Here is a 72,089-nt window from a genome sequence, read left to right on the forward strand (position 1 = left end):
CAACACTTGTCATTTCTGGATTTTACTTTTTTGATAATGGCCATCCTAACAGGTGTGAGGTAATGGCTTATTGTGATTGTAATAGGCATTTCCCTGTTAATTAATGACGTTGAGCACCTTTTCTTATACCAGTTGGCCATTTGTAAGTATACTTTAAGTAAATATCTATTCAAGTTTTGGTGCATTTTGAATCAGGTTATTTGTTATTTTTAACTATTGAATTGTAGGATTTCTTTATATATTTTGGATATTGATCCTTTATCACCTTAATGGTTTGGAAGTATATTCTCCGATTTCATAGGATGTATTTTTGCTTTGCTGATCATTTCCTTTGCTATGCAAATGTTTTTTAGTTTGATGTAGTTTCACTTGTCTAATTTTGCTTTTATTGCTTGTGTTTTTGATGTCATATCCAATAAACCATTGTCCAGAACCAATGTTACAAAGCCTTTCCTCTATGTTTTCTTCTAGAAGTTTTATATTTTTAGGTCTTATATTTAAATATTTACTACATTTTAAGTTGATTTGGGGGCATGATGTAAGATAAAATTTTAATTATTCTTTTGCATGTGGGTATCCAGTTTCTCTAACACTATTTGTGTTTCTTTCCCCTGTTGTAGAGTCTTGGCACTGTTGTCAAAGATCACTTGACTGTATAGGTACCGGATTATTGGTAGTTTTTCTCTTGAGTCCCATGGTCTGTATGTCTGTCATTATGCCAGTACCATACTGTTTTGATTACCTTGCTTAGAATATGTTTTAAAATAAGGAAATATGAGATGTCCAGATGTAGTCTTTTTTTTTTTTGAGATTGTCTTGGATATTCAGGTTCCTTTGTGGTTTCATAAGAATTCTAGTATTTTTTTCTATTTCTACAAAAATAAAATGTCATTGAGATTTTAATAGGGATTGCATTGAATCTATAGATTGCTTTGGGTACTATGATATTTTAACAATATTAATTCTTTCAATCTATAAACTTTACAGCATGCATTTCTATGTATTTGTTTCTTCTTTAATTTCTTTCAGCAGTGCTTTGTAGTTTTTACTGAACTAAGCTTTTGTCTCATTAGTTAAATCCTAAGTATTTTATTCATTTTTATGCTATCATAAATGGGATTGTTTTCTTAATTTCCTTTATAGTTCTTTTTATTGCTAGTACATAGAAATTTTTTTGTATATTGATTTTGTGTCATGCAACTTTGCTGCATTTATTTATTAATTCTAATAGGTTTTTCTGTAAAAATTTTTAAAAATTTTCTGTGTTTACAATCATGTTATTTGCAAACAGAAATAATTTAATTTTCCTTTATGATACCTTTCATTTATTTTCTTTTTTCTGTTTTTTCTCTTTTATTTTTTATTTTTGGCTTAATTGCTTCAGCTAGGACTTACAGTAGTATGTTGAATAGAAATAACAAGAATGGACATTCTTATCTCGTTCCTGCTCTTAGAAGAAGAGCTTTCAGTTCTTCAATATTGAATATGATGGTAGCTGTTTTTATATATGGTCTATAAAATGTTGAAATAATTTTATTCCATTCCTACTGTATTAATCTGTCCTCACACTGCTAATAAGTACACACCCAAGACTGGGTAATTTATAAAGGAAAGAGGCTCAATTGACTCAGTTTCACATTGCTGAGGAGGTCTCACAGTCATGGCAGAACCATCAGATCTTCTGAGACGTATTTACTACTAGGGAACAGTATGGGGGAACTGCCCCCAAGATTCAGTTATCTCCATGTGACCCCACCCTTGACATATGGGGATTATTACAATTCAAGGTGAGATTTGGGTGGGGGCACAGCCAAACCATATCACCTACTTTAAGTGTTCATTATTTTTAAAACGGTGTTAAATTTGACAATTTTTTCTGCATCTGTTAAGAAGATCGTGTATTTTTTATTCTTTGTTTTGTTAAGGCAGTGTATCACATTGATTGATTTTCATGTGTTGAAAAATTTGTGCATCTCATGGGTAAATCCCACTTGGTGATGGTATATGATCATTTTATTGTGCCTTTGAATTCAGTTTATTAGTATTTTTCATACTTTCTTCTTTATGCTTCACTTAAAGAAGCTTCATGCATCACTGTTACAGAATTACAGCATTCTCTATTCATCTTTGTATCTATCTTTACCAGCATACTTTACACTTTTATTTACTTGTGGGTTGCTATCTGGTGTCCTTCTGTTACAACTTGAAGGACCCCTTTTAGCATTCTTGTAAGGTGTGCCTGGTGTTTATGAAATACTTCAGTTTTTGTTTACCTGGGAAATACTTTATCTCTTCTATCATTTTTGAAAAACAGTTTTTCTTGATATATTATTCTTGGATGGCAGTTGTTTTTTTTTTCTTCAGTATGTTGAATATATCATCCTATTTGCTTCTGGACTGCCAGATTTCTCCTGAGAATATGCTAAGAGTTTTACGAAAGTTTCTTTGTAAATAATGAATTGCATTTTTTGCCAGTTTCAAAATCCTTTCTTTGGTTTTTTACAATTTGATTATGACATGTCTTGGTATGAGCTTTCTTGGTTTCATTCTGTATTCCTTATATCTTAGATGTCCATTTCCTGCCTCAGATTTGGGGACTTTTTAGCCATTGTTTATTTTTTAAAAAAAGCATTCTTCCATCTTTCTTCCTGATCTTTTGGTATTCAAATAATGTGCATATTGATGCATTTGATAGTGTCCCATAAATTCCTTATATTTTCTTTGCTCTTTATTATTATTTTTTTCTCTTTGCTCCTGACCAGATAATTCCAAATGACTTGCCTTTGATTTTATTGATTGTTTTTCTTACGTGTTTTAAGTCTGCTGTTGAAGCCCTGTAGCGAATTTTTAAATTCAATTATTGCATACTTCAGTTCCAAATTACTGCTTTAAAAAAAAATCATCTCTTTGTAGATATTCTCATTTTGTTCATGCATCTTGTTCCTGAGCTCATTGAGCTTGCTTATGATAGTTATTACGAATTTGTTATAAGATAAAGTTATATATCTCCATTTCTTTTGGGTCATTTCTGGGAAATTTATTTTGTTCCTTTGATTAAATTGTGTGTCCTTGTTTCCTTTGATTAGGCCATGGTTCCCTGTTATTTTGCATTTAGATCCACACATTTGAGAAAACGACCACCTCTTCTAGTATTTAAGGACTGGTTTTGTAAATTAAAAGACCTTCATCAATCAGCCCAGCTGAAGATTCTGCCACCCCTCAAACCTTTTCTGTTGATATGTCTTCTCTAGATTTGTATGAGCAAATTCAGCATTAGAAGGACTTGCTGATTTCTTTTTGCAGGTACTTCTAATTTATTGCTCTCTCTGGTGTCTGCATGCAGTACTGCAGATTTTCCGGAGTTACAGCAAGCTGCCCAGTTCTCTTTTTGTTCTCAGCGATCCCTAGGCTTCTAGCATCTGCTAAGTTCCGTCAGTGCTCTAAGTTGGGTGAGACAGTTCCTGGAGCAGCCCTCCAAAAGCTAGAACACTGGATGCATACTCAACTCTTTTTTCCCAGGGGGTAAAGACCTCTGAACTTATTCTTCCTATACCATGAGACCCCTGAAGTAGCAGCAAGTCACTCAACTCTCTTGTTTTCAGTGGCCTCCAGTAACCTAGTGTATGCTGGGTCCTGCCATTGCTCTCATTTAGGTGAGCCAGAAACTAGTCCCTCAAACAGTCTTCTGAATAGCCGGAACATTGGATGCATATGTTAACTCGTTTCCCAGGAAGAAGCTGGGAGTTGGGAGCTTTCTTCACCCATTCCATGCTGATCTGTGGAGGAAAGACTATGACAAATGAGTATCTACTACTTTAAACTATCACCTTTGTTCTCAGTTGCTTCCAAGCTGGTGCCCTTTCCTGTCAGAGCTTAGATTTACCATGACAGAAACCAGTCCCTTGGGCAATATCCTGAAAAGTCTGAATATTGGACATATGATTTAGTCTTTTCCTACCCAGAGAGAAGCCAGAAGCTGAGGAGCTGGGAGAGAGACTCTAGTGAGTAAGTACCATCTATATTTTTTACCCACTTCAATGAGAGCTGGTTTTTGCCCAAGGTTTTGCCCAATGCAGCATTTGCCCAAGGTTTAGGAAACTCTTAATTGGTGTCTGTATTCCTCACAAAGGGAATTAGTCCATGTATTGGTCTTGAGTTAGTGTCTCCAGGTGGGGGAAGAGAGTAGGGCTTCCTGTCCCACCATCTTGCTGATGTCACGTTCTCATTATTAGATTATTTTAAATAATAAATTTGTTCATTGTCAATGTGTCAAACATTGTTACTTCCATTTTCTTTTGGCTACGCTTTTGCTTAATGCTTTTAATGAAAGCACACTATTCTTTATAAAAATATTAATTATAGAATACATTATAAATCCAAACAGAAAATAATTGTGTTCATTTATACAATTTTATGTTCCCTTTCATAAGAACCCTGGAATAGCTACCTAATGTTTAGACATAAGAATATGTATCTTCCTTTTATTTAATGTTCTTTATTTATCTCTATAAATATCTCTATAAATGTGTCTCTCTAAATAATAAAAGTGGACAATTGCATCCTATTGAATTGTTTAATAGATGTTTCAATATTAACAAACTATGGATATATCTTGAAAAATATTTACAAGGGCTACACAAAATACTGTAAGTTTAATTTCTTTAACCTTCTTTCAATTGCAAAACAAAAAACTATTCTGACATAAAATAGATTTTGATCATCAGAGGCAATCATTATCATTGCTTTATTCAACCACTATTCATTTGGATTTAATTATCTACATAATTATCTTTTCTGTTACTTTTCATACACTTCCATTTCTGAGCTCTTACTAGGATCTTTTATTGGCAGAAGGTAGATGATCCCAGTAGGATCACAGTAATTTTATTTTAATATCTGTGTCTAATAACTCAATGTCTTAGATTTGTCATGGGTCTGTTTCTGTAATAGGTTTATCCTCTTGGTTTATATTAAGTGTTGTCTTTGTATAGCTGTTTTCTTTTAAGAAATTAAATGCTGGACACTGTATGTTAAAAACTATAAAGGGGATTGGACGCTTTGAATGGTGTTATAACTCTCCTAAGTGGACTTGGTTAAGTTTCTAATAGTCAGGTAGGGTAGGACAATAACTATTCAGATCACTTCAATTACGAATTCAAATGACTTGTCTGGGCTTCAATCTTCATGACGATTGCTGTATTTCACATTTACGTTTACTCCTAGAGTGTAGCCATTTTGAATCACAACTAAACGCTTGGGGTCCTTTTCAGAACCTATCTACATGGCTGAACTTGAAATTCCAAATTTTTTCTAACCCTTGAGTCTCCTGAAAATTCCGCTCAGCTATATGTTTTGGGATTTCTAGTTCCTTGAGATGAAAAGTAATATCAAATTCTGTACTCATTTGTCTGGACCTTTTCCCCTTAGTCTTGGTCCTAAAAAATCTTTATTGACAAAATAATTCTTTAATGATTTATAAAGATTACAAAAATTGTTTTCCTTAGACTTGATAGTTTCTCTTAGCAGGAAGTTTAGTGTAAAACAAACTATTCTAACATTGTCACTCACAGAAATTTTAATGGTCTCAGAGTAAAGATGTGTGGTATCTTTACTGTTATCTATAGACAACAGTCTCTGCTTTTTATTTATTGTACTATGCCAATAAACAAAGCAATCATTTACTATAAGAAGTAAAAGCCATAGTCCTTGTAGATAATGCTAGAGGGTGAGAATAATATACCCCAGCTTTGAAAATAAATTTATTCTCAGATCTAAATTTTGAAATTTATAACTTAGGGGTGAGAATAGAATTAAGCAAGTCTAGTCCCAGTCCCAACAGACTGACCAATTTATGTCACAAAAAATGTTACCAGTTCAGCCACTCTTGCATTTTGAAGTTACAGTTATTTGTTAATAGAGACTAACTGAAAAGATAGTCTGTGAATTAGAGATATAGTTGCCCACATCTTTCCAAGTTATTATAAACACTTAATTCACTGTATTATAGTCTTTCTGGTCAATACAAAGATTTCTATTGTGGTTGAACACTTATTGATGTTTCCTGTTGGTACTCTGAGTCCTCACAATGCCATTCTCCACCAATAAATTCTTTATTAGTAACCTACGTTTCAGCCCCCTTTCCTCCTCCTCTTCCTCCCTCATTCTGCCAACTCCAGCAGTTGAAGAGTTCCTATTTTTGCTGCAGTCTTATCAGGAGTATTCTCTGAGCTGATCTCATTTATCTGCTAGCCTCCATAAGTTAATTGTAGGTTTTTCTCTGCTCAGGGAGTCTCCTACTTATTGTTAGTTTTTTTCTGGAATTTATTTAATTTGTATTATTTTCTATCATTTCAATAAATGTTGGTGGAAGGAAGTAGGCATAGTTACCAGTCTGCCGTTTTGAATTCAAATCCTATTATAATTTAATTTGTAGGCATACAGCTTTTATTCATATAATTAAATTAATGTTTATCATTGCATAGTTCTTAGAAAGGAATTTAATTGAATTGTGCATGAATTTTATTTTGTAACTTATTGTTTTGTAACTTTGTAAGTTATAGTTAGGTAAAATACTATACTTATGAATAAATAAACCTTTTACCCACTTATTCTACTAGCCAACATTTCTGAAGTGAAATTATTATTATATTTTTTACCTTGGGAATAGATTGTGGTTTTGTTTCAGGAATAAAAGAAGAACAAGCAATCTAAAACCCAGAAATTAGATTATACTCATAAAAGATTATTTTATGAGGTTTATTGATCAAAAATTTTGTTAATTTATGAAGTGAATGAGCAGAAGGTGAGAGTTTAAATATACATTGACACAACAAAAATTTAAACTTAGATATAAATATTATATTTTGCTAAATTTCATATTTCCATGATTGTACATTTCCTTTGTAAAAATAAAATTACACACTAAACACTGTCAATGACATTCTATTTATAAAATAATACTGCTTTTCTTTTTAAAGATATAAAATTAAGTGTTTCTAGCTATTAGATAATTGGATTTCAGTTTCTACCTCTAGGCACAGACAAGAGTTTGATACTTTTTCCTGCAGTTTTCCGTAGAGAAGGTGCAGCTGTATGAAAAGTGATAAAAAAATAATAATAATAATAGTGCAGTGCTGGTTGGGAGGAAGCACTTTCTTTTTCAGAAATCAATAGGAACAGAGAGTGATCCTATTTTTCACCTGCGGCAAATCACCATTACAGAACAGAAGAGTGCTCCTCTAGTAAGGGCAGCAGTGACGCAACCTTCTATCAGTGACTATTCAAGGTTAGGAGCAATACAAAATACTAGGGAGCGACTAATTAAATTAATTCTGTGGAAAAGAGACAATGACTCCATGCAATTAGGGTGCCTCAAGGGCTTTCCCTCTATCCTCCATCTCCAGCATGGCCCAACCTTTTCTCTTCAGCATCTCACTCACATACTTAATACCTGGTGTGTGATACCTGGTTCCTTTGGTGTTCTTGCTTAAGCTGCAATGTGAATATTTGACTTGTTCTATGATTGATGAGTGCAGCAGGAAAGAAATGTAATTTCTTCGACTATGCAGCAGTAAATGGATACTTTCTTTGGAAATTCAACTTGCTTCATTTAGACCCAAACATGCCAAGCAGATGCAGATGATCAACTCACAGCATATGATACAAGCAAATATCTTTCTCTTTTATGTTCTGTTTTTAATGTAATAGCAAACTAACATCTGTTGTTCTGAGCATCACAAATCTGTTCTTTTCAATGTAAAGGTTTGCTGAGCATTGATATTTTGCGAAGAATAGTTTGTGTGTGTGTGTGTGTGTGTGTGTGTGTGTGGCAATCTAACTGCACCCTATTTTTATGTCAAATTCAAATGTTTTTTGGAAAGATCATTGTTGTGTATGTGTGACTTACTGAACTGAACCAGTATGATAGATGTAATGATAGGTGTAAATAATTTTCAAAGTATTGTTCTTGAGGGTGAGTAAAGAAATAGAGAAGAAAGGTAATTGGTGTTTAATAGCTAATACAGTATGAGCAACACCTCTCATACATTATTTAACACTGTTACTCTTTAAATATAAATATTTTTAATAGATCCAGAGGGTACATGTGCAGGTTTGTTATATGGATGTATTGTATCATGGTGTGGTTTGGGCTTCTAGTGTGCCCGTCACCCAGTAGTGAATGTTATACCCAGTGGGTAATTTTTCAACTCTCACACCCCTGCCAACCTCCCTGCTTTTGGAGTCCCCAGTGTCTGTTACTTCCCTCTGTATGTTTGTTCTTTACAGAGCACTTTTGTTTCACATAAGAAATGCTACTCAATTCTCTAAGAAACTGATACCTGCTATTTATGGTAGTATTTGGTATATATTTGTGAGCCTTTTCCAACTCTCAAGATAGACCCTTGAGTATAATCTGTAATAGTATTAGAATCTTTCTCTGAGCCATAGACTTATAGGATTGCAAAGTTTCTTTCTTAGTACAATAGAGAAATGATAGATTAGATATAACAGGAAAAATCAAAAGATTTTTAAAAAGATTTTAGCATAAACAATATTACTTTTAAGGGTAAGTTAGCTCATGTGTTTGTACAGTGACATAAATACATCTAAATTTTTGCATAAGGTACAGGTGTTGATTTGTTTTTCCGATGGAAAAATCTTAGTTGCATTGCATGTCTCCACATTTGGTTGGCATCAACATTGTTCTGCAAAAAGGACAAGGTGAAACAGTATGGCTTGAGGCCATATAGCATCACATTCAGAAAATTGAACTCAATATGCATCTTCTGCATCATTCCTATGCTACCTTTTAAAAAAAAATCAACATTTAGGCCAGGGGCGGTGGCTCATGCCTATAATCCCAGCACTTTGGGAGACTGAGGTGGGCAGATTCCCTGAGGTTGGGAGTTCGAGACCAGCCTGACCAACATGGAAAAACCCCGTTTCTACTAAAAATACAAAATTAGCCAGGTGTGGTGGTACATGCCTGTAATCCCAGCTACTTGGAATGCTGAGGCAGGAGAATTGCTTGAGCCCAGGAGGCAGAGGTTGCGGTGAGCTGAGATAGCACCGCTGCACTCCAGCCTGGGTAACAAGTGCAAAACTCCATCTCAAAAAAAAAAAAAATTCAAAATTTATTTTCAACAGAAAACAAATACGTATAAAATAAAACAATAACAACAATAACCACTATTATTGATTGCAATATTTTATATTAACTGAAAGTTTTCACTTGAAACCCATTTAAGGCAAGACATTATTTTAAGGGAACAATAAATGTCACATTTTAAATTGATTAAAAAGAAAACATTGTTACTCAAAACATATTTTCAAATAGGATCTCTCATTAGTTATAATGCCCAAAGCCGTGGCTTTGAGTATTATGTCCTGCTGTCAGTCCATCTTTCAACCCTATAATTCAATAGCTTTTTTTTTTGTTAAAAATTCTCTTTTATCTAATAGCTCATGTGCAGCTACATATATGAGTTCATACTCATAAGCTCAGGATAATTGTAAATTATGAGCTTTATAAAGAATTTGGAAGATTACCCTAAACAAGAAAGAGTTGAAAGCTTGGAAGTTTCATCTTTTGATTTAATCTACAAAAACGAAGCACCTGTTATGCTGTAGTATAAAATAACAACATACAAAAAAGTCAAGAATGTGGTACTGTATTACTGAGGTTTCCAAAGCTATCAAGCCTTCTTGTTAAGAATGATTGGACCTATCAAAATACGAAAGAGCAGCTGGGGACATTTGAAGTGACGATTTATATTTTGTGCTACCCTGGTCAGAGACATGACAGGAACATAAAATAATAAAACATTGTTTAAATCAAGCCACAATGAAAGACATGATAGTACAAAGTGGGTATCTTTATACAATTAAAGATACAATTGTTTGGAAGAAATATTTATATTTATAGTTAAAAGGAATTAAAAAGTATAAATAACACAACGCTTAGATCACTTTTGTTTACATTAAATTTGAAATATGTAATTTTACAATGATTTATGTTTTAAAGATGTACCACAGTTGAACATAGGAACTGTAGCCTTATATAAATTAATATTTATTTAATTGAAAACTGTTCTGTTTAAGCAGAAAATAATCTTTGTCTGGAGTAAATAACTCATGGGCGGAAAGGGAAGAGGAGGGGACCGAGGAGTCTCTAGGTTAAGTTTTAAAGTTACTTTTTATCCATGGGTAGTGGTAGAAATTAATGCCTCTATGGTAAATCAGACTGAAGAACACATCAGGTTCCTAGAAGATATCTCTGTTCATTCTTTTAAAAATGCAAAACCAAACTTAACAACATATCGGAAAGAATATTTTCCATTACGACACCCAGTCCCCTTTCTGTTTTTAATTGTTTGGTATATTGGGAATGCAAGTTATTGTTTAGAATTTATATGATTATTTAATAAGTATTTCCATAGCAACTTTGAAGTGTTGTGCAGTTATTTTCTTTTAAATGTGAACTGAATATTTTATATAATTATATTAGCCCTAACTCTCCTTTTATAAATGACAATCAAAAAAGAGTAATTGAAAACTCCTGAGATATTGAGTTATTATATACAGTGAACATTTGATTTGCCAAAAACATCAGCTACAACATCCTTAACAAAAAGGTTTTATACACCTGATTTCAGAACAGAGTATGTTATCAATTATCTTGAATGGTTCATACTTGGAATTATTACTTCCATTGTCCAATTGGTGTTATTGTAGCATGATTGTGTGGGGTATAATTATTTTATGAACTATGAAATAGAAGATGAAATGGTTTTTGAATTTTTCAACATTCTCTTTACTTCTATTAATTGTTGTCTTCATTTGGAATCTAAAAGCATCAGAGTGTGTATGAATCATTCTATAGTCTAGAGGTTTTTATGTTCTCTTTATCATAGCATAGAATACATCTGACTGATATATTTGTAAACTGGGGTTGAGGCCAGTTCTCCAGGGCAGTACCTGTATTGTCAGCCCTATTTTTTTCCTCATTAAAGAAAGCAAATTGAATGCAACCAAGGGAAGGTGATGTGTAAGAGTAACCTTGAACCATGCTAAGACAATGTTTTATAGTAAAGTAAATTATCTCCTGAATTTTGAAGCTTTTAGTATTATTAGAAACAAGTTATTTATCACCTTCTATTGCATTATGGCACTGGATGAGAACTACTGAAAAAATTGTCAGTGGTTTTTCCTTTAACATTGTTATGTCACTTTTTACTCTTGGCTGATATGATTTGACAGTGGTATATCTTCTAATTTAAAGTAATGGTCAGATACACATTTAGAATGACCTGGTTGGCCAGAATATGCTGCTGTCAGAATACTTCAGCTGAAAGATTTCCTTTTATAGTCCGTTTAATTCAATGCAGCTCTTCTTTTCTGAAGGTTGCCCAAGATTCCTCCAAAACTGAACATACATCTAAAAGATCAGTGATTCACAGAAACAATTCAAATGTTACTACATTTATAGAATAATTGCAATTGAGTTGTAAATAATTTTTAGTTATACAGACATCCTTGACCTTAGGAGGGTCATAGTCTATTATAAGTAATTGTAATATAAGGCATGGCATGAAGTGTGCTGCAGATAATTCTTTTTCTTTTTCTCTCTTTTTTTTTTTTTTTTTTTTTTGAGATGGAGTCTCACTCTGTTGCCCAGGCTGGAGTGCAGTGGTATAATCTTGGCTCACTACAGCCTCCACCTCCCAGGTTCAAGTGATTCTCCTGCCTCAGCATCCCAAGTAGCTGGGATTATAGGCACCTGCCACCACACCTGGCTAACTTTTGTATTTTTAGTAGAGATGGAGTTTCACTATGTTAGCCAGGCTGGTCTTGAACTCCTGACCTCAGGTGATCTTCCCTTTTCAGCCTCCCAAAGTGCTGGGATTACAGGCATGAGCCACTGCACCTGGCCCAGATAATTCTTATATTAAATATTATATTTAATAATTACTTTTCTCCTATGTACTTTTTTTTTTTACAAAAAATCAGAATATAATTCTAAAATTTAAGAAGCAAATACTATTTTATTTCATAAAAAAACACTAAATTCTTTAAGATTATCATCCGAAAAGACAGCTTTTGTTGCTTTTTGTTTTTGTTTTTGTTTTGTTTTTCTGAGAGTCTAGGGACCTTGAGTTTGGCTTTCTCATTGGGGTCCCTCTCATAGTTACCTCTTTATTATTGAGCTAACATTAGAATTGATGAGTGAAAAAAGTGAAATGGTATGGTGATGATGATCATGTTGAAAGAAATAACCTATAGGTATGGGAAACTTACTGTGTAACAAATGCCCTGCTCTACATACATAATTTTATTTTATCCTTGTAACAATCCAGTGAGTTGGGCACTGTTATTGTGCCATTTCACAGATGAGGAAACATACACTTTGACATTTTATGCTGTTTTTCCAAGATCGCAGAAGTAGATCTAAATAGTGAAACAAAGATTACAACTCTAATACGCTAATTTTAAAACAATTTTAAGCAATAGGTCTATAGGTATATTAAGAACCAAAATAAAAACTAGGGATATTTAAAAAGGGAAAACAATACATATTTTAACAACCTTTCCCAAAATGTGTTCCAGAGGATATTAAGAGACACTTTGAAAGTGTCACTCAAAGAAGAGATACTTCTTTGAAAAGTGTCTCTTAATAAAAAGAGTTCTGTTTCAATAAGATTGGAAAACATAAGCTTAAATAAAATTCAACATGTTTCTTTGTTGAGAGGGAGTCTCGCTCTGTAACCCAGGCTGGAATGCAGTGATGCGATCTTCACTCACTGCAACCTCCACCTCCCAGGTTCAAGCGATTCTCGTGCCTCAGCCTCCCAAGTAGCTGGGATTACAGATGTGCACCACCACACCCAGCTACTTTTTTGTATTTTTAGTAGAGACAGCGTTTTGCCACATTGGCCAGGCTGGTCTCAAACTCCTGACCTCAAGTGATCCACCTGACTTGGCCTCCCAAAGTGCTAGGATTACAGGCATTAGCCACTGCGCCCAGCCTAAACACATTTCTTTATTGCTTGATTTTTTTCAGAATATTTATTTACTAGGTAGATCTCTAATAGGAGAATATATTATATAGTATTTCCTAGTTTGCTTGTGCATTTAACCTTTTGTCTTGAGAAACTTGCTTTGGGAAATAATCTAGATAAAATCTGGTTTACAATGTAAATATGTTAGCATTTTATATTTTCAGAATGATTTAAGAATTCAAGGGAGATTTGGCAAGATGGCCAAATAGGAACAGCTCTTGTCTGCAGCTCCCAATGAGACCAACACAGAAGGCGGGTGATTTCTGCATTTCCAACATTTCCAGTTCATCTCATCGGGACTGGTTAGACAGTGGGGTGAGCAGAAGCAGGGTGGGGCATCGACTCAACCAGGAAGTGCAAGGGGTTGGGGAACTCCCTCCCCTAGCCAAGGGAAGCCCTAAGGGACAGTACTATCCAGCCCAGATACTAGACTTTTGCCATGATTTTTGCAACCGGCAGACCAGGAGATCCCCTTGTATGCCTACACCACCAGGCCCTGGGTTTCAAGCATAAAAGTGGGCAGCTATTTAGGCACAAACTGAGCTAGCTGCAGGAGTTTTTGTTTGTTTGTTTGTTTGTTTGTTTTTTATATCCAACTGGGGCCTGAAACCCCAACAAGACAGAACTGTTCACTCCCCTGGAAAGGGGGCTGAAGCCACGGAGCAAAGTGATCTTTCTCAGCGAGTCCCACTCCCACGGAGCCCAGCAAGCTAAGAACCACTGGCTTGAAATTCTTGCTGCCAGCCCAGCAGTCTGAAGTCGACCTGGGATGATCAAGCTTGGTGAGGGAGAGGCATGCACCATTATTGAGGCTTGAGTAGGCGATTTTCCCCTGAGAATGTTGAGGAAGCCAGGAAGTTCAGACTGGGCAGAACTCACTGCAGCATGGCAAAGTGGCAGTGGCCAGACTACCTGTCTAGATTCCTCTTCACTGGGCTTATAGATAAAACTCCCATCTCCCTGGGACAGAGCACCTGGGGGAAGGGGCTGCTGTGGATCCAGCTTAACTGGACTTAAACATTCCTGCCTGCTGGCTCTGGAGAGAATAACAGATCACCCAGCACAGGGCTCAAGCTCTGCTAAGGGATAAATGGCCTCAGGTGGGTCTCTGAGCCCCATGCCTCCTGACTTGGAGAGACTTCCCAACAGAAGTTGACAGACACTGCATACAGGAGAGCTCCAGCTGGCATCAGGCTAGTGCCCTCTGGGATGAAGCTTCCAGAGGAAGGAGTAGGCAGCAATCTTTGCTGTTCTGCAGCCTCCGCTGCTGATACCCAGACAAACAGGGTCTGAAGTGGACCTCCAGCAAACTGCAGCAGACCTGCAGATGAGGGGACTGATGGCTAGAAGGAAAACTAATGGAAAGCAATAACATCGACATCAACAAAACGGGCACCCACACACAAACCCCATCCAAAGGCTATTGGCATCAAAGATCAAAGGTAGATAAATCCATGAAGATGAGGAAATACCAGTGCAAAAATACTGAAAATTCCAAAAACCGGAATGCCTCTTCATGTCCAAATGATAGCAACTCCTCTCCAGCAAGAGCACAAAACTGGACAGAGAATGAGTTTGACAAATTGACGGAAGAAAGCTTCAGAAGGTGGCTAATAACAAACTCCACTTAGCTAAAAGAGCATGTTCTAAACCAATGCAAGGAAGCTAAGAACCTTGAAAAAAGGTTAGAGGAATGGCTAACTAGGATACCAGTTTAGAGGACAATATAAATGACCTAGTGGAACTGAACAACACAGCACGAGAACTTTGTGAAGCATACATAAGTATCAATAACTGAATCGATCAAGTGGAAGAAAGGATATCAGAGATTGAAGATCAACTTAATGAAATAAGGCATGAAGATAAAATTAGAGAAAAAACAATGAAAATGAATGAACAAAGCCTCCAAGAAATATGGGACTATGTGAAAAGACCAAATCTGTGATTGGTGTACCTGAAAGTGATGGGGAGAATGGAACAATGTTGGTAAACACACTTCAGGATATTATTCAGGAGAACTTCCCCAACCTGGAAAATAGGCCAACATTCAAATTCAGGAAATGCAGAGAACACCATTAAGATAGTCCTCGAGAAGAGCAACCCAAAGACACATAATGATTAGATTCTCCAAGGTTGAAACAAAGGAAAAAATGTTAATGGCAGCCAGAGAGAAAGGTCAGATTACCTACAAAGGGAAGCCCTTCAGACTAACAACAGATCTCGCTACAAAAACCTTACAAGCCGGAAGAGAGTGGGGGCCAATATTCAACATTCTTAAAGAAAAGAATTTTCAACCCAGAATTGCATATCCAGCCCAACTAAGCTTCATAAGCAAAGTAGGAATAAAATCCTTTACAGACAAGTAAATGCTGAGGGATTTTCACAACCAGACCTACCTTACAAGAGCTCCTGAAGGAAGCACCTAATATGGAAAGGAAAAACCGGTACCAGCCACTGCAAAAAACATACCAAAATATAAAGACCAACGATACTGTGAAGAGGCTCTATCAACTAATGTGCAAAATTACCAGCTAGCATCATGAAGACAGCATCAAATTCATATATAACAACATTAACCTTAAGTGTAAATGGGCTAAATGCCCCAGTTAAAAGACACAGACTGGCAAATTGGATAGAGTTAAGACCTATTGGTCTGCTGTATTTAGGAGACCCATCTCACATGTGTAGACACACATGGGCTCAAAATAAAGGGATGGAGGAATATTTACCAAGCAAATTGAAAGCAAAAAAAAACAAAAAACAAAAAAAAAAACACAAGGTTGCAATCCTAGTGCAATCCTAGTCTCTAATAACACAGACTTTAAACCAGCAAAAATCAAAAAAGAAAAAGAAGGGTATTACATAATGGTAAACGGATCAATGCAACAAGAAGAGCTAACTATCCTAAATATATATGCACTCAATACAGGAGCACCCAGATTCATAAAGCAAGTTCTCAGAGACCTACAAAGAGACTTAGACTCCCACACAATAATAGTGGGAGACCTTAACACCTCACTGTCAAAATTGTATCAATGAGACAGAAAATTATCAAGGATATTCAGGACTTGAACTCAGCTCTGGATCAAACAGACCTAACAGACATCTACAGAACTCTCCACCCCAAATCAACAGAGTATATGTTCTTCTCAGCACCACATAGCACTTATTCTAAAATCAATCATGTAATTGGAAGTAAAACACTCCTCAGTAAATGCAAAAAATGGAAATCATAACAAACAGTCTCTCAGACCACAGTGCAATCAGATTAGAACTCAGGATTAAGAAACTTGCTCAAAACCACAAAACTACATGCAAACTGAACAACCTGCTCCTGAATGACTGCTGGGTAAATAACAAAATTAAGGCAGAAATAAATAAGTTCTTTGGAACCAATGAGAACAAAGTCACAATGTACCAGAATCTCTGGGACACAGCTAAAGCAGTCTTAAGAAGGAAATGTATAGCACTAAATGCCCATATCAGAAATCAAGAAAGATCTAAGTCAACGCTCTAAAATCACAATTAAAGGAACTAGAGAAACAAGAGCAAACAAATTCAAAAACTAGCAGAAGACAAGAAATAACTAAGATCAGAGCAGAACTGAAGGAGATAGAGACATGAAAAACCCTTCCAAAAATCAATAAATCCAGGAGCTGGTTTTTTGAAAAGATTAACAAAATAGACTGCTAGCCAGGCTAATAAAGAAGAAAAGAGAGAAGAATCAAACAGACAAAATAAAAAATGATAAAGGGCATATCACCACTGATTTCTCAGAAATACAAACTACCATCAGAGCATACTATAAACACTTCTATGTAAATAAACTAGAAAATCTAGAAGACATGGATAAATTCTGGGACACATATATCCCCCACGACCAAACCAAGAAGAAGTAGAATCTCTGAATAGGCTAATAACAAGTTCTGAAATTGAGGCAGTAATTAATAACCTACCAACCAAAAAATGCCTAGGACCAGACAGATTCACAGCTGAATTCTCTCAGAGGAACAAAGAGGAACTGGTACCATTCCTTCTGAAACTAGTCCAAAAAATAAAAAAAAAAAAAAGAGGGATTCCTCTCTAACTCATTTCATGAGGACAGCATCATCCTGATAACAAAACCTGGTGGAGGCACAACATAAAAAGGAAATTTCAGGCCAATATCCCTGATGAACATTGATGTGAAAATACTCTGTAAAATGCTAGCAAACAGAATCCAACAGCACATCAAAAAGCTTGTCCAACACGATCAGGTTGGCTTCATCCCTGACTGCAAGGCTGGTTCAATATATGCAAATCAATAAATGCAATCCATCACATAAACAGAACCAATGACAAAAACCACATGATTATCTCAATAGATGCAGGGAAGGTCTTCAATAATTTTCAACACCCTTTCATGCTAAAAACTCTAAACAAGCTAGGTATTAATGGAACATATCTCCAAATAATAGGAGCTATTTATGACAAACCCATAGCCAATATCATACTGAATGGGCAAAAGCTGGAAGCATCCCCTTTGAAAACTGGCACAAGACAAGGATGGCCTCTCTCACCAGTCCTATTCAATATAGTATTGGAAGTTCTGGCCAGGGCAATCAGGCAAAAGAAACAAATAAAGTGTATTTGAATAGAAAGAAAGAGAAGAAGTCAAATTGTCTCTGTTTGAAGATGACATGATTGTGTATTTAGAAAACCGCATTGTCTCAGTCCAAAAACTCCTTAAGCTCATAAGCAGCTTCAGCAAAGTCTCAGGATACAAAATAAATAGCAAAAATCACAGGCATTTCTATACATCAGTAATAGAGAGCCAAATCATGAGTGAACTCCCATTCACAATTGCTACAAATAGACTATACCTAAGAGTATAACTTACAAGGGACATGAAGGATCTCTTCAAGGAGAACTACAAACCACTGCTCAAGGAAATAAGAGAGGACAGAAACAAATGGAAAAACATTTCATGCTCATGGATAGGAAGTATCAATATTATGAAAATGGTCATACTGCCCAAAGTAATTTATAGATTCAATGTTATTTCCATCAAGCTACCACTGATTTCCTTCACCGAATTAGAAAAAACTACTTTAAATTTCATATGGAACCAAAAAAGCCTATATAGCCAAGACAATCCTAAGCAGAAAGAACAAACCTGGAGGTATCATGCTACCTGTCTTCAAACTACACTACAAGACTACAGTAACCAAAACAGCATGGTGCTGGTACCAAAACTGATATATAGACCAATGGAACAGAACAGAGGCCTCAAAAATAACAACACACATCTACAGCCATCTGATCTTCAACAAACTTGACAGAAAAAAAGCAATGGGGAAAGGATATCTTATTTAATAAATGGTACTATAAAAACTGACTAGCCATATGCAGAAAACAGAAACTGGACTTCTTCCTTATACCTTATACAAAAATTAACTCAAGATGGATTGAAGACTTAAACATATAACATGAAACCATAAAAACCATAGAAGAAAACCTAGGCAATGCCATTCAGTACATAGGCCTGGATAAAGACTTCATGACTAGAACACCAAAATCAGTTGCAACAAAAACTAAATTTGACAAATGGGATCTAATTAAACTAATGAGCTCCTGCAAAGCAAAAGAAACTATCATCGGAGTGAACACGAAACCTACAGAATGGTAGAAAATTTTTGCAATCTATCCAACTGATAAAGGTCTAATATCCAGAATTTACAAGGAACTTAAACAAATTCACAAGAAAAAAAACCAGCAACCGCATCAAAAAGTAGGCAAAGGATATGAACAGACGCTTCTCAAAAGAAGACATTTATGTGACCAATGAACGTATGAAAAAAGCTCATGATCACTGATCACTAGAGAAATGCAAATCAAAACCACACTGAGATACCATCTCATGCCAGTTAGAATGGCGATCATTAAAAAGTCAGATAACAACATATGTTGGTGAGGCTGTGGAGAAATAGGATCACTTTTACACTGTTGTGGGAGTCAAAATTAGTTTAACCATTGTGGAAGACAGCGTGGTGATTCTTCAAGGATCTAGAACCAGAAATACCATTTGACCCAGCAATCCCATTAACTGGGTGTATACCTAAAGGATTATAAATCATTCTACTATAAAGACACATGCACACATATGTTTATTGCAGCTCTATTTACAATAGCAAAGATTTGGAACCAAACCAAATGCCCATCAATGATAGATTGGCTAAGGAAAATGTGGCACATATACACCTTATAATACTATGCAGCCATAAAAAGAACGAATTCATGTCCTTTACAGGGACATGGATGAAGCTGGAAACCATTCTCTGCAAACTAACACAGGAACAGAAAACCAAACATTGCATGTTCTCACTCATAAGTGGGAGTTGAATAATGAGAACACATGGACACAGGGAAAGAAACATCACACATCAGGGTCTGTTAGAGGGTCAGGGGCAAAGGGAGGGACAGCATTAGGACAAACACTTAATACATGAGGGGCTTAAAACCTAGATGATGGGTTGATGGGTGCAGCAAACCACCATGGCATACGTATGTAACAAATCTACATGTTCTGCATATGTATCCCAGAACTTAAAGTAAGATAAAAATAAAAGTAAAATAATTCAAATAGGCTTATAATGGCATATTATTATTTTTTAAATTTTTGTCTGCTAAAAGTTGAAAGATGTTGAGCATGTTTCAGTATGATTATTTGACATATATATGTACTCTTAGGTAGTATCTTGCATTAGTCAGTTTTCATGCTGCTGATAAAGAAATACCCAAGACTGGACAATTCACAAGAGAAGAGGTTTAATTGGACTTACAGTTCCATGTGGCTGGGCAAGCCTCATAATCATGGTGGAAGGCAAAGAGGAGCAGTTCACATTTTACATGGATGGTGGCAGGCAAAGAGAGGAGTGCTTGTGCAGGGAAAATCCCCTTTTTATAACCATCAGATGTCATGAGACTTATTCACTATCACAAAAACAGCATTGGAAAGACCTGCCCCCATGTTTCAATTTCCTCTCACCAGTTCTCTTTCATAACCTGTAGAAATTCAAGATGAGATTTGGGTGGGGACCCAGTCAAACCATATCATTCTGCCCCTTCCCCTCCAAAATCTCACATCCTCACATTTTAAAACCAATCATGCCTTCCCAAAAGTCCCTCAAAGTCTTAACTTATTTTAGCATTAACTCAAAAGCCCACAGTCCCAAGTCTAATTCAAGATGAGGCAAGTCCCTTTCTCCTGTGAGTCTAAAATCAAAAGCAGGTTAGTTACTTCCTGGATACAATGGGTGAACAGGCATTGGGTAAATACATCCATTCCAAATGGGAGAATTTGGTCAAAACAAAGGGACTACAGTCCTCTTGCAAGTCCAAAATCCAGTGGGACAGTCAAATCTTAAAGCTCCAAAATGATCTCTTTTGACTCAGTGTCTCATATCCAGGCCACTTTGATGCACGAGATGGGTTCCCATGGTCTTGGGCAGCTCCACCCCTGTGGCTGTGCAAGGTACAGTCTCCCTCCTGGCTGCTTTCACATACTAGCATCGAGTATCTGTGGCTTTTCCAGGAGTATGGTGCAAGCTGTCACTGGACCTATCATTCTGTGGTCTGGAGGATGGTGGACCTCTTCTCACAGCTCCACTAGGCAGTGCCCCAGTAGGGACTCTGTTAGGGCTCTGACACCACGTTTCCCATCTGCACTGCCCTAGCAGAGGTTCTCCATGAAGGCCCTGTCCCTGCACATACTTCCACCTGGACATCCAGGCATGTCCATAAATCCTCTGAAATCAAGGCAGAGGTTCTCAAACTTCAATCCTTGACTTCTGGGCACCCACAGGTTCAACACCATGTGGAAGTTACCAAAGCTGAAGGTTTGCACCCTCTGAAGCCATGGATTGAGCTCTACATTGGCCCTTTTCAGCCATGGATGGGGCAGCTGGGACACAGGGTACCAAGTCCCTGGACTGCACATAGCACAGGAACTCTGGGCCTGGCCCATGAAACCACTTTTTCCTCCTAGGCTTCTGGGTCTGTGATGTGAGGAGCTGCCATGGAGATCTCTGACATGGCCTGGGGACATTTTCCCTATTGTTTTGGGGACTAACATTTGGCTTATTACTTATGCAAGTTTCTGCAGCCCACTTGAATTTCTCCTCAGAAAATGAGTTTTTCTTTTCTATCACACTGTCAGGCTGCAATTTTTTCGAACTTTTATGCTCTGCTCCCCTTATAAAACTGAATACATTTAACAGCATCCAAGTCACCTCTTGAATGCTTTGCTGTTTAGAAAGTTCTTTCAAGAGATACCCTAAATCATCTCTCTCAAGTTCAAAGTTCCACAAATCTCTAAGAAAAGGGCAAAATGCCACCAGTCTCTTTGCTAAAACATAACAAGAGTCACCTTTGCTCCAGTTCCCGACATGTTCCTCATCTCCACCTGGGACCACCTCACTTGGACCTTATTGTCCATATCACTGTCAGGCTTTTGGTCAAAGCCTTTCAGCAAGTCCTTAGGAAGTTCTAAACTTTCTCATATTTTCCTGTCTTCTTCTGAGCCCTCTAAGCTATTCCAACATCTGTCTGTTAACCAGTTCCAAAGTCTTTTCCACATGTTTGGGTCTCTTTTCAGCAGCATCCCACTCTACTGGTACCAATTTACTATATTAGTCCATTTTCACACTGCTGATAAAGACATACCCAAGACTGGGCAATTTACGAAAGAAAGAGTATTAATTGGACTTACACAGTTCCACATGGCTGGGGAAACCTCACAATCACGGTGGCAGGCAAAAAGGAACAGGTCACATCTTACGTGGATGGAAACAAGCAAAGAGAAAAGCACTTGTGCGGGGAAACTCCTCTTTTTATAAACATCGGATCTCATGAGACCTATTCATTATCATGGGGAACAGCACAGGAAAGACCTGCCCCCATGATTCAATTACCTCCCACTGGGTCCCTCCCACAACACATGGGAATTAAAGATGAGATTTGGGTGGGGGCACAGCCAAACCATGTTATATCTTTACAGGTATTCTGTTCATTTTAAGATTATTTTGTTTTATTGTAGAGTTTAAAACTTCTTTGTATATTTTGTATACATATATATATAATTTTGTATATTTTGAATTAAATTTCTTACACATTTTCTGTTTTTTATAGAAATGTTGTAATTTTGCATTTTGTATTTATAGATATGGTTCCTTTTTATTTTTGTGTAAGTTGTAATATCTGTACCTAGTTTATATTTTTGCATTGAACATCCAATTGTTCTACTACCATTTGTTAAAAAGGTTTTTCTTTCTCTCTTGAATTCCTTTGCATTCTTTTAAAAACACATTGACTATCTTTGTCAATTGACTATTCCTGGGCTGTCTCTTCTGTTCTATCAATCTTTAAGTATATTCTTTTACCAATATCATACTGTCTTGATTACTATAGTTTCTTGTAGGGTTTGAAATTAGGTGGTGTGATTCCTCCAACTTTCTTCTTCTTCAAGATTATGTTCTGGCTATTCTAGAGCTTTTTGCCCTTCATATAAACTTCAGAATCAGTTTGTTGAAATCTACCAAGCAGCTTGCTGTGATTTTGATTGCAATTGCATTGAAACCATAAGGTCAAGCCAGGAAAATCTAATATATTAACAATATTAAGACTTTCAATATATGAATAGAGAATAGATCTTTGAACTTTAAGTGATGCCTGGGACCCATGTGTTTAAGGCCTGCGTCTGTCTCACTCCCTGCAGTAGATTCCTACATCAGTGGTCCCAGTGAAGCTTGTCTTTTGGTATTCATAGTTGTTTAGAAGTCCCCAGGACCAACCTCGGTTTCAATGATTTCTTAAAAGGCCGACAGGACTTTAATAAGTGGTTATACTCATGGTTATATCTTATTACTGTGGGAGGATATAAATTCAAATAAGCAAAGAAAAAGATGCATGAGGAAATGTCTAAAAAAATACCATGGACAAACTTCTAGATGTCCTCTCCCAGTGAAGTGGTGTGGTCATGCTTATGTCTTTAATAAACAATGTGTGAGTGGCAACGCATAGGAAGTTTTGTCAGCCAGGGTAATGACTCTGAGCCTTGCATCCAGAATTTATTGGGAGTCACTGCATGCCTATGCAACTGATGTCAGCACTGATTCCAGCCTCCCAAAGCAGAAACAGGCATTCACCATAAATTACATTTGTTAGCATGAACTATATGATAAAATTGGTACAGGATGGCCCATTACCTCAGGCATACAAAAGCCTTAATGACATTCACCATAAATGACATTTTTAGCATAAATTATCTCATCAAAGTGGTATGCTATAGTGTAAGGCCTCAGGCATACAAAAACACTCATATCAGGCAGGATATTCCAAGGGCTCAGAGCTCTTTTTCCAAAAACCAGTCCTGAGGAAAACTATCTCTTGGAAATGTGTAGGTTTTTGAGATCCAGGCCTGTGAGTTAACCCTTTTCTGCACAATACCTTTGTGTATATCCTGCCCATATTGAGTCTGTGCTTGGCCTTGTGACTTGTTTGGGTCAATGGGACATTGGTAACTGAGACATTAGCAGTGGTCTTGATATGTGTTTGTGCTTGCCTTCTTGGAATGCTGCTGCCAAGTAAAGAAGCCTTGTCACCCTCCTTGAGGATAAATGCATGAAGAAAGGTTCAGGAATTTCACCTATCCAAGCTGAGTAAAGTCAACCCATCAACTTATGAGAAATTATGACTTGTTTCTGTTTTAAGCACTAAGTTTCGGAGTAGTTTCCTATACAGCAAAAGATGCCTGACACAAAAATTGGTTCTAGAATTTGGATCAACCCCAGAAGAGAGCTAATTGATTGGACTGAGCTGACTCTATCTTTGAAGTAAGAAGAAAGAATAAGGTAAAAACGTTGACTTCAGAACACAGTAATAATACTGTTTCAGGACAGAAAAAAATGTAAGAATAAACTAAAGTATGCTAAAATATAGGCCAGACAGTGGGTAGTGGTGTATTGTTTGTGAGGAGGGTACAAATACAGAGGAGTATGTATGTTTGTTGAGTGAATTCTACAAAAGTACAGGGAAAAAGTGAAATAAATTAAAACAATATATCCAACTTAAGATGAAGAAAAATTACAAGTAAAAATCTGAGACAAAAAAGTATAAAATAAGATGGTAAAAATAAATCCGACTATATTAGTAATGATATTAATATGTGATTAGACTAAATGCTCCAGTTAAAGGCACATGGATAAAAATCAAAACCCACCTACATGTTGTCACTATAAAGAGGTGTAAAAGTTAGGAATATTAAAAGATTCTAAACAAAACGACTAAAAATATGACCAGGCAAGTAAAACCAGAAAAGCCGATAGTTACCTGAATGTAGTACAAAATAAACTTGGAGGCAAAAGGCATTGCTACAGATAAAAAACATGCCTATATAATGACAAAAGGTTGAATTTACCAGAAAGCTATATCAATTCCAATGTGAGTGTACCTGATAACATAGCTTTAAGAGATGTGAAGAAACATGACTGAATTAAGGAGAAATAAACAAATCCACTGTTACAACTAACCTTTCTCAGAACCTTATAAAGCAAAAATCCACTAGATTATTTCCAGTATCATTTCAATTTATAATCACAATAAGTGTTCCGTCTTGGAATTAAATAGCTGTTTATTTCATTTATATGGATAAATAAATACCCACAAATTGGTTTTTAAAAACTGTTTAAAAGAAGGAGAACTGAGAAGAAATACTTGCTGTAGCAGGTACTGAAACAACATTCTCTAAGGCCATTTTACTGAACTCATTTTAATAACTTTATAGGATCACTGTAACATAGTAGAAGTTACAAAATTAAACATTATGAAAAATAAAAGGCCAAAAATATGAGAGTTCAATTTAAAAGGAAAATAGTTGACTAATTAATAAATGATGCTGATACAACTGACCATCACAAAGAGAATTAAAATGGAAACTTCCTATTCAAGCTAGAGTTGAAATAAAGAACAGTTTAGCCAAGACTAAAAATCTAGAAACTATAAAGAAAAGAAAACATATTTAACCACATGGTATTTAAAAAATACTTTGGATTTCAAAAGGTAACATAAAATAGTTTATATTTAAATATGAAAAAATATTTGCACATGATGACAAAAGCTTAACATTCTATAATTTAAAAAGAGCTCATTTAAATTGACATAAAATACAACTAATCTCTCTTTTTTCCAAAAAAAGCAAAGGATATAAGTAGAAAATTTACAAATGGTAAAAAAAAGAAGTCATATTAAAGGATGCTCAAATTCAGTTGCAGTAATGCAAATCAAAACATCGGTAAGATATGATTTTTAACACATCAGACTCCGAAATCTAGATGAGGGTATTAATACTTATTGCTATAGGCATGTGGGGTAAAGAAAATTCCCATATTTTGCTGGTGGATATTTAAAATGTTAGAAGGCTTTTGGAAACACTCTCTATGTAGTAAATGCCAATTTTTCAAAGGTTATGCTACTAATTCTTATATGTATGATAGTTTTAACTATTAAAACAAATCTGCAGGCCAAGGCAGGCAGATTGCTTGAGCCCAGGAGTTCAAGATCAGCCTGGGTAATGTGGCAAGTGAGTGTCTGTACAAAAAAATATAAAAAATTAGCTAGGTGTGGTGGTGCAGTCCTGTGGTCCCAGCTACTTGAGAGGCTGAGGTGGAAGGATCACAGCAGCCTGGGACCTTGAGGATGCAGTGAGTTGTACCACTGAGCTCCACCCTGGGGAACAGAGTCAGACTGTGTCTGAAAAAAAACCTATGAGATTTTGTAGAGTCTATTGATGAAGATCTACCCCAGGGGTGGGATGACCATCACCCACTTATGCCTAGTGTTCCATTATTGGAACACTAAGCATGCGGGAGTTACTTATAACCTACTGCTCAAGGTCATCACCAAGGTCTAATTGCAAAAATTCAAAAAATTGCAACCTCTGACATAAATTGGTTAAGGGAAGAAATCACAAGATAAAAGACCTCTTCTGCCTTATTCTACATTGCCACCATCATGGCCTTTGCACATATACATCTTAGTTTTACTCATGAGCACCTTTTATTTCTTTATGCACCATACATACTGCTTTGGCCTATAATAATTTTCTTTCTTGCCTTGACTAGCTTCAAAATTTGGTTTGATGACCACAACCTTTTGAGTAATTTTCCTGAAGTTTTAATAACATCATAGCGATCTTAACAGTATTCTATAATCAATTATTTAATTGAATTGATGTTTTGCACTATATCCTAAACTCAAGGACAGTGATAATGTGTTCTTTTTCTTTGTCTATCCAATCCCTACATCACTTTTAATATATATAGTATGTATTCAATAAGTTGTTTCAACAAAGCCAGGATGCCTTTGGAAGCTAACAGTGTAGTTGATCACTATGTTCCCAGTTCTAAACATGATGTCTTATGCATATAGAAACTTGATAAATATTTATTGAATAAATTTTTAAATGAGTGTACTAGAACAGATGGCTAATTTCCAATAAAAGTAATATCCATAGCAAAATGCTTTCTAAGGGGTCTTCAGAAGCTTGTAAGCCAAAACAACTCACTCTAAATAGCATTTTTAACCTAGTCAGTCCTTACAAAGAAGGAGGGTGTCCACATTATACTCCTGAAGGTAAAATTACTTGCATGGGCATCTACCTTTTTTAAAAAAGTTCCGTGTGGCTTCCAAAACACACTGAATAAGCACACATGCCTTAGTTGTATGAAATAAAAACTAACTCTGGCAATCTTATTTTAAAAATTTAAAAAGTTATTTTATTTAAAAGATACTAGAGATCATATAATGTGTGAGAGCAATGAGAGTATACAGAAAGGGATTCTGTAAGGTCTGAAGGGTCAGGCAACAAAAACTGTAGCAAGTATATTACAGAACAAGAACAGGAAGGTTTGCATGCGACTTACAGCAGTCATGCATCTGTTTGCGTCCCATCTTTTGCAATAAAAGTCTTCTAATCTTTGCAAGCCTAAGGGGGGTGGATCACTTGAGGTCAGGAGTTTAAGACCAGCCTGGCGAACATGGTGAAAACCCATCTCTACTAAAAATATTTAAAAAATGAGCCAGGCGTGGTGGCACATGCCTGTAATTCCAGCTACTCACGAGGCTGAGGCATGAGAATCACTTGAACCCAGGAGTCAAAAGTTGCAGTGAATCGAGATCACGCACTGCACCCCAGCCTGGGTGACAGAGTGAGACCCTGTCTTTAAGGAAAAAGAAAAAAAAAAGTCTCCTAATCTTCGACAGTGAGGTGGAGGATCTGGCTTCTGCAATAGTGAGAGGTGATCATTTCCACCCGTTCATACTCCAATGGTGATCAGCGTGTCAAGGGGAAGGGATTGTTTGAACATGAAAGAGCCAAAAATGGGAAATATGTCCATTATAGAAGTTGATAATCAGTGGTAGTATACCTCCATGAGACCATGTCATCCCTCTAAACCTAAAGTTGAATTGGAATAAGTCAGGAAATGATAATGATGTTTCAAAAAAGGAATCCAACCTTGCTCATTAAACAGTAGTCTGACGTATGTTGTCAATATAACGTGTTCCCTTCTTGGACTTGATGGGAACATCAAAGATGTGAATGTAGAATGCAAGGAAACATTTTCATAAAATGTAAGCCTCAGGTAATTATAATTTTTAAATGTTTTGTGATGAATATTTCACACAACTCTTACTATATATTAGGATAGTGTCTCTTTTAGGTATAAAATTAAGCCACGTTATAAATTTTAATGAGATTGTTCAAGAAAAGGAAACATTTAGGAGAGGCACTGAGTAGAGTTTGGATTTCCTGGATGTATATGGTGGGAGTGGCAGTGCTGATTTATCTCACCTTTAGTCATTGCAAAAATACATGGAGCAGGCTGGAGACAGGTATTTAATGTAATTTTCTGTATGTATCTTATATATAACAGTATATAAAAATACAGAGCAAAGAAAAAACAAAAGATGCTTTCAGTTTCTTTTTCTTTTTATTTATTTTCTTTCAGAAATATCCTGTTTCCTAGGTTATTTCATAAATTGAATCCAGGAACTTTTTACGAATTTATTTGTTTGTTAAAAGTTGTCATGAAACTGTATGTATTCATTGGGTATATCATGATATTTTGAACTATATGTAGCTTGTAGAATGGTCGAATCTAGCTAATAAATGCATTACATCACATAGTTATCAATTTTGTGGTTAAAAACAAAACATCCACTCTTAGCATTTTTCAAGAACACAATATCTCATTATTAACTATAATCACTCTGTAGCACATTAGATCTCTTCAGCTTGTTTCACTTATCTCTCTATAAATATGTATCCTTTGTACAACATCCCCCCAACCTGTCTCCCCCAAAACAACCCCAGCCTCTGGTAACCACCATTCTACTCTCTCTCTCTATGAGATCACCTTCTTCAGATTCCACATATATGTGAGATCATGTAGTATTTGTCTTTAACTTAGAGAATTCTGTGGTGCCTTTGGATTGAAATGAAAAGAAATCTCATGTAGGAGAATTTCACACAGAGATAATTTTGCAAAGTTATGGTCTAATTAAAATGGAAATTTCCAGTAGCCAAATGGAAAGACTAGAAATAAAGAAATAAGATTTTAGAAACAGAATAATTATTAATTGTGCTTAACAGCCAACTAAGAACAGCAGATGAAAAGATCAGTATAGCGCCAACATATTTTTGTACATGAATAATACATGAAAAAAAACATGTCAAATGAGCAAGTAACTATCAAGAGAAATGTGACAAAGTTGTTCCAGAACATTGTAGAGAATTATAGGATCAGGTATTAATATTTTGAGAGATCATATTAATGGGCTGTGAAATCATCACTAAATTCTGAAATATATTTACCTCCCAGCTTGCGATAATGGAAAAAAATGATAAAATTTCAACACACATGTTTTTATGTATTCATAGTTATGAGACTGATATATGGAGCGCAAAACTTCTTATGGTTAGAGTGTCAGAAAGGCGTACTGGTATTACCATATATCCATGCTAATGAGGGTAAAGAGGAAATAAGTTTTGTCATTGTATAGATATTATATAACTTTGAAAGTGTGTCTCACTGTGATTTCTGGATCCTCTTAACTTTCATCCTAAATGGAGAACATGGTTTGTGATATGATGTTCCTGGAGTTGTTTGCAAATTTGGTTGATGAGATTATTTCTGACAGAACCAAATCAACCCAAGAGAATGAGCTCTTAAAGATCTCAGGTTTTCTGATATTAGTGTAAATGATACTTTTGACAAGTCATCATTATGTATGGATAGACACTTGATGCACAGCTGTTATATTTCTGAATATATTAGACATAGATCAAGTGTTTTATTAATTTTTAAATTTATTCTATCCCAGGATACATTTCTATAAAATGTATATCAAAATAATTCTTGTGATCTGGTATAAATATAAATAACCTATGTGTGCATTTTGATAAATTCATTATAAGCCTCATTTAGTGACAGCAATTGTTGAGAGTGAAGTCTCCTTGAATGGGGAAATAATTTGTTCTAAGACTTAATAATTAATCCTTCTATCCATATCTTTATCATTCAAAGGAGGCAGATAAATAATTGAAGATTTTAATATTTAAAAAAATAAATATCTCATAGATCGACTCTAAAATCTTTAAAACATATTTCAGTATCAGTTCACAAAGACAATGTCCTCAATAGAAAAAGAGCTTTATAGGGATAAAATGAAGCCATGAGATTCTCACTCTCAGCCCAGCATCCCAATAAGGCAAGACGAACTTCAAAATAAAAAATTTTTAAAACTTTTTGGAGATAATATCCAGAGGAGCTGAGATCCAGAAAGTATGGAGCCTTTTCTAGGAAAGGAAAGCATGATAACCACTTTTATCTTTGGCAGAATTGTCAAAAGAGGAAGAATACTGCATAGAACAGGAAAGGAAAAAACAATCAAAATTATAATACTGCTAATGACAATATGTGGGCTCATGTGATAAATTAGACTGTAGTCACAGAGAAATTTTCCATCCTCTGATAATTCTTTCCTTTGGGTCTTTACTGATAACCAAATGAAGGAGACAGAGAAGGAGAGACGAATAGGTACAAGAGAGCTACCATCCTAAATCAAGGAGGAGAAAGACAGGAGAGTTCACAGAGATCCCCAGAGACACCCAGATACTGACCCAGCTACCAAACACTAGGATGAAGGGAGAATAGCTAAAGAGAAACATTTTTGAGTTACTTCAGACTGAGTATAGGGCTGCTGCCTCAGAAGACTCAGCTTATATGGGAAGACTGTAAGACTCAGAAAGTAAAAAGTATGAATGGAAAGCAGAAGTTATTTCTTTGCTATCCAACTATCAGGGAGCCAGACTGGAACACAGGGAGAGAGTAGCCACAGCTGGCAGTTCAGCTTTAAAACACAGGCAGCTCTCTGGAATATTACAAGTACTCAGATCCAAGGAACCTAATAAGAGAAAAATCCTGACTCTGTCTTAACAATATTTGAAGTTCATGGTGAGCTGAATTAAACTAAAATTTTATGAAACTCACACACAGCCACATTCTAGATCAGATTGACTCACCTTCTCCCCATGGTGGCCTGATTAAAACAAACAAACAAACAAAACTCTGCTCCATTGTGGAGGAAATAATTACTTACTTCAGTCTCAACTGGACTTTAATAAAAATGTCTGGCATGTAAAAATACTAAATATGAAAGGAAGGAAGAAAGAAAATACAAAAGAAAGAGAATGAAAGAAATGGAGAGAAGAAAAAAGAAAGAAGAAAAAAAGGAAAAAAGGAAGAAAAGGGTTACTAAAGGTCAAGAAGATTAATATTTAATAGAAATAGACTAACAGATGCCTCAAGTATTATAATCATTCAACAGGGTTGTTTAAATTGACAGTGATAAAAATGCTTAAGAATCTAGTGGAAAAGGTGGGAGAATTTCACACAGAGATAATTTTGCAAAGTTATGGTCTAATTGAAATGGAAATTTCCAATAGCCAAAGGGAAAGGCTAGAAATAAAGAAATATGATTTTAGAAATAGAATAATTATTAAATGTGCTTAACAACAAACTAAAAACAGCTAATGAAATGATCAGTGAAATAGAAAACAAATTAATAGAAAGTATACAAATTGAAGCATAAGGAAAGGAAAAAGGAATTGAAAAGGAATAAACTGTTCAGGATATATGAAGCGATAAAAATAGTTTAATATATACATTGCCAAAGTTGATAAGGCAAAAGACATCTCTGAAGAGATAATAACTGAGACTTCTCAAAACTTAGTAAAAAATATCAAGCCATAGTTCCAAGAAACTCAGTAAATACCAGGTAAAGCAAATATAAGCAACCACTACTATGACAAGGCCACCTAAGCATATTATGGTCAAGTTGCTGAAAACTGCAGATAGAGACATCTAAACCAGCCAGAGGGAAAAAAGATACATCACATGATTGGAAAAATGAAAGAAAATATAATGAAATTGCTTCAGAAATAATGAAGACCACATGCCAATGAAATCATACCTTTAGAATACTGAAAGAAAAAGCTATGAATCTAAATTTTATATTTGACAAACATATACTTCAAAAATTAAGAAAAAATTAAGACATTCTCAGAGAGATGATACCTGAGAGTGTTCATCAGCTCCACATAAGAAATGCTTTAAGAAGTTCTTTAGGCTAAGGGGGAATGATACCAGACGGGATTCCAGATTTCTAACAAGGAAAGAAGAGCATCAAAGTAACTATCTGCATAGGTCAATGTTTTTAGTGCCTCTGTAAGTCTTTCTTTCTTCATCTCTCCTTTTCTCTGTGTATATGTATACATGTGTAATTATATTTATTTAAAAGACTATTGACTATTTAAAGCAAAAGTAATAGGTCCTGTGGGGTTTGTAGTATATGTAGTAGTAAAATGCAAGACAAAAGAAGCACAAAGGCAGGAGATGGATAATGAATATTAGACTGATTTAAGGTTCTTATTCTATTTGTAAAGTCATACAAAGTTATTGAAAAGTTCCCAGTAAGCCCACTGAGAAGGGGATTAGTGTGCTAGATGTTCATTAGGAGTGCTCTTGACATTCCCAACCGTGGAATAGTGGGGGCTGAAACATGGTTAGAGAAAGAAATATTTGTGATGAAGAACAAGTACAAACTTCTGTCCACCCCTATGGGTGCTTTGGAGCTGGCATATTCCTTTTGATTTGTTCTTCATTGGCAGCAGGGAGCCAGGCCTTTACACTCCTGTGTTGAACAGTCACTATATGTTGACTGCCCCTGGAAGAAGACATGAGCTCAGAACAGTCAGTTTTCTTTAGCGGAGGTAATCCCAATGATAACTGATGTCTCGGGGCATCATACAGCTGCACTTCCAACAGCTGGGGTGGGGATGCCTTCATTTCTGAAGGGGATCTGGGCAGTGTAACACAATACCCATGAAAGGATATAAGCATGTGTTAATACAAACAGGTAGAAATTAATGGAAGTATATACACCAGAGTCTTAATAGTGGTCACCTCAGGAGGTTGGGTTTGGGGCATGTAGGTGGACATATTAATTTTATCTTTGTATATTTTTCTATTATTTCGTCTTTTATAAATATAACATCTGAAAATATTATCTTAAGATTTGTAAAGACATAAAATGGTATTTTAATTTCAAAATTCTTTTATATTTAATGCTGATTACATTTCTTGAAAGACAATGGTTATTACTATACCAGTCAGATTCTAAAGGATCGTAGGAATATTTGTTTATTGGATTTGAAAGATTTTCTAATCTATGTTCAGCACATCATTTATTTTTCCTCCTTTTTAAAGCTGTGAGTGGGAGAAAATACTATTCTTGCCACCTAGGTTGCCAACCAAGAATAAGTATCTTTGAGCAGAAAGGCAATTTGTAGTTTTTCTTATGTTGTGGTTAGATGTAAGAGTGCTTTCATGAAAGACAGGGAGAAAAAGAAAGAGAGAGAAAGAGAGAAAAAAGAAAGAGGGAAAGGAAGGAAGGAAGGAAGGAAGGAAGGAAGGAAGGAAGGAAGGAAGGAAGGAAGGAAGGAAGGAAGGAAGGAAGGAAGGAAGGAAGGAAGGAAAGGAAGAAAGGAAAGGAAGGAAGGAATGAAAGAAGGAAAGGGAAAAGAAGGAAAACTTACTACACTGTTAGCCAGCAGTAGATTTTCCTTTGGCTCAAGGAAGTTCCTGATCAGTCTCAATTCTTACTTGAATTCCATTTATAACTTTGTGCATTTTTTTTTAATGTCAGGAATTCTGAACTGAAAGATTGTAAAGTTTCATGGAGAAAATTAGTCATAGTCCAAGGTGGATAACTGAAACAGATACCAAGAAGACACAATGTTTTCCTCTATCAAAGGTATGTTAGTGTATTCTTGTTTCCTTCCATTTAAAAAGATTTATGCTGCAATAAACATACGTGTGCATGTGTCCTTATAGCAGCATAATTTATAATCCTTGAACTGAACAATGAGATCACTTGGACTCGGGAAGGGGAACATCACACACCGGGGCCTATCATGGGGAGGGGGGACGGGGGAGGGATTGCATTGGGAGTTATACCTGATGTAAATGACGAGTTGATGGGTGCAGCACACCAACATGGCACAAGTATACATATGTAGCAAACCTGCACGTTGTGCACATGTACCCTACAACTTGAAGTTTAATAATAATAATAAATAAATTAAAAAAAAAAAGATTTATGTTAGACAAATGTGGGAACAATGTTGGTGTTAGAACCAATAGTTTATTATTTTAACTGGAAATATAATAAGAATAAATGCAATTCATATGAGTGGATTTATGAACAAGAATCATTTACAGATATTTCTCTAACAAAAGTGATATATAAAATTTGTTTGTATGTTGATAAGGCAATTTATATTCCTACCGATTAAGCATTAATAGGTCCAAGCATTTATTAGCCATAATTTCTCTTAACTAACAGTGGCAGGTGTCCTCATTCAAAGCAAATAAATGCAAGCTGTTTTGTGAATCATATATATGCAAAGTAGTTATTCCAAGTGACAACAATATTACATCAGTAGATTTTGAGATATTTTATTTTGATTTTTAAAAGGTAATGAAATTTCAGTATTTTCTGTGGCAAATTAATAACACCATATACTACCTTGAATGTAATATTGATTATATCACTTTGTAAAGTCTTCTGCCTGAGGTTTAAGTTACTGACTGTGGCATCTTATTTGTCTCATAATTGCATTTCAGTTCTCTTTGGGAAATCATGCCTGAATTAATTGCGTCATTATAGTTAACATTAGTAATAAACAATAATAGGAAATATTTGTCTGTTCAAGTGCTCTTATTGCCTTTAACCACTTTGAATTATTAAAGCATTGAAATCAATACTGTTCACTTATTTTTAATAATGAGTTCAATGACATAAAAGTAAACAGTTTTAGAAAATGACTTTTTCTTTCAAGCCCAGCACATGTTGCTATGTATGCAGAGTGCAGACTGAACTTGCAGCGGCTTTTGGCAGTTTTAAAATTATTGTTAATTAACTTTTCTGCTCAAATTCCTGCAAACTCAACTATAGTTGATGAGTTATCATGCTACAGCCAATAAATCCTGAAGTAATTTCATAAACATAGTTATTTAACCTAAATTGGATTCTCCATCAATCGAGACAAATCAATTTTTAAATGCCATAATAGTGTGAGTTTTAATAATGCCACTTTATACTTATATTGGTTTTCACTTAAGGAACTTTACATTTACAAATTTAATGTTTCTGCAGGAAAATACTAAAAATAGAATTATTATCCATAGTAATATATATGAAATGTATACTTAAAATATATTCATTTATCTAAATTGTTATGTAACAAAAACATACTGGGGTTTGATGCAAAGACAAGTGAACTCTGCATCAGGAGGCCTCAGCTGTAGTTTCAGCTCTACCAACTGTCATTTTCATGAATGCCAGCAGGTCATTTATTTCACTGAGATTTAGTTTATGCCTTGGCAAAATGGAAATAATGCACTGAATTCTTGTAAAGATCAAGAGTTAATGTATCAGAAGTGACTCATAAAGCATAAAGGATTTTACAAACAGGAGATAATTTTCATTGTCTTTCTTATAAATTCAAACTTCTTAAATTCACATTCTGTGTTTCTACATAGTTGTATTTTATATGACCACAATGACTCCAAACTTGTTTTCAAGGTAATCATGGACTGTATATAATTTTTTTAAAATTTAAGATTTAATCTGGCTTGCTTCAGGGTTTCTATCTTTATACATAAATGATCTCTTAGAAAGAAAAATATGCAAAGAAGATTCTAGCTTAGATAAAAGTCTTTCTGGGTTTAAACTGGAATATTTGATTCTGAGAAAATTTCAGCAGTGGGGATTTCCTATTAGTTTAACCAACATGTAAATACATCTTTGGTCAAAGAAATATATACTTAATATATAATATATAGCCAGATGTGTATTTGTGTGTGTGCGTATATATACATACACATACACATATACATATGCATATATATACACATATATATGGATAAGGAAAATAAATAAAATTCTACTGAAAATTTAATTTACTGTTTTTTGAAAAAATATGGGGACAAGAGAGAGAGATTGATGTATTTTGTTCTGGGCAGCTATTTATTGTGTTAAGCACAACTAAATCATTCATTCCTTCATTTATTAATGTTACCACATATTGAATACATGTTATATGTTCATTGCTAGGTGCTGACTCTGCAAGGACTTGAAATAGTGGTTTTGCGTTCAGATATTCCCAGTATAGTAGAAGATGCCACCTTGTAAGAGATGATTACAACAATGTGTTATATGCCATAAACAGCACATGTCTAAAATGGTAATGCCACATTAGGGAGAGAGGTAATTGAGAATGCTGGGATGCCTTCCTAGAAGAAGAGATATGCAGAGCTAGTATTAATGATCCAGTTTCACATAAAGCCTTCTATTTTTATATTTCTCGATTTTTTTTTCCAGGGAAAGAGATTTTGACTCTATATTTGTCTAAATCCATACTATGGTTTTGAATATTATCCTTATCTCACATAGAATTTTAGGTGATGTGAAGATCCCATTCTTTAGTGTCACATTGTCAGTTTATAGAGAGTTTACAAAGATGCCACAGCTCAGATTTGTTCCTGGAAGATGTAGAGCCAAAAAGCGGGCATGCTGACTTCAATCTGGGTGCTGCCTCTCCTCAGACATCCACTTTCACATTATGTTCTTAATCCCATCCAAATTCAGAAAGCACGTGGAATCCAAATAGATGTATATGTTTAGGATGTATGTTTATAATTATATATATGTATATAATTTGTGTTCCAATTTTATATACTCATTTGCATTCTGCTTCACATCTACTTTTGGCAACCAAAAGTTGATCAAAAAGAAGGAGAGAGAGAGAGCATTGTTTATATCTTTCATTTATTCACTATGGTACCAAAACAACTCAGTGGATGTAAAAAACTAAAAAAAGTAAAATCTGTGGTTATATGTGGAATTGTGATTTTTGTTGTTGCATTTCTACTGTTTACAAACTGAGAGATTTTAAACCATCAAGAGCTCTCAAATGCCTATGCTGACCAGTATGTGATTACATTTCTATGGTCTTCAAAAGGCAGGAATCTGTGACATTCAAAACATTGAATTAATTCAAGTGTAAAATTTTGGTGCCAGTGAAAACTTTGCCAATAGTTTAGGGTGTATGTAAGTTATTTTGTGACCCAGTGCTTTTCTTTTCCCCCAGTGCTTTTCTTTTCCCCCTCAGAAATCATCTACTTTTTTGTTCCTATGACACTCTCCACTGGTTTCTGTGGCTAGTGTAAGAGCAGATTTCGTTTATGCCTGGTTCGTTATTTCACAGCAGTTATACTTGGTTATTTAATAATGCTATTACAAAAATTCTTTTCTTGCCTAAACTCTAGACAGGTTTCTCTGAACCCAACTAGGCCCCATCCTTGGGCATATTCCCAAGAACCCAGTTTTACCAAGAATCCTGTCAGGTTGATTTTGCCAAATTCCCCACCTTCAAGATCTGATCACCCTCAATATCTAAGCAAATTCCTCATCTTGCACAATTCCCCAGGTAATATCTCATCACCTTGACCTGCCTTCAGCAAGAATCCTGTTAGTTTAGCTTAGCAAGAATCATCTTACCCTCTTTGGAAATTTCTATCTACTGACCTTGCCAACCCCATCCCCACCACCCTTGTCCTGGGTTATAAATCAAATTTTTTTTTATTATATTCAGAATTGAGCCCAATCTCTTTCCTTTATGGCAAAACTCCTTTGTAGTAGTCCCTATATGTATTGTGATAGACTTGAATACAGTCAACCTTTCCATTTTTACAATTGTCATAATAGTTTCTTCTTTAACAGTTACAGATAAAATAAAAAACATTTTTGGCTTTTCATTTATTTTGTGCATCTTATAGTGGAAAGCCCATTCAGGAGCGCTCGATGCCCAGCTGGGAAATGGGGGATCCAGGGTTGGTTTTACTCCTTTACCCCCTAATACTCTCCCTTAAGATAAAACTTTTAGATCATGAAAATATATTTTTTAGCCATATGGTCTTCCTTCATTTGTTTTTTGCTATTAGAGGTGATAAGATATTGTGGGCCAAACAATAGACTTAGATTTAAATCTTAGTCTTTTTTTCAGATCAAATAAATTTTTCATAATCACTCCTAAGTTCTACTATTATCAACTTTCTTTTGAAATCATTATTGCTACCTAGTCCATGCTTTCTGGCACTACTTATAGATTGACATCTTGTAAAGAAAATTTGGCTCTTCTGCTGTTTTAAAATAAGACTATATTTCACCAGGGCAGTTTTGCAAAGTATCAGTTTTATTTTGTGCTGAATATATCCTACCAAGGCTAATTCTTCCCACATCTGTTTTTCTTATGGTATTGTTTGACTATGTCCTCACCTGACTCTCAACTTGAATTGTATCTCCCAGAATTCCCACATGTTGTGGGAGGGACCCAGGGAGAGGTAATTGAGTCATGGGAGCCGGTCTTTATTGTGCTATTGTTGTGATAGTGAATAAGTCGCATGAGATCTGATGGGTTTATCAGGGGTTTCTGCTTTTGCTGCTTCCTCCTTTTCTCTTGCCTCCACCATATAAAAAGTGCCTTTTGCCTCCCACCATGATTCTGAGGCCTCCCCAGCCATGCAGAACTATAAATCCAACTAATCATCTTTTTCTTCCCAGTATTGGGTATGTCTTTATCAGCAGCATGAAAACGGACTAATATAGTAAATTGGTACTGTAGAGTGGGGCATTGCTGAAAAGATACCCAAAAATGTGGAAGCAACTTTGGAACTGGGTAACAGGCAGAGATTGGAAGAGTTTGAAGGGCTCAGAAGAAGACAGGAAAATGTGGGAAAGTTTGGAACTTCCTACAGAGTTGTTGAATAGCTTTGCCCAAAATGCTGATAGCAATAAGGATAATAAAATCCAGGCTGAGGTGGTCTCTGATGGAGATGAGGAACTTGTTGGGAACTGGAGCAAAGGTGACTCTTGTTATGTTTTAGCAAAGAGACCGGCAGCATTTTGCTCCTGCCCTAGAGATTTGTGGAACTTTGAACTTGAGATAAATGATTTAAGCTATCAAGCAGAAGAAATTTCCAAGCAGCAAAGCATTCAAAAGGTGACTTGGATGCTGTTAAAAGCATTCCATTTTAAAATGGAAACAGCATAAAAGTTCAGAAAATTTTCTACTGAAGATGCAGTAAAAAAGAAAAGCCCATTTTCTGAGAAGAAATTCAAGCCAGCTTCAGAAATTTGCATAAGTAGCAAGAAGCCTAATGTTAATCCCCAAGACCATGGGAAAAATGTCTCCAGGGCATGTCAGACACTTTCACAGCAGCCTCTCCCATCACAGGCCTGGAGGCCCAGGAAGAAAAAGTGTTTTTTGTGGGCCAGACCCAGGGTACCTGTGCTGTGTACAGCCTAGGAACTTGTCTCTGTGTCCCAGCTGCTGCAGCTGTGGTTGAAAGGGACCAACATCGAGCTCAGGCTGTGTCTTTAGAGGATGGAAGCCCCAGGCCCAGGGTTCCCGTGCTGTGTGCAGTCTAGGAACTTGTCTCTGTGCCCCAGCCACTGCAGCTGTGGCTGAAAGGGGCCAACATAGAGCTCGGGCCATGTCTTCAGAGGATGGAAGACGCAAGCCTTTCCAGCTTTCATGTAGTGTTAAGCCTACAGGTGCCCAGAAGACAGGAACTGGGGTTTGGGAATCTCCACCTAGATTTCAGAAGATACATGGAAACACTTGGATGCCCAAGCAAAAGTTTGCTGCAGGAACAGGGCCCTCATGGAGAACCTCTGCTAGGGCAGTGCAGAAGGGAAATGTGGGGTCAGAGCCCTGACACAGAGTCCCTACTGGAGCTCTACATAGTGAAGCTATGAGAAGAGGGCCACCATCCTCCAGACCACAGAATGGTAGATCCACTGGCATTTTGCACCATGCACCTGGAAAAGCCACAGACACTCGATGCCAGCTCGTGAAAGCAGCCACGAGGGAGCCTGTACCCTGCAAAGCTACAGGGGTGGAGCTGCCCAAGACCATGGGAACCCACATTTTGCATCAGCGTGACCTGGGTGTGAGACCTGGTGTCAAAGAAGATTATTTCAGGACTTTAAAATTTGACTGCCCCGCTGGATTTTGGACTTGCATGGGCCCTGTAACCCCTTTGTTTTGACCAATATCTCCCATTTGGAACAGCTGTATTTACAATAACTGTATCCTCATTGTATCTAGGAAGTAACTAGCTTGCTTTTGGTTTTACAGGCTCATAGGTGGAAGGGATTTGCCTTGTCTCAGACGATACTTTGGTCTTTGGACTTTTGGGTTAATGCTGAAATGAGTTAAGACTTTGGGGGACTGTTGGGAAGGCATGATTGGTTTTGAAATGTGAGGACATGAGGGACCAGGGTTGGAATGATATGGTTTGGCTGTGTCCTCATCCAAATCTCAACTTGAATTGTATCTCCCAGAATTCCCACATGTTGTGGGAGGGACCCAGGGGGAGGTAACTGAATCATGGGGGCTGGTCTTTCCTATGCTATTCTCGTGATAGTAAGTCTCATGAGATCTGATGGGTTTATCAGGGGTTTCCGCTTTTGCTTTTTCCTCATTTTCTCTTGCTGCCACCATGTAAAAAGTGCCTTTCACCTCCCACCACAATTCTGAGGCCTCCCTGGCCATGTGGAACTGTAAATCCAATTAAACCTCTTTTTCTTCCCAGTGTCAGGTGTGTCTTTATTAGAAGGGTATGTCTTTATTTACCAGTCAGGTATGTCTTTATTACCATTTTATTAGAAAACGGACTAATACATCTTATTTACATGTCAGTTGTTGAGACTCATTTTTCTCTTTATAGCACATTATACTAGGTAATGATTCAAATAATTTGTTTTATTTTATGTTGGAAAGGAGAGGACAATAATATTTATTGTAGATTGACTAAATTAGGTTCATATAGAATTATTAACAAATACGTGAGCAAATTGTGAGAAATTTCTCTCAGATAATCGAGGTCATTCTATCTTTCATGATGCTAATCCAATTATTCCACACATTTTTGGTCACTGTGTGAATTAATAGTTACAATTGTGCATTATTTTCTCTCTGTTAGACCTTGTCCTGTCTTTATACATGATCTCATTGAATGCTCAGAATAGCCCTGTAAAAACTTTCCCTTTGTAGATAATAAACTAAGACAGAATTAAGCATCCTGTCCAGTATCACAGATTGGTAGCTTGTGGACTCAGGCTTGGAACTGAGGCAGTGTGACACATTGGCCCTCTCACTCTTCCTTATGCTGCCGCATCAGCAGAAGAAAAGGCTATGTTCAAATGGTATAATTAAAGAAGTGTGTTTCTGTTACATTATATAAATATTCACACACATACATATGTTTTAATATATATATAAAACAAAATGCTAACATATTATTTAAAACACCACTAAAAATGTTGTTTTATGGGCTTTTTTCTCTACACAGAAGTACTTCTAAACATTTTCTACATTAGACTCAATGGTCTTCTCTAAAATGACATAATAAAGGTGCTATAGAATATCAGTATAAATAAATACAATTTATTTAGCTATTCTCTACTTTTGAACATTTATGTTATTTTTAATTTTTGACATCATAGAGGTAAATTCATGTTGATGCATAATAATTATTTCTTACAGATTTATTTGTAAAAGAGAATTTGGGGACTGAGGATTTTGAGCATAGTCTCTGAAAAGTCTCTTGAGTGAAGAAATCACTCTATGGAGGCCACTGTCTAAGTCATGCTCTTGTACAATTCCCTTCTCTTAAATACAGTTTAAACTTATGAGTTGTTCTAGTCAATAAAATAGGGCAAAGGTAATCACTCTCTTGATTAGGTTACATTAAATGGCGAAGACGATGTTTTGATTTTTTCCTGGTGTAATTTAAGCCCCAAATTAGTTAGTTTTGAGTTAATCAAAAGAAAGATTTTGCTGAGTGAGTCTGAATTAATCCAGTGAAACCTCTTAAATGAGCCCATAAGGCTCGTAGTGGCTCTGTTTTCCTGATGAAATGCAAACTGGTGATAGACACATTTAAATTATCTTTTTTAATACTGAGACTCAAAGAAGTTGATTGAGTTGCCCAAAGTCTTGCAACTTGTAAGTGGCAGAACTGAGACTTAACCTAGGATGATCTGAGTATAAAGCAGAGATTCTGAATTCAAATGGCCTCAGAGGACAGGCAGATAAGGTAAGGGAATGAAACAAACTTGCAGTAAGAAACATGTCTTAGAATCAGTTGAGTCTTCAAGTACATAGCGTATAAAATATGTACTCAAGTTGCATCACAAGTGAGTTAAGGATTTAAATGATCAATCTAAAACACTTGCCCTTACATTCAGTCTTTCCTCAATTAAAAATAGGTAATATAAGTTACATTTAAACAATTAAAAAGGCCTTGAAAACTCTTTTTGCACTAAAGGGGACTACTTAAAAACTAAACCCAAACCTCTGGACTTTATTGATTAACCATTCCAGTGTGTAGAGATCTGAACATAAATTTTGCTCTAGATGATTGTTAGTTACTATGTAGGAATTCTGGCCTAATGTGGTCTGATTTTCTGATATTTCTAAAGATGCTACCAGATTGAATGTTAAGTAAAACTTTCCAAATTAATTTTTTAACTAAAGTAAAAAAAAAAAAAACAAAAACAAAGTAGAGATAAGAGAACTTTCAAAGTACTTTAGGTTATTTATGAGAGGGAAAGTGCTATATTGTAATGTTCCTATTACACTTAACACCGTTACACATTTTTTAGTATTGACTTGTAGCTAAGCATTTCTAAGCATTTTTAGCTGTGGTGAAATATGGTAACTTTGCATATTAACCGGACTTATAGAGATTTTTGGAGAAAATGTTCTTGTATATGAAAGCTGAAAGATATAACCTTGTTGAAAAACCCATTCCTATTGGGATTTTCTAGGTGCAAATTAGGTAATTTATGCAACAAGAAACAAAACGGGAACAAAAGTTCTCCACACTACCCTACTCCATTATCTACTGTCATTGTCATTCTAATGTGTATTATAATAGTTTATTCTTGATGTTAGTCTCATGTGTGCATTTTTCATGGTTTCATTAAAGTATCTTTATTTTTCTTACAATCACATACTAAAAATATATAGTACTTAATTCCTATCATAATTTCTATTCAAATAATTATCAATGCATCATGAAAATCAGTAAGTTGGAGCTATCTTCAATAAGATAATTAACATCTGCTAAAGTTGCAAACATTATTAAAGTTATAAATATATTTAAAAAGTTAAATTGAGATAAGGGCTTGTTTTAGGAATATCTTTTATAAAATGCTTAAAAGTAATATAATTTAAAAAACTAAAAGCAGTTCATCAATGTTTATCATCAGTTTCTTTTTATATTTACTCTATAAAGTTAAAAATCTCTCCTTTTCTATATTTTGAGACTGGTTGATATGAAGCCTATGACATAGTTAGCATTATAATTGTCAATATCCCTTAAGAGGTATTTGAACCAAATAGATATAGTTGGAAATGGTTTGTAAGTAATTATCAGAGCATATAGTATTTTGTTTCTTGCGTATCATTCACATCATGTGTTTCAAAAGATTGTGAAATCAAAATGCAGTATTATTTGATTTTGAGGTTAGTTTTTTCCATTTTATTTTGAATATTATAAGGATAAGAATGACAATTCCAAGCTCTGACATGTAAAGAGCTTGGAAATTGTCATTCTTCTCCTTGTAATATCACATAATATCATAATGTATTATTATCATAATAATATAATTAGAAAAACCTGAAAACTTGAAAATCAGTGGTTTTCCTGGACCATGGGATAAATGAATTTTAGGTAAAATCCACCTTAAAATCTACAGAGAGAGGCAAATGCAGACAGTTCCAGAGTTCTGGCTGACTTGGAACAACCACTGAAAGTCTTTTTTTTGTTTGTTTGCTTTTTATTAATATTATTTTTGATGGACAAATCATAATTATATACACTTACAGGAAACACAGTATTCTTGTACCCCACTGATGCCCTCTTACCCTCTTCCTGCCTCTCTAGATATTTAACCTCTTTGTGCCCATTTGTTTCCTCCTCTGTAAACTGAGGGTCCTAATGGTTCCTCCTGGTAGGTTTATTGTGTTGATCAGTTGAGATTATGTCTGTGAAGTGCTTAGCACTGTGCTTGGGTTATGGCAAATGATATTCATCGATTGTTTGGCATGGGGTGGGTACAGGGTAGAAGCGAATGCATGCCTGAAACACTATGAGCTCATTGACGACAAGGACTGGGATTCTTCTCTCTGTGTATTTGTCATTCAGTGTAGACCTTGCCATTTAACAGAAGTTTTTACTTTTCTTTTCTTTTCTTTTTTTTTTTTTGTTATAATTTAAGTTCTAGGGTACATGTGCAAAATGTGCAGGTTTGTTACATATGTATACATGTGCCATGTTGGTGTGCTGCACCCATTAACTCGTCATTTACATTAGGTATATCTCCTAATGTTATTCCTTCACCCTCTCACTACCCCACGACAGGCCCCAGTGTGTGATGTTCCCCTTCTTGTGTCCAAGTGATCTCATTGTTCAGTTCCCACCTATGAGTGAGAACATGCAGTGTTTGGTTTATTGTCCTTGTGATAGTTTGCTGAGAATGATGGTTTCCAGCTTCATCCATGTCCCTACAAAGGACATGAACTCAAAACCACAATGAGATACCATCTCACACCAGTTACAATGGCGATCATTAAAAAGTCAGGAAACAACAGGTGCTGGAGAGGATGTGGAGAAATAGGAACACTTTTACACTGTTGGTGGGACTGTAAACTAGTTCAACCATTGTGGAAGACAGTGTGGCAATTCCTCAAGGATCTAGAACTAGAAATACCATTTGACCCAGCCATCCCATTACTGGGTATATACCCAAAGGTTTATAAATCATACTGCTATAAAGACACATGCACGCTTATGTTTATTGTGGCACTATTCACAATAGCAAAGACTTAGAACCAATCCAAATGTCCACCAATGATAGACTGGATTAAGAAAATGTGGCACATCATCAGAGAAATGCAAATCAAAACCACAATGAGATACCATCTCACACCAGTTAGAATGGCGATCATTAAAAAGTCAGGAAACAACAGGTGCTGGAGAGGATGTGGAGAAATAGGAACACTTTTACACTGTTGGTGGGATTGTAAACTAGTTCAACCATTCTGGAAAACAGTATGGCGATTCCTCAAGGATCTAGAACTAGATGTACCATATGACCCAGCCATCCCATTACTGGGTATATACCCAAAGGATTATAAATCATGCTGCTATAAAGACACATGCACACGTATGTTTATTGCAGCACTATTCATAATAGCAAAGACTTGGAATCAACCCAAATGTCCATCAGTGACAGACTGGATTAAGAAAATGTGGCACATATACACCATGGAATACTATGCAGCCATAAAAAAGGATGAGTTTGTGTCCTTTGTAGGGACATGGATGCAGCTGGAAACCATCATTCTTAGCAAACTATCACAAGAACAGAAAACCAAACACCGCATGGTCTCACTCATCGGTGGGAACTGAACAATGAGATCACTTGGACTCGGGAAGGGGAACATCACACACTGGGGCCTATCATGGGGAGGCGGGAGGGGGGAGGGATTGCATTGGGAGTTATACCTGATGTAAATGACGAGTTGATGGGTGCTGACGAGTTGATGGGTGCAGCACAGCAACATGGCACAAGTATACATATGTAACAAACCTGCACGTTATGCACATGTACCCTAGAACTTAAAGTATAATAATAAAAAAAAAGAAAAGAAAATGTGGCACATATACACCATGAAAGTCTTTTTAAGTAAATATAATCGATCCACTAAAAGAGTAGGTAAAATAGAATCATAAAATGCACAACTAAAACTAGAAAAGGCAGAAAAAGAAGCCTCTGGCAATGACTAGACAAATACTATGGTTTACATGAAAAGAAATATATCAATAACCACTTTAAGTGTGATTGGTAAATATGCCAATTTAAAGATAGAGATTGTCAGAGTATATTTAAAAAAAAAACTGACTATATGTTGTCTGTAAGAAACCCACATTAAACGTAAAGACTCTGATCAGCTACAGGTTAAGGGATGATGCCTTACATGCCAATAGCAGTGAAAACAAAGCTGAAGTAACTATATTAGTTTCAGACAAAGCAGACCTCAGAACAGTCAAAATTATCAAAGATAAAGAGGGGTATTTCATAATGATAAATAAATAAATTCTCCATGAAGACTGAAGAATCTTAAACACTGATTCACCTACCAGTAAAACATCAAACCATGTGAGGCAAAAACTCTTAGAACTGAAACGAGAAATAGACAAATCCAGTCATGTAGTTAAAAACTGCAGTGCCTCTTGTCAGTAAGTGATAAGTCAAACAGGCAGAAAAAAACATTTAAAATGCAGTTGATCGGAACAACAAACATTATCAACCACCATACAATTATGCCAATTTTTGTTTTTTATTTTATTTTATTTATTTTTTTGAGATGGGGTCTTGCACTGCCGCCCGGCTGGAATGCAATGGTGCGATCTCAGCTCACTGCAACCTCCGCCTCCTGGATTCAAGCGATTCTCCTGCCTCAGCTTTCTGCATAGCTGGGATTACAGGCACCCGCCACCACTCCTGGCTAATTTTTTGCATTTTTAGAAGGGAAAAGGTATCACTATGTTGGCCAAGCTTGTCTTAAACTCCTGACCTCATGATCCGAATTATGTCAATTTTTTATATAATATGCCATACAACAAGAATACAATACACATTCTTTTCAAGTTCATCATATTATGGAATATTTACCAGGATGTAGACCACATTCTGGACCATAAAACATAACAAATTTTAAATAATAAAAATCATCCAAAGTATGTTCTCAGACCACAATGTAATTAAACTGGAAATCAAAAAGAGAAAGATAGCACACCTAGAATACAGAATTTGGTTTCTAATACAAAGCACATAATACATACGACAATAAGGCTTCTTGGAGAAATAGCTGACTCTAAGGCTGAGACAGAGATATCTGAGATAAGCTAGGAGCATGTTACGGTAACAGAAAGGAAGGAAGTGCTAAAACAACAACTGGATACTGAGGTTGTGTCAAAAGAACACAGGGACACACTGAAAGAGCAACCAATGGCCAAAGCTGGAACAATCTGATCAATAAAATAAACAAAAAATGGTATTGGATTATAACCCAAAGTATAAAATACATATATCCATTTGTCCATGGCGACATAAATAAGTGATTGGAAACATGAATTAATGGGAGAGAATAGACAAATCCTCCATACAAATGATTCCAAATCATTTATATTGATACATCACCTTAAGTATAACTGGTAGTTTCACTGTCCTAGATGCTGAATTGCACTTAATCTCCCAGATTTTAGTACATATTTCACTTTCCTACTTTACCTGCAATCTTTCAGTCTGAAGCCTGTTTAGATCCAGAATGTAAGTCTGTTTTTTTCAGGAGCTGACAGATAGCTGCCTCACAAAATAGACTGGGAATGAGAATTTGGTGATCTAACTGCTCTTCATACGGGCTTGGAACAAAGCAAAACAGAAAATCTGCTTCTTTTCAGGTTCCGGCATGAATGCTGCCTTGTGTTCATTGGGCTTCCAATCCTGAGTTTCTAGAGTTCTGTAGTGACAAACAGGCTTTCTTCTCATTTACACCTTTCCTCCAACACTTTAGGTATGATTTTTCTTCTTTTTAGTAGTATTTCCTTCCATTTTTTAATCTTCAGATACTGTGATTCGGGGCTAAGATATTTTCTGTTTTTGCCAAAGAGGGAGGTTCTCTTTCTGTGTTTTGTTCCTCTTGTTCTCCTAGAAGTAATTTTTGAGAGAAGAGTACGATATATCTTCATCATCTTGAAACTGGAAGTCCACAGTTGACTTCTTAAGGGTCATTATTATTGATGACTAATCTCATTTGAAAATGCTATAAAAGCAGGCTCACTAGCCTTATAACATTCTACTATATCATTCATCAATAATGAAAATAGCCTTTCGAGCAAAAGCGTGCATTTTATGACATTTTCAAAACATTTACATATCCTGAAGGGAAATACAAAATATTTTACACCTCTCAAGCTGTCCTGACTAGAGGTCACCACCATGTTATGTTTTATCCCACTAAGTGTCCATGTAGAACTTAGTTTCCTCTAAAATTAATAAATCTCCATATAAGTAAAAGGAAAATACAGATCTAGAGTTGGTGATAGTATAAAAAATTTAAAGATAAGTCAACTGTTGGTCAAAATTTACCCCAGTATGTGAAGGAGAATGAATCAGAGATATTCATCCAAAGGCTACAGAATCTATGCTTTCTTATTTAATTTGAAAGTATCAATTTAATCAGACAAATTATATTCAAATACACCGGAATAAGTCCAGAGACATCAACATTAATAACTTTCCTGTAATGTTATTACATGCCAGTTGTAATTCTTATGAAAATAAAGATTCCTTCCTTCTTTCCTTTCTTCCCTCTCTCCTTCCTGTCTATATTCATTCATCACATATTTATTGCCTACTATTTGTCTGGCACTTTTCTGTTGCTGGGAATCTGAAAAAAGATGGAAATATTTTCCTTCATAGTGCCTACATTAAAGTGGGGAATGATAATTGGTAACTCTTCCATAGTATTTACCATGAGTCAGGAATAGTTCATTGTTCTTTATCTACATTAACTAGCTTGGTCATCCAAAACCTGACAGAAACTACTAATTTATTTAACAGATAAGAAAACCATGGTATAGAGAAATTAAGCAACTTGCCTAAATGCCAGACAACAATGGATAGCTTTGAGGTTTGAACCCAGGCCACCGGATAGTCAGAGGCATTATCCTTAACTATTAGACACCATGCTTATCTGTGGTATAAGTTCTGATCTGATTTAAATTCAGTTATCAGAGTTCTAATGATCCTAATTTTTTTCCCTTCTCATCTTACCAATGATATACGAGCTCTGCAAAAAGCATGAAAAACATACAGAAGTCATAAAAAAAAAAATAATATGAAATCCCACCACTTGGAGACAGTCACTGTTAACATATATATAATATGTAGATGTACATGTTTATATGTATCTGTGTGTGCATGCATGTCTTTTTTGTATGTTTGCTCACTGTGTAAATTTTGTAATCTTTATTTTCACTGGCGTCATTTTAAAGTGGCAGTATTCTTTTACATAGATATATTCCCAGCTCCACAAAAAATAATTTATTGAGCAAAAAGTAATTAAAAGTATCACAAGATTTTAAATGAAATCTCTGTTGTTGCACATTTATATAGAGAAGTTCTTTCTATCATAAAACAAGGGTGGGAATGGAATGACTGGTTTTCCTTTTTTAGGAGAAATTATTAGAATTGTTGAAGATAGGGTAAGAAGAGATTTTTTAAAAATGTTTTAATCCATATCGGCAAATTATTCTCCCATAAGGTTTTATTTCCCAATGGTATATACATGTTCTTATATTCCCACGGCCACTAAGTTCCAGATATTAATAGTCTTTTGAATTTTTGACAAACTGAGGACAACATGTGGTATGTTAGGATATTCATTATTTTCATTGGACTTTCTTAGTAACCAAGTATGAAATGTCTGTTTTGGCTTCCCTTTGATAGACATGTCTCTGTTGTCTAATTAAGATTTATTTCTTATTGGTTCATTATTTTTGCTTGCTTTCTATTATTCCTGCAATTTCTTCTCACCTCTGTAAACTTACTGTTTTCTTTTCTTTTTTTTTTTTTTTTTTTTTTTTTTGAGACAGAGTCTTGCTCTGTCGCCAGGGCTGGAGTGCAGTGGCCGGGTCTCAGCTCACTGCAAGCTCCGCCTCCCAGGTTTACGCCATTCTCCTGCCTCAGCCTCCCGTGTAGCTGGGACTACAGGCGCCCGCCACCTCGCCCAGCTAGTTTTTTGTATTTTTTAGTAGAGACGGGGTTTCACCGTGTTAGCCAGGATGGTCTTGATCTCCTGACCTCGTGATCCACCCGTCTCGGCCTCCCAAAGTGCTGGGATTATAGGCTTGAGCCACCGCGCCCGGCCTACTGTTTTCTTTTAAAATGAGTATTTAAAAGCTTGTAGGGAACAACAACAACAACAACAAAACTCATATAAAAATGGGCAAAGGACGTGATCAGACAGTTCTCAAAAGAAGACATACAAGTGACCAACAAACATGAAAAAATGCTCAGCATTATTAATCATCAGAAAAATACAAATCAAAACCGCAATGGGATACAATCTCACACTAGTCAGAATGGTTATGATTAAAAAGTCCAAAAACAACAGATGCTGGTGAGGCTGTGGAGAAAAGAAAACAGTTATACACTGGTGGGAATGTAAATTAATCCAGCCACTGTGGAAAGCAGTTTGGAGATTTCTCAAAGAATTTACAACAGAGTGCCATTTGACTCAGCAGTCCCATTACTGGGGATGTACCCAGAAGTAAACAAATTATTCTACCAAAAAGACACATGTACTTGTATGTTTATCACTGTGTCATTCACAATAACAAAGACATGGAATCAACCCAAGTGCCCATCAATGATAGAATAAAGAAGTTGTGGTACATATACACCATGGAATACTACACAGCCATAAAAAAGAACAAAATCCTGTTCTTTGCAGCAACATGGATGCATCTGGAGGGCATTGTCCTAAGTGAATTAGTGCAAAAACAGAAAACCATGTCGCATGTTCTCACTTATAAGTGGGAGCTAAACCTCTCAAAGTAATGGAACAATAACTGTCATAAGTCAATTTAAAATGTGCTCTTTCTTAAAAAACAAAAACAAACACAAACAGATTACCCTAACTTTCTAAAAATAGGCCTCATACCTGGGGTAAGGCACTTCAATACACTATCTAGTAATTTTTCTCTTTTACTAAATAAGCCTAAACTTTTTACCCTGTCTTTGTGTCTAGAAGAGAAAGAAAGTAAAGCGACGTACCCTCTAACAAGTAGACCTTCCACTTGCTGTGTTTTCCTAGGAACTGTGATGGATGACCCTTTGGGAGGAACTCTTTGTACTCAAGAGTCCTGCCTTCCCCTGTTAAACTATCAAAACCTGTTCACCTTTTGTGTCCATACTTTCTGGTTGCTGCTCAATTTTCAAGATATAGCCACCATAGGACCCTGTCACCTCCCATCCCTTCCAACATGTGGTCATCTGCCCAGACTTATATCAGCCTTGCCTACCCTTTCCCCACTATTGTCAAGTTTCCCAGATGCTTCTCCCGAAATTCAGGGCAAAGCAGTAAACAATGCCAATATTTTCTTAAATGGTTGTATATCTTTCACAAACACTTAAGAAACAAGCAACTTCATTCTTCTTTTAGATATTTCATTCTTGGGCTGGGCATGGTGGCTCACAGCTGTAATCCTAGCACCTTGGGAGGCTCAGTAGGAGGCTTGCTTGAGGCCAGGAGTCAAAGCAAGCCTGGGCAACATAGTGAGACTCTGTCTCTACAAAAACTAAAAACAAAATTAGCTTGGTGTGGTGGCAAGCACCTGTGGTTTCAGCTACTAGGAAGGCTAAGGTGGGAGGATCACTCGAGCCTGGGAGGTTGAGGCTGCCGTGAGCTATGATTGTGTCACTGCACTACTTCAGCCTGCGTGATAGAATGGGACCCTGTCTCAAAAAAAATAATAATTATTTGTCCTAAAGTGAGTAACATTTTTGATGGGGAAGAGAATTAGTGGTACCTGGAGAACTCTGTTGATGCCAATTATAAACAGAATCACAGAAGATGTGTAAAATCTTTATACCTCGGTGAGGGTTATTTAGCTTCTTTGTGTTTTGATACAGGTCCATAATTATGCTCTAATTTGTCAGCCCAAATTTCAATGTGACCTTTATTTTTTAGCAACTACATCTTACTGTACACCAAAAAACTAGTTTCTATTTCTGGAAAAATGAAAACTAAAGAGAGGCAGAGTGATCTTAAAGTTAATTTGGTTACTGAAGATTATTATTTTTTTAATACACAAAGAAGAATGCTTTAATCTAGGAAAAAATATCATTAATGGAATAGCTGAATATTTCAATGATATTTCTAATTTTATTATGGCTTCTTGGTAGATAATCCCTGTCCTGTTGCATTCAATTGGGCGGAATTATCGTGTCTCATAAAGCTGTCAAGTTAATCTGAATCATCGATGTTTGACAGGCAAATAAAAATGAAAATTATTGTTCCCAAAATTGGAGATTATAGATCTCTTACAGAAATATACATGTGCAATTTAATAGTGATAATCTTTCAATTTAGATGAGCAGCATTATCTGCCTTGATAATTTTTAATATCAAGGTCAGGATTTTATCTTCCAGATCAAAAATACTTAAAAAACTATTACTTGGGGGACACTATAAAAGTAAAAGTAATGATCTACAGGTCTGTTTTTTTTTCTTAGAGATATGCAAGTAGAATTATAAACTATGCATTTATAGGTTAAAAATAATCTCTTGAATCTTATTTTCAATCAAATTTTCTAACAAATTCAAACTACTCTCTCTCTCTTAAGGGAATTCATCACTATGGTTATTTCTCCACTCAACCTGTCCTTTTAAATCTCTGAAAAATGGAAAAACAATTTACAACATTAAGAATGTTTACTGAAGCTGTTTCAGGAAGCCTTGACCTTTAGCTGCAGTTCTCATATGCAGGCCTTGTGACTATTTCATTTTATAACATAACAAGAAAAATATAAAGAAAAGTAATGAGCAAATATAATCAAGTATGCTACACCATTATTTTAATCAGATGTTGCTAATGGCTTTCACTTTTGTATTTTGATGATCAGATTAAATAGCTTTATACAAAATGTAATTTGAATGATCTGGTATAGGTTCTTATTTCAGTGGGGACTGAAATTCCTGAGCATCTTTTTACTGAACATTTAAAATGATCTCTTTTTAGATGCCAAACTCTGAAATTAAAGGATACATAAGACCAGATTCTTAAAGCATTGCTTTAATTAATGTTTTTATGATTTGAAAGTATAAATATCAGTGGTAATGAATTGTGTTTCATTCCAATCCAGCTCAGGATAATGTTTATATTTTGTAGAAATATGTAAATAGTAGAGGGTTCAATGATAAAATATTCACTATAGACATGTAGAACAGAGAATAAAGGACTTTCAAATATTGCTTCCAGTTTTTCCTATGTTTTAATAATAAAATATATACTAAAATGCAAAATTATGTGTACATATTACATATTGTTACAAAATAGAAAATGATCATCATATATAATTTTCAAAACGATCTTTCCAAATAATAGATAACTTTTATACCTATATCTTTTTATCATTTTGAAGACTGCTTTTAAGGATTTTGTCTCATCTGAATCATACATCCATATTTTCTGAAATGAGCATGTACAGTACACCTATTTTGTACATGAGAAATCTGACCCAGGAAGTTATATATATATAATATCACCTAACCAGTGAATGATGGAGCCAGGACTTGAAACAGATTTCCTGACTCTTAGAAAAAGATCCTTTAATGTTTCCATAGAAACCTCAAACTGGTAAACTTGGTTATATAAGGGTAACATTTGCAGTGCCATAGATCTTGATCTAAATAAACTATCTTAAGAAATTCAATTCAATTTTATTGATAAATTGCCTGCTCTGTACCTGGAAGTTTGCCATTCCTGGATAAAATACCTGCACATGAAACCTTAGCTCTGATCTCAAGAAGCACACAATTGGCAAGCTAGGTAAATGCATGATGCAGTGTGATGTAGTGAAACAGCCGACAATTAAGGAATATACAGGAAACTCAGAGGAGAGAAAAGCATTTGCCTCTTCTTGAATTGAGTAGGAAAACATGTGGTCCCTCAAATTTCAAATTTCAATTCAGACATTGTGTACTAAGAGGAGACAGGACCTTGTCAGCTTTGTTCAGCCCTCCATCTTTATCACCTACACAGTGCAAGGAACTCAGTATTATTCACTGGCTATATTAATGTACTTGCACAAATAGTATAATTAATATACTATTATTTATCAATAGTATATAGTACAAACTTCTATTTAGTGAGTGCGAGTCATCATGCTAGTTGCTTCATATTATTATCTTTAAATATTACATTATCTTTAATCCATATATTTACATTATCCTTAATCACCAGAATGTTGCCAAAGGATTAGTATGATCTTTATTGTATGGGTGCAATTATCGAGACTTAGAGAGGTTGAAAGGCTTGCCTAATTTCACATAGCTAATCAGCGAAAGAACTGAGAATCAAAACCAGATTTACTTGGCTTTAAAATCTGTGCTCTTCTCTTGACTGCAATCTGCCTCCTATTTCAGATTTCTTGAAGGTCCCATCTGACTCTGCTTATTTATTAAAGCACCAAAAAGGTCTTATTTATAAAATCTATGTCAGAGGAATCCTCTTGTGTATATATTATGGGTCCTCCCCACCTGCCTATCCTAAATATTTTGGGACTATTTTAAATGACTGAATGGCCTCAAGGCTTTTTGGGGGGGATGGAGAGTGGATTTAGAGACAGTTGCTCTGCTTATTCATCATTATTTTAGCTCTGGATTCTCTAACAGAAATAAAGATACAAGTGTTGCCAGAATTTGTGCCCTTGAAGAATTTACTGGTTTTCACAGTAATTGTATTTTCATAATGTTTTAACAGATTAGGAAATTATCTCCATTGGGCCTGGTGAATTACCCTTACTAGCTTGTGGCTTCACATTGGCTCATATTAGAAATGTACTTATGCTTATAATGAATCTTACCAGGACTAGATTAAATTCTAACAAATTATGTAAACAGAAACTAAAGTGCTAATAATTTCTCTTGGGATGAGTTAGAGTGGGAACTGGCTACTCGTCTTAGGCAACTGAGGAATGAAATCTTAATAACTGTGGTTTGGTCATTATGATTTTTACTTTCCATCATATTACTTATTGTTTTGCCTTTTGTTTTGGTTTTCACTTTATTACTTTGGGGCTTTATCTTGTAAAAAACTGTCTTTCTTTTTTCTTTTTTTTCTTTTCTTTCCTTTTTTCTTTTTTTTTTTGAGGTGGAGTTTTGCTCTTTTTGCTCAGGCTGGAGTACAATGGCGCGATCTCGGCTCACTGCAACCCAGGCCTCCCAGGTTCAAGCAATTCTCCTGCCTCAGCCTCCTGAGTAGCTGGGATTACAGGCACCCACCACCAGGCCCGGCTAATTTTTGTATTTTTAGTAGAGACAGGGTTTCACCATGTTGACCAGACTTATCTCGAACTCCTGACCTCGTGATCTGGCCGCCTCGGTCTCCTAAAGTGCTGGAATTACAGTCATGAGCCACTGTGCCCAGTCGTAAAAACTGTCTTTCTACTGTCTTTGAAATTTTTATTTGAAATTTTTTCTAACTTAATTTGAATGTCTGTACGTTTATTTTAAATATTCTGCTTTTTTGTAGATGTATTTATTAACTATAAATACATTTTTTTCCAAGTACTGTGTTTATTGGATCACACAGGTATTAATATGTGGTTCTGGTCATAATTTGGTTCTAAGTAGTATAATTCAAAATTTCAGTTTATTTTTAACTCAATAATTATTTGGAAGCATATTTTGTTATTTTATAATCATATCACATTATGGAGAAATAATGTGTGGATAGTTTCTACATTTTGGAAACCATAAATATTTTTTCTTCTGTGCTAAAACATGCTCTCCTTACAAATATACTTATGGAGAATTTGAAAAATTTTAACATTATTTTCCATATCTTCAGTTCTCCATATTATTCTGTTAAATGAAGACTTTGATTTTGTGTATTTTCTTGTATGAATTTTTAGTTGCTAAGAAAGGCTTGCCAATTGTCCTACAATGACAGTGTTTTTCAAATACATCATTTATGTTGCATATATAATGCTACAGTGTGTGTTAAAGTTCATTATAGTATAATTGTCTTGAAGATTTATAATTTTTAACAATGTAAAATATTTATCTTTATTAAATTTGACCTTTAATTCTATTTTATGTTGCATAACATTGCCAATTTTATTTTTTGTCATTGCCTACCATATTTTGCATATTCTTTATTTTCAAAATTTGTGTTTTTTTGATACATAGCATATAATTGGATTTTTGTAATGAAATATTTGTCATTTAATAGGGTATTTATACTTATTAAAATTTTGAACATTGCATTTACTTCTGTTATTTTATCTTAATTTGCCATTCACTCATACGGACTCTTTTAGAACTTGTGTTAAATTGATTTACTCAAGCTCGTGTCTGTTTAAGTCTTCTTGGAATGTTCTGTTTTCTTAAATTCTGTCAGAACATGTATATAGTATTTCTCTACCTTTTTCCTCACTCTCTTCTAGTTGTCTTTAAGAGTTCTTTCCCCTTATCTCTCAAATTCTGAAACACCTTAGCATTTTGTCCTATATCCATATCTTCTTACTCTATAATCTAACACTAGACACTTTCATCTAGCTCTTGGTTTCAGGATCTGTGTATATTCTGGCATTAAATTCTGGCACTGTATATTCAAATTATCATTAAATATGACCAGTTGAATACCCCATAAACACCTCAAATTTGATATATCAAAAGATGGGCTATTTGCATTTGCCTTCCTTAACCCCAATTTTTTTCTCTATTGCTCTTCATCCTAGAGCATGATCACATTCAATTGCCTAAACCAGAAAATTAAGTGCTATTCTTGATTTCTCACCTTGGTTCATGTTAATTGTACTGATTTCATACGTCCTGAATTCATCTACTTATTTACATTCTTACCTCTACTATCTTAGTTCAGATAGTCTTAAATTCCAGCCTCAATCACTACAATATATTCAAATGCATCTATTCCCTTATTCTCTGTTGGTTCATCTTCTGTATTATATCTGTAATCACCTTTCTAAAATATGTAAATGTCATATATGTTTTAATAAGTAATATATACATATATATGTATATATGTATATATATGTGTGTGTGTATATATATAGTTGTATTTGTCTGTTTTCACACTACTAGAAAGATACTACTCAAGACTCAGGATGGGGTAATTTATAAAACCAAGGGGTTTAATTGACTCACAGTTCCATGTGGCTGGGGAGACCTCAGGAAACTTACAATCATGGTGGAAGGTGAAGGGGAAGCAAGGCACGCCTTACGTGATGGCAGGTGAGAGAGAGCAAGGAAAAAAGTTTTACACTTTTAAACCATCAGATCTTGTGAGAACTCACTATCACGAAAACACCATGCTGGAAACTGCCTCCGTGATTCAATCACCTCCCACCAGGTTCCTCCCTGACATGTGGGGATCAAAATTCAAGATGAAATTTGACTGGGGACACAGTGCCAAACCATATCAATGGTCATGTCATTCCTCAGCTTAAAATCATTTGATGGTTCCCTATTACCTGCAAGATAAGAGCCAAAGTTTTAGAACACAGCTTAAATATCCCCTCCTCTCTTGGAGCATGCCTACTTCTCTCTAATTTCATCTTCTACCCTTTCCCTTCCCAGCTGTATGCTTCAGCAATCCTTTTACTTTTATTTAAAAGGATCACCTCAGTTAGAATGTTGCTGTCCCTCCTCAGCCTCTCCTGACCAGACAAGTCTGGGTTAGGTTTTAGGTTCTTCTATAGAACAGAAGGTTCTGTGTCCTTCTTCATGGCACTTGTCACATTAAGTTGTAATTAACTAATCACTTGAATTAATCTCCACCTGACTACATGCCTTTTATGGAGACATGCCCATTGTCTGCCATGCTTTCCCTTGTATTCCTAGCACCTTGCATTGTGAGGGCACAACACACAACATGGTGAATGAATGAATTAACTTGTTTCTACAAATTTGTATAAAGACACAAGAGGAGGTGAGAACTTAATGGAAAGATAAATAGCATTTATTTAACACACACCAGTGTGCTAAATGTTTTAAAATGCATTACTTTTTCTATTTTTGAAAATTCAAGAGAAATCAAACTAGTGTTAAGAAAGGTTAAGCAAACTTACTTAAGATAGCGTAGATAGCAACTAACAGAGCTAAGATACAAACTCTAAGTTATTCTTTCTTCTGCTCTACAGTATTATTCATTCATGCCAAAAGCTTAGAAAATAATTAAAGGGAAGAAGTAGGAGGCATCATTAATTTCCTTGGCAGAAATCCATTTAAGACTCTTGGAACATCTTATAACAGTGAATCTGTGATGGTTGTTTTGGTATCTTCACAGTACTAAAAGCTCCCCTATTGCTATTATTCTAGATCCCATGTCAACAACGTAAGATTTGTTTTTTTATTCTATCAGCTATAGTCTTATTATTCAGTATGCTCAACTCAGTTCAGAGGTATTTATGAATTTATCACTGAAGGCCATCTGTCCTGGGGTATGTGAACAAACACAGTGACACCTAGAGAGACTAAGAGAAAAGGATTGCAAATACTGATCATCATTCTGATAAAATTTCTCAGAATTCTGTGTTACCAAGAAGGAGAGGGGCCCAGCTATCCACTGCTAGTTGCAAATATTATTTGACTAAAGTAAGAGTTTGTTTTCATGACATATTTACTATATCAGGCACTGTTCTGTGTGCTTTACACCTATTAACTCAATTCTACTGACTAGCTAGAAATAATTTATTGCCATTCTTTAGTTTTATTTAGGAATTCGAGACATAGAAAGGTTAAATAAATTACCTATGCTCACATAAATAGTAACAGATTCGAAAACAAGCAGTGTAACTCCAGCATCTGTATTATAACCATTATGCAGGGCTTTAAATGTGTTTTAAAAAGTATCTTTTTCCATGCTACTTTGAATATAAATTTTATTTGTTAGCTCATGTTGCTATTGTTTGTAGTTAAACTCCTTGTTCTAGCCTCTGCTAGGGATCATTTTATTTACTTGTTTGTCACTAGAAAAGTGATATATTGTATCCTATATGTCAATTCTGTTGGATAATAGCAAGAGCGAATTTGTTTATAGGTAAAGAAAGTTGACTTTCTAAGCCTTTCTGCTTTATTTGGTGACTTATATGTTTTCATGTTTATATTTCCATAACCAAGACGGCCTTAATGGTCCTCTCACTTTGACTAACTTTACAAAAGCTTTTTCCTGTCTCTGGTGCCCTGACCTCCCTTTTCCTAGAGCATTTATTTTAGAAACCTTGCCATTGTGAATGCCTTTTCTGCTCATTTGAGATGTATATTTTTTAAAAAGTCGTTTCACAGTTCTACATACTAGAAATATATCAAGCATCTAGGAAACATAACTGCAATGCCATCTAAGATAACACCCTTATCTCCCAGTCTCTGTGGGAGGGAAGGAGACTAACTGGTAGTCTTCTTGCTCCAAATTGTAAAACCCACCCCCTGTCGTAAATTTTTAGAATTTATTTTTTTCTCTAAAGCCAATTAGCAAGCAAACACAGGCAGCCTGTGAGCTCCCTCTCAGCCCGGCCTTTAAAAATCCTCCTGCCCTTTGTTGCAATGGAATTGAGTTCAAACCTAGTTCTGGCCTCTCTGACCTATTGCAGGAACCTGAAAAAAGTTCTTCCTTGCCTGTTTAACTTTCTAAAGTGCAATTTTGCTTCGACACCTTGTCTGTAGAAAACACATATTAAGATCATGGTAAATATGTTGACATCATAGACTGGTCTTTCCCAGGTCTTAATTCTTTAGAAATGTTCAAAATTTTAAGACTTTGGTGAAGAAGATTTGGGTTGTAATGTTGACATTTTTTGAAAGAAGAAATTGAGTCTCAAAACACTCTGCTGGGCTCTTGTTTAAGACCAAATGAGAAAGTATGTTCTGGAGAAGAAAGTATATTTCCTCCATTGTGAGTTGTGAGTTCAAGGCATTATATCTTTTTAAGAGGATTGAAAAGGCAAAGATTGGAAAATACACATATATGTAAGCACATTATTGAGAGGTGAAGTTAATAGATAAACATTCAAAAGGGAAAACCTAGATTCAAAAGATAAAAAGCACTTATTTAGTCATATACTTCCTTAGGCAATAACATGATCTACTCACTAGTTTAGTGGGAAGAATCATTGTGAAGATGAGACAGACTATCTGGGGAAATTACTGTTGTTTATAATTGTCTACAGTTATTTGAACATTTTTAATGTAACCAAAAGAGGGAGTGGTATGCTATTCTGACTACTACTTTTGTTTTATTGGAAAATTCTCCAGTGGTTGCCATTGAAGATTGACTGAAAATAAATTTCCCCTTAGTTTGGAAGTTTTTAATTATACTCAATTATTTATCTGGCTTTTTCTTAGGGATCTGTAAATTTGTTTTCAAAAACAAAAAGAGCAGTACATACAAGTAGGACACATTTAATTTTTTATTCTGTTAAAAAACCCACAATATTTGCATATTTTTCAAATTGCTTTATGTGCTCTCCAAAGCAGTGTTAAGCAAATCAGCACATTTATCTAAGGAGAAAATGATATCCTAAAATACTTTGAGAAACCTAACTTGTGAAATAGCTTCTAGTTTTCATGTGTTTCTACATGAAAACAAAACAAAACAAAACAAAAATACACAGAACATAAAAAGACTATCAATTAACTAATCAAGTTAATGACTTCTTTTAGGACACTTGAGTGGATTTCAAATGTGCATTTAAGTATTAAAATTAAACATTGAATATTCTGTGAAGAAAACTTCTATCATTTGAACAGAATGTGAACTAAATTTGGGAGAAAAAATAACGGAATTCAGTCCACCAGATTTGATGAAATATTTTTCAGGCATCTGATCTCTGGGGACAAATATTAAACTTTGGTTGTTTTCCCATAACTATCATCAACCCCAAATATAGAAAGTGTTTGGCTTAAGAAAAAATCCAAAAACAGGAATAGTTCTTTTTCAACTTATATTTGTTAAAACTATGTGAAATCTATGATATAGTGAAATATAAATACCATAAGGTGGCTACTTTTAATTTATCATTTTGGTTACTGTTTCTGGAATTGCTAACTCTGAATAGAAAACATAATAAGGGTCGGTTATCTCTTCCATTAACTTTGGTACCATATCATTCGATTTTTAAGCATTCATTCAAAGCAGGCATTTTATATGAAAAAAAAATAAACTTTAATTTTGAGATAAGTTATTTCAGTCCTCCAGGCATTTTGGATGTGGATACTTACTAGAGCTTCTGCCAGAAAGTACTCAGGAGTAATTCTCTGCCAGAGCCATCCCCTGCCTGGAAGGTTAGATCAAAAGCATCAACATCAACAGATTTCTCTTCATGCTCACTCTGTCTGACAGTTTAGATTAGAAATATCTGCCAGCTGTTCCTTTTCCTACCTTTCTTAGTTTTGGTAAGGTGACAGATATAACAGACTTATTAACATTTTTTTCTATAGCTTAAATGTCAGAATCAGCTTTCCAAATATGAAAAAAAAAATTCTAGCATTTAAAAAGTATCAGGAATTTCAGCACATTACACTGAATTTTTAAAATTATGAGACCTCCCACAAAATTAAACAGAATTATAAACCACTTACTTTTTGGAAGAGTAGAGGAGAGATAAACCGCATTACTGTATTTCTTACTAAAATGCAGAAGAATATAAATATCTCCAGGAAATGAAAATAAACTAAAAGGAAAACACAACTTATGACTACTTTGCAAATAAAATATAACTTGACAGAGGAGGAGGCTGAGAGGAAATAGGAAGAAGCACCATTTATTGACTGCTTTGAAATTTATGTTCTGTATAACCTTTGTAATTTCCCTTAATTTCTGTGGTCTTTTTTCCCTTTAATTTCTGTGGTCTTTTATTTTTAAAGTAAAAATAATACTTGCCTTTCCCATCTGAAACAATTCAAAGTTAGAATGAAAAACTGTTTGTACTATAAAGCATTATGTAATATAAAAGATTACTACTTTTTGAACCCATTGATTCTGTAATTTCTAAAATAATTATGAAGATATTCAAAATATTTTCACTCTTTCACATATTTAATATGGATTTTGGAACTTAGTTGGCTCCAATAGGATATTGACTGTGGGCCGGGAGTGGTGGCTCACGCCTGTAATCCCAGCACTTTAAGAGGCCAAGGTGGACGGATCACTTGTGGTCAGGAGCTCAAGACCAGCCTCGCCAACATGGCAAAAACCTATCTCCACTAAAAATGCAAAAAAAAAAAAAAAAAAAAAAAAAAAAAAAAGTAGCCAGGCATGGTGGTGTCTGTAGTTCCAGCTACTCAGGAGGCTGAGGCACAAGAATCACTTGAACATGGGAGGCGGAGGTTGCAATGAGCCAGGATCAGGCCACTGCACTCCAACCTGGGAGTCAGAGGGAGACTCTGTCAAAATAATGATAATAATAGTAGCAGTAGTAATAATAATAATAATAATAATCTTGGTTGGGAACTATTGGGAGGTTCTAGGTGGCTCTTGCTCATTTTAATAGGTCTCTGGTTACACTCTTTGCTTAACTCACCACCCTTCCTGAATCTTTTTCTTCCTAGTGAAGTTCATTGTAAGCAGTGGCAATATGCCAGACACTAAGGAACATTCTGTGTTTCCAAGCAAATATGTAGCGGAGAGATCTGAATTAGGGTCCAGTTAGGCATCAGTAGCAAGGGATGGAGAATGGGGTGGGATAAGTAGGGAAGGAGACAGTGAAATCTTTATGCTGACCTTACAATGAGTTTTGCCTCTTCTCCACAGTGGAAAGCTGACCTTTGCAATTGACTCTAGCATAGAGGCTGCATTTGAGAAAAACTGTGTGTTTGGATAACGGCATGTGCTTTCTAGCTGTTAACTATTCTAGCATGTGCCTGAATGATCTCTGGAAGATTGTGATTAAGTTTTCATTCAGAAGGCATGCCCAGGCTGAATCTCTCATCTCTGTAAACCTTGAGTTGGAAGGTCTCTTTGTGGGAGTGCTCTTTTGGTTGTGGGTATGAATGGTAGCCTGAAGTCTCTCTGGCAGGTTGAAACAAACCTCTCATGAAAATACAAGGAGGTCTAGGCACTGTGTCAAGAATGTAGACAAGTCTAAGGAGTCAGGCAAGTTGCTAATCTGCCACCAATAACTATGACTGCCTGGGGAGTTCTGCCCCTTTACCTCTGTCCCCATCTCAACCAGACAGTACATACCTTCATACTAGAAAGGCAAAGCCACTAGGTGCTTAGAAGAGGGCAGTGAGGCAAGGGGAAGTCCTATAAGAGGAGTGGTTGAATCCTGTTGGATCATTCCATCTCCCACTCTATTATTTCTAGCCTGAATCACATAGACATGGTGTTTTGTGGTGAGAGCAGCCAGGTGGAGATGGCCCCATTTCCTCCAAGGGGACTTGATTGTTCACTTTCCAGAAGCACAACAAGCAACTCTTTTCTCTGGAAGGGAAGCCATTGCAAATTTGGGGAACAATAATCCCTTAGTCTTCAGAGAACTTCTCTATAGAAGGCCTCTCATTTAGATGATATTCTAAAGGCCTGGGACAATAATCCAGAAAGACAATTTCAATCATCTTAATGATTCCTAAATTATTTCAATTATCTAACCAATCCTTCAAATAAGACAGTGCTTCAAGAAGGCACAGTCACATTAATCAGACATCCTAGAATGACAGCATTAGAAGAGACTTTAGTCAAAATTGATCTAAAGCAAATAATTCCTTAAAATAGCAGCGTTGGTAAAACATTATCTATGCTTAAAGCCCTACACCAGCAGGCAGTGCACATATTCACAGGCATTTTGATGTAGGAGAAAGCACTTGGCTTTGGAGGCAAAAGACACTTTAGGTCCCGGCTCTGTGCTTTACTATGTGAATGTAGGCTAGTTATTTTATCTTTAACTTCCTGATATATTTACAATGGAAGAGAAAATGGTATCTTTTTCATTTTGCTCATCTGAGCATGAGGTGAGACAATGCGAATAAAGCATCAAAGAACATGCTTAACAATTGGTATTTTTCTTCCCAGCCTTTTCATGGTTATAATCTGCCTTCTGCCTTTAAGTACTGCCACAAACCATGTGACCTCAAGAAAAGTACTTAACCTCTCTGGGCCTAAACTTCTTCGAAAGTAAAATGAGATCCTCAGGTTGATTGATTCAAACGTCCCTCCAAGGACGTTTTTTACTAAAATATGAAACATCATGGTGGATTTCTGAAGACATTACCTTCGCTTTTGTTCCCTTATAGCCAGCTGTTATCATAGGCTCGGTTGGGCTAGACATAATTACTTTTTCCCTATGGAGTCAAGAAACAAACTAAATGGCAGTGTCCTTGAATAATTTATTTGACTCCTAGAATTAGTACATTATCATCGTTGCTATGGAAGAAGTAATTTACATTTTGAAAGGGTATTTTACTTCTTTTATCTCTGAATGTATTTTAATCCTTTTACTACTTGGAAGATGTGACTCCATTATTTAATGTCAATACTCCCCCTATCCCATTATTTGGGTGGGGTCAGTTATCATCTGCTATGTCTGATGAGGTTAATGCACTGGGACTCTGAGCGCCTACATTCAGTTAATGAATTTGAAGCAGAGTCTCTGGAGTGTGCACACTATGAGTACCTTATCAGTCCTTAAGGTTTTGTTTGCATTTTGGTAGTGTGATCTGTAGAATAATAGTTTATGTATATACAATGGTTAATCCTGAAAAGTAGGTGTTGGATTTGGGAATGTGTAGTTCTGTGGAGGGAATATATATTCTGTGATCAGACATAGATTCAAATCTAGACTTCATCATTTATTTGCGCACAACCCTGGCTAGGCACTTTATAAATCTGAATTCTTTTTTTTTTGAAATGAAATTCAAAATAAAGACACCTATAAAATAAAGACACTATTGACCTTCAAGTTGATTGTGATATTACATGAGAAATTATTTATCAAAATACCTTTTAAATACATCTCTATACCAGTGCAATGCCTTATTTTGATTGGTGAGATTACTATCTATCAATTCCAGGAGACATTAGCTTGGAGAGAGTTATAGGCAAGAGAAGCTGAATAAGATTTGTATCTTATAGGAGAACTACTGAAGAAGAACAGCAGTAGCTGGAAGTTTGTTAGAATAAGTGACCTGAAGTTTGTGTTATCATCACACTAAAAAAGGCACAATATAGGATGAAAGGCAGTGAAAGCCCCAGAAGCAGCCATGAGATTCCTTTTTAGTCTTCTGACTACCTGACGATAGTAAATATGGGCAGTCAAGGCAGTTCTTTTGGTTCTTCTCACCCCAGAAACATGGTAGGATTGTACATCTCTGCTACTTTGAAATTAGATGAGGCTTTGTGACTTGCTTTAGCCAATAAGGTGTGCACAATTATGACATACATTCATAACCAGATGGCAGTCATTCCCTTGGCCAAATGCTCACCACCCCTGAGGGCAATACAGATCAGAGGCCTCAGCCGACCAGTGAAAGCCATAAAAATAAGCACGGTGTAAATGTGTGTTGCCTTAAAACATTTTATGTTTTTTGTTTTGTTTTGTTTTGTTTTATTAGTTCAACGTAAATTAGACTCTCCTGATACATAGAATAAGTTAAGATAAGTCACTATTTCAGAGGTTTATGAGAATATGCTTTTTCAATGGAGAAGCCAGAAGCAAGAGTTGGAGTGGATCTTAACATGGGGGAGTTTCTGGAGAGTATGAGTGTGAGAGAGAATTGCGCTATTCAGAGAAAGGGCTAGTCAAAGGACCTGTGCTATGCTGTATCAAGCAGCTAGAAGTCAGAGGCCCAGATTCTGCCCAGTGGCTGCTCCTATTTTTATTATCCTATCTCTATCTCATTACAGTTTGTACAGGGTGGGTCATTACGTATGTTAATATGCTTAAGAAGAACTTTATAATTCTCTTAAGACCTCATTTGCTGTATAGCTAGGATTATATTAAGAAAGACAGCAGCCATGTTTAGGTGTTTTCACGTTGGTTAGACAAAGAAGATCATAGTAGCAATGCATGCAAGGGAAAAAGTGGTAGCTTTCACTGATGATCTTACGCACACACCTCAAGACTTTTCTAGTCTATGTAATCTTAGTCTCACTGCCTCTCCAATCTCATTTCATGCTTTCTCCTGTTTTCATTTTATTTATCTCAGTGAACTCCAGCTTCTCCTTCTTCTAATATCAGCTCAACTGCCACCTTTCAGGTGCCTTCCTTGGCCCTCCTGAGTATATGAAATAATCTTGTTCCTCTCATAATTTTATGCACCCTCAGTTTGCAGCACTTATCATGATTATTATTTCTACATTTAGTTTTGTAATTTTCTGATTAGAGACTATCTCTCTCATTAAGTCTATAAACTACATGAGGGAAGATGGGTTTAATCTGTATTCAATCACCTTTGTATATTTAGACAATAGCACAGTGCCTAACGCATGATAGCACTCAGCAGGTATTTGTTAAGTGAATAATCAATTAAAGTCACTGTGGTGGTCATCTAACATACTCATCTCTTTGACCACTCAGAACCCTGTGAGATAGGTAGCTATGTCTTCATTTTCAAAATGAGGATTGGTTAACATATTTGCTCCAAATCATACTTATAGATGGTGAAACCGGATTTTGAATCATGTTTATCTGACTTCAAAGACTGTGGTCTTTCCATTACATGCCTCTGCCTCACCAGAGACTACAGAAATGCTTTAATTTTGAGGGAGTTAATAATGCATGGGGCCTGAACTGAATATAATTTTATGCTGTTCTGCACTAGAAGAATTTTTTATTATCCAGCTGTAGCTTTGTGCCTTCATCTCTTATCAAGAAGAGGTAATTATCTTCATTAAAAGGCAACCCCTTTTCTCCCATATAACTTTGATGTAGTGGGTAAAACACTATTTTCTTTACTCCTTGCTCCCTATGAACTACTATCTTCAAAAGCTGTCAAAGTTTGCAAGCAGATGGCCAACTATTATTCACTCCTTAAGTTCCTCTGCAGCAATGCATCATCAGGTCCATCAGCAAATAGTAACATATGAAAACATATTGTCTCATCTTTAGTATCTCCAAATGTCACTTTAACATTTGTTATTCCACTCTGGTTCCTACTTAAAGAAAGCTCATTTCCAATTCCCCTGACTGATATCTACCATTTCAATAATGCCCTTTATGTTTGTCCTAGAATATTCATCATTGTCTTGTTAACACAGTTGTTTTCAAATAAAATGGTAACTAACAGAGCCCTTTCCTGACTTTTAAAAAGTCTTTGATTATTTATTTCTATTTGACATCCTCTTCTGTCTTGGGCTATGATTCCACCCTGGACTCATACACAGTGACATCTGCCACCTGAAACTTGACAGGCATTTTTACCTTTTTAAGCTCTTTATCACACTTATCCCTCTCCTGCTGCTGCTAGCCTGAGTGGTATCTTTTCTGCAGCTCCCACTCACTGTCCCTTTTTCCATCTTTCTTCTCCAGGATGTTTATCTCGCACCCTCAGTCTGCCCCACTCTTTGCTCAGGTTCGCTGAGGTCTAATATCTCTCATGTCATTCATTTCCCTCTCATATTCATTGAGCTTCTTAAGAAGATCAGTTCGTTTCTGTGATTTAATATCTAGTTCTTAATTTTATACCTAAAAGATAATACTCAAAGAAAATCATTCTTACCTTCTCTGCTCTGTGTTTGAAAGGCATTTGATCCTATCACAGTGACGTTGATTTGCATTTTGAATTTGTTGCCATTTAAAATAAATTAAAATTTTGTCTTAGCTTATAATCAGATTACAGGAGCAGCACGAATCCACCTGACTTTAGAAATCTGGAGAGAGCCATTCGCTTGTATAATAGGTCAACTCAAATATCACTTTGAATGTATATTGTAAGGCTGGTACTGGGATTTCTGTGATAATAACTCTGCTTCTAAAAATTAAAGGATTTGAGCATGAGAGAAGTTTCTTTTATAGGAACATTAAGTGATAGGGAGTATGTAGCTTTTAAAAAACAGTCTTAATGGCAAGAAGTAGGATGTATTTGCTTTGAGTGAGCTGCTCAGAAAACAAGATGGATGGTGGAGTGACTCTAATGGAGGTGAACCCCTAGCACCAAGGGGCCGGCCCATCTTCTTGCTCATACAGGCTTGGGTTGTTTATAACTAATGAAGTCACAATATGAGACATTCAAACATCTGATCATATCCTTTTAAAATGACAGAAATAAACCTAATTGAATTGCCATATCAAAGTTAAGTTTCTTAGCTAGGCATGAAACCCTGATGAATAATGGATTCAAATTAGGGCTAGTGAGAATAAGGAAATTAACCTAAATATATTTTGCACATCATTTCAATGCAAACTTTTATTTGCAATTGCATTTTAAGGGAAAATAAGTATATTTGCTAAAGACATTTGTAAAATAGAAGGCACAAATCAAATCAAATCTAGTTAAATATCACTCTGGTTAATGCATATTTGGCTGAAAAATATTTTTAAAAATTTTAAGTTTAAATTAATAATATACTTAATTATACTCTAGACTATATTAACAAAAGCACATTATCCCACTTTTATCTGTACTGGTTAACACAAGGTAAAATTCCATCAGAAATACAAATCAAATGTAAACTTGACATTACAAAATTGGACGGTGATGAAATAGAGAACACGAAGAAAAATGACCAAGATGGTATAGCATTTGGAATGGATGTTCTGACTATTTATTAATTCATGTAGATACATTCATTGGGCTCCCTGGAAGATACTAGTGATGCAATAAGAAATATGACAAACATGGCCCCAACCTTATAGAAGAAATGAAAAGACTGTTGAAAATCATAATGAGGTGATTAATGTTACGGGAAAAGCAGAAAAAATAGGAGAACATATAGAACGTTCCTAATCAAGTTTAGGAATCAGAGTAGAGTGTGTGGAAGAAACACAGAGTGAGAAAAGAGGCATAATTTATTCTCTTCAGAAAGCTTAGTGAATCACGGAAAGTATAGTGTTTTGAGAAATTGAGACCAAATCGGGAAGTTTGGTGAGTAATTTCAAGGGAGAAGAGTAGGAAAGACAAAACAGAAACAGTAGTGGAGCCAGATACTGAGAGTTCTATTAGCCAGGCATTGAAGTTTCCATTTAATCCTAGGAACAAATGGTACAGCATCTTGGTATTACACAGCTCCAGTAGGTGATCGACACTGTGGTCTCTCTATTGTTAATAACAGCCTACAGAGTTGTGTAGCGCATAACCTGTGCAACTGTCTACATTCATCCCAAATAGGAAGTCCTTTCATATCTGCAAATGGAAGAGTGATATAACTTTGGGGGGTTATAACTATATAATAACACTCTAGCTGCTATGCAAAACATAGATTGTTTGTCTCATATATATGTATATATACACACACGTTCATTCACTCATAAACAAGTGTTTATTATATACATGCATTATGAGCCAGGAACTCCCCTACTTATTGTAGGATTCAGCAGTTAGTAAGATAGTCAAGGTCTCCATAATTATGGAGCTTGTATTCTGGTATGGGGGAAATAGAAAAAAATAATTTATCACTAAACAAAATAGTTTCAAATGCTAGCTGTTATGTAGAAAAGGAAGTAACACATATATGTAGATTTGAAGATTCAAAGGAGTTATCCATGTGAAGATCTAGAGGCACAGGACATTAGAAACAGCAAGCATAAAGGCCTAGGCAGGAATATTCTGGATCAAGGAACAAAAAGGTGAGAGTGTCTGGAGCACAGTATGTCAAGGAAAGTGGAGCAAAAGGAATTCAAAGAGGCAGTCTGAGGTCTAATCAAATAAGTCTTTGTAGTGGTGGTTGAAAGAGTCAGATGTATGGATATATACAAGAGAAAACAAATTGAAAGCAGAATAAATATGGTCAAATACATGGTGGTAATTCCATTTAAAGGGGACTTAAAACTAATTCTATATTGCTGCTGTCAACCAAATTAGGTGAATTGGGTGGTTGTTTAAAAAAGGAAGATTTTGTTTCCACAAACCGTCCATGAACAGAGCTGCCTGTCACTTGAGATATTTATGCAGAGTCAGTGCAAGGAAATTCTGCTCTGTGCGAAAGGTCCCCTGTGCCAAAAGTAGACAATTTGCCTCTAACACCACTTCCCACTGCAAATATTTTTAGTTCATTTAGGGAAAATAAGGTGCAAAAAGATTTCCTAAATTCAATATCAGAATCTTTTTGGACCATGGTCATTGACATTTGTAATTTCAGTGTACACAGGAAGAGTTGAGGAGACCCACTCTCTGTTGTTCTGAATCCCTACTGAATTTCCAGATTTTTTTTTTAACATGTGGGTTTTAGGCTCTACTTTATGATTGCTTTCGTGTGACATAAACCTATCTTGCTATTAGTCACAGACAGAAAAATGTAGCATTTTCCTACAAAAAAATACTAGTTTAAAATAAATAGGATAATCAGGCTTTAGAAAGGAAAATCAAAATGTTCATATTCTTAAACAAAAGCACTGAGACTTCTTTTTTCCTTTTCTATTTTTTTTAAGCTCACATATTTTTTGATCTGCTTTTTCAGATCATATGTGTGGTCTTCACATCTGTGTATATGTTCAAGAGTGGGCATCATAATCTTTCTAAGATTACATTTATTATATAGCTAGTAGTACATTGTTCAGTCAAAGAGTTAGAAAGAAGTTATGCTTGGGTGTCATATGTTTGGTTATGTTAAGAAATGGTTACAAAGGAAAGAGGATGAGCTCACTGAGTGTCTCCTTATGGACATACTTCAGCACCTTCCATCCATCTTTAGAATAAAGACGTTAGTTTTTCTCTTGGCTTGCATAATCCCACCTGTTCTTGATCCTGTGGCCTCTCTACCATCTTCTCACAAAAAGCATGCAAGCATCAATTCTATATTAGTTGTACTACTTCTTTTCTTAAAGCCTTCATACTAATATATTTAAGGGTTTTTTTTTTTTTTCTTTTCTTTTTCTTTCTTTTTTTTTTTTTTTTTTTTCATGGGGTTTCTGAAATATAAAGATTGTAACATTTAAATATCTTAATCTAACTTTCTGTCTCAGTACAGCAGATAATGAAAGTAAACACAAGTAGGTTCCCTTTGAGGATTTTAAAAGGGTCATGTGTCAATGCTTTAATATGGTGCTGTGAAAAGTTACAGGTTTTACACTTAAAAATATTATCTTACAGAGAAAACACTACATTTTGATGTGACGCAAAAATAATTCCTTTAGAAGGAGTGGATGCCTGAAAAATTTTGTGGACAGCAGAATTTCTTTAGGACTGATGGATTGCTTTTAATCATCTTAGTTTTCTGCATTTGTGACTCCTGCTGCTCCATTTTTCAGAATTCATTTAGTTTTACATTAGCCTGTGTTCATTTAGTACAAGATAAGGATAACATTCTTTTGCCAGATCATCAACTTTTAAAGGATTCATCTTCACTAATAAAACAAAGTAGAAGATTGTGTCAATTAGTCAAATAATTGGAGCAAAACCTGAACGTTTCTCTGCATTTTTCCTTCAGCTTTTTAAAGATATAATTGACAAATAAAAAGTATATGTATTTAAAGTGTACAACGTGATGGTTTGCTATATGTATGCGTTGTTGAAATGATCACCACAATCAAGCTAATTAACATCCATGTTTTTAGTTGCCCTGCAGTATCACATTACAAATGTAAACAATTGGCTACTCTGCCTATGGGCTAACCTGCTCTGTCTATGGAACAGCCAATTTCCAATACTCTGTTGCTCTAATAAACTGACTTTGCTTTCATTTAAGAAAAAAAAAAGAAAAAGAAATGTAAATGAGGGGCTCATAGCTTTGTTAAAGTACATTTTGCATTTCCTTTTACTGGTTGACAGTGGTCAGGAGAACTTCACTATACCTCAATCCAATATTGCTGTAAATCTTACAAAGTTAATCTTGTGCATTTAACTATTCTAAGGGAACTCTCTGGTTTAAAACATTAAAGCAAAAACAAAAAACAAAATCTGAAACACTAAAGTAAAAAAACAATTGAACCTAATCCTTTTATAGGTATAATCAATGACTAATTTGTACAATTTAAAAATTTACTTTGAAATATCTCTACCTTGACATTGAGATTTTAGTTTTTTATACTTTCTTAAAGTAGCACAGATTCCATTGCTGTTTTAGCTCTATGTACTATCATCTATACATTTTATTTCCTCTTGTGGTTGTTTTGAATTTCTTTGACTGTAGAATAAAAGAGGGCAGGGTCAAAACCTTTTGTATAATACGCAGCATGATGATATGAATCAATTATGGATAGCAGCTATAAATATTTTTTCATTTCCTTGAACAGTTGGGGCTTGGATATAATCTTCACTGTCCTTGAAAAAGAGTTTTCAAATGGATTTTCTTCCCTATAAAGTGAATATGATTCTGTATTTGCCCATAA

The sequence above is a fragment of the Chlorocebus sabaeus genome, chromosome 7 (genome assembly GCF_047675955.1).
Source record: "Chlorocebus sabaeus isolate Y175 chromosome 7, mChlSab1.0.hap1, whole genome shotgun sequence".
In the NCBI taxonomy this organism is placed as follows: Eukaryota; Metazoa; Chordata; class Mammalia; order Primates; family Cercopithecidae; genus Chlorocebus; species Chlorocebus sabaeus.